Source organism: Sturnira hondurensis, unplaced genomic scaffold (genome assembly GCF_014824575.4).
Source record: "Sturnira hondurensis isolate 20B ecotype Veracruz unplaced genomic scaffold, ASM1482457v3 Scaffold0014384, whole genome shotgun sequence".
Lineage (NCBI taxonomy): Eukaryota > Metazoa > Chordata > Mammalia > Chiroptera > Phyllostomidae > Sturnira > Sturnira hondurensis.
In genome coordinates this window covers 22,503,976-22,576,064 of record NW_028087015.1, presented here as the reverse complement: position 1 = coordinate 22,576,064, position 72,089 = coordinate 22,503,976, and the positions used below count along the sequence as shown (strand labels likewise).

At 36.8% G+C, this 72,089-nt stretch overlaps 1 protein-coding gene across 1 annotated transcript; it reads right to left on the bottom strand.

The window, feature by feature from the left end:
• Nucleotides 1-22,460: 22,460 nt before the first annotated feature.
• Nucleotides 22,461-52,405, bottom strand: LOC118998851 (speedy protein C-like). Its single transcript, XM_037063250.1, is given in 3 exon segments — nucleotides 22,461-23,075; nucleotides 23,077-23,390; nucleotides 52,180-52,405. Coding segments are annotated over 3 exon segments (1,005 nt in total). The 3' UTR covers nucleotides 22,461-22,610.
• Between the last annotated feature and the right edge of the window lie 19,684 nt (nucleotides 52,406-72,089).

Here is a 72,089-nt window from a genome sequence, read left to right as displayed (position 1 = left end):
GACAGAGGCCAAGCTGACCAGAAAATGACCCTGGTCCTTCTATGTACTCATTTTGGTACACCAACATATTTTTAAAAACCTGAAACTTTGATGAATATTCTGCTGAAAGTCTGCCCTGAGACCTCCCCTAAGATTCTTATCTGCAAAATAGAAATAAAAAGCCTCAAGACAAAAGATCCAACGGGACTGTCGCCCACACATTCTCTTTCTTGGGTGTGAACTCCCTCCTAAACTGGAAGAGTCCCCGCAAGATTTGCAACCAGGGGAGCACAAGGCAGAGGCAACTCATCATAGGCTGACCCTCTGAATTTGTCTCCAAGGCCCCCTTTTCTCTGACTTTCCGGGGAGCTAACCCAAAGCTGCCTTGGCTCATTCCTGTCACTGTGACTTTTCCTTCCTGCTGAGTGAAGAACAGCCCCACCTCAGCTCACTTCTTTCCCGTGAGGTTTTTAGAGGCTTCCACAGCCCTGTCTAGCCTGTCTCCCGTTGCTTCTTCTATCCTAAGCCCATCCTTATTTCACTATCTCCTGTTCTAATAAATGTACTCTCAGAATCACCTGGATTCATGTTGTGAAATCTTTCCTGCACAACGTTACAACCCCTATACTACAGGCCCACCCCAAGGCAGACCTGCTAGGCCCTGTCCCTTTCCTGTGACACTTTTAGCACTGCCATACATGGATATTGTCACTGTGTTTTTGTCATGATGATTTTTACTCTTTGCTTGGGAAATCAATTATTCTTATTATTTTCTACATAATTAAGGAATCTTTATGGAAAACGTATTATCTGGAGTAAATCCGTTCACTCGGTTTAAAATCTTTATTAATTTTGGTACATTGTACTTAAAACAGTTTTATTTATTTTTCCCATTTTGTTTATATTTTGTATGTAATTATTTTCATCAAGATGTTGAGAATTTTACAATTAGCATTGATTCATTTATTTGTTTTATTCTATATATTTTAATGATTGCACTTTAGTTATTGTGGGCTTGCTCTTTTGGGTGTTACTTCTACCAGATTTCTTGTCACAGGGAAAAAACATTTTCAGATTTTTATTTTTGCTAAAATATTTTATTCTATCACCAGCTGTATGTTTTCTTAATGCCATTTAACATATTTTCATTTAAACCCACATTTATCATGTGTGTGTTCCCAGATAACTGTCTCCCCCTTAATTTCTCCAAATTCCTGTAATCTAACCATGACTACTGAGTATTTAACATTTACTGTAACATTCATATAATTTCTCACTGATATTTTCAGACTGTGTGTGCCTCCTCAGTGAGTTTGTTATTTCTGCGGTTACTAACTATTATTGTGTGTATATTTTAGTGATTAATAAATCTATTTGTCACGATGCCAGCCAGCAATATTTTTTACTCTGAAGAAGATAAATAGAGTTAGCTGTCATTTCATAAATATTATATAAGAAATCTCTTAACATTTCCTCTTAAGGTAACCTACCCTTGTTTATTTTTTTAATTTACCCATTTCAATGGCCATCTTGGTGTTCAATATATTTATGATTATATTGCATATTTTAGTTTAATATTCCATATAATTAGACAAGGAATATAAAGTTGTCAGTGCCAATAATGTGTAAATGTCTTTTGGCTAAAAATACAGAGATTAAGATATTTACAATCTAAAATCATGAAACTGAGGACTCTATTAACAATCAAAGTTGTTGATTTATGTGTTTTACTAAGGATATTTGAAGCAAAAGGAATTTCTCAAGAAAGACTTTATATTTTTTAGATTTGCCAGACATGCTATCTTTAACTCTTTTAAGTCTATGTGAAAAAAACTCCTCACTGATTTTCTTTCAAAGGCTTCCAAAGACAACTATAAATGACCATGGCTTAAACATTTTCACAATATGCTTAGAAAAAATACTATTTTTAAGTCAAAGGATCTCAGAGAATTGGCCATGTGATATTTCTTCCTCGTCCCAGGAAAAATGTCGTGAAATTTATCACTATTGGTCCTTAAATAATGTACTTCAAAGTTGTGTAGACGTTTAAAGTGTGGCAGCAATTTGTAACTTTTTTTGAAAAGATGAAATAAATAAAATCCGTATTGCTTGGTATTATTCTTATGGTTTCTTTATTACAAGCAGTAGTAATCATACTTTTTATTTTCAGTTTTCCCCCAGCTTTACTGAGATTTAACTGACCAAGAACATGGTGCAGGTTTAAGGTATGCATACAACATGCTGATTGTACATACTTACATATTGCAAAATGATTGTCAATGTAATGTTAGCCAGCATATACTTATGTCACATAATTGTTATTTATTATTTGTGGTGAGAACAGGTAAGAACTACTCTCTCAAAAACTTTCAATATAATACTATACGATATAGTATGAGCTATAATGAACTATAATCACCACACTGTACATTAGATCCCGAGAACTTATGCATCTTGTTATTTTCATATTTCTAGTTTTTAATAGAAAAAATGCTCAGTGACTTGAATAAGGAAAATATGTTGTAATTATGTACCATTACCATCCATAATTTTACCCCAGTGGAACTGATTAAAAGTAGAATATTCCTTTCTTTTAAAGCTATTATCATTTCCAGCTTCCTTGGGTGGAAGATAACATTTATATGGGTACCTGAATTCAGATCTAAGGCTATACAGTGGTTTTTATATCTGCTACTTTAATATCTTTAGAGGCCTCTTGTTACCAGTCAATTCCTCATTATTTCAGCATCTTGTTATACTTCAACTTTTTATTTGAAAATCCACCTGTACAAGTTATCTTATGGTTTCATGCTCCTGACCAGAGATTTTTCAGCGAAGTAAGATATCACCACTTATTAACAGTAAGAAGTAGAATTAGTAACAGTATTGAATTGCAGGTACTTGATACTGAGGTAAGCTGTCTCCAGGTCTGGCTGCTAACAATTATTCCCAATATGTGTGCACTTACCGCTCCCTGAGTAAGAGGTGAGTCGGCTGTATTCCCCTTGATTATAGACCAGCCTGTGTCCTGCTTTGATGGCTGAAACATGACAGCAGAGACGTGCCATTGTCGAATCCAATCTTCATGCAGTACGCAAGCCAGGCAAGACTGCCGAATGATTAAAGACCTCGTGGAGAGTGTCTTGGAGAATGGAAAACCATTTATCAAACAATCTTTCAGCTGAACGAAACTTTGTAGGAGAGAGACTTCAAGTGAGACCAGAAGTGCCCAAGAAAAGTCACAGAAGTAAGTAGCCATTATTTTGTGTTGTTTCCTTAACTAGAAACAAATGACTGACACACTAGCTTAGAAATCACGGCTAAAGTTGGATTGTCTTGTTTACCAGAGGCAGAAAAAATCAGGTAGACTTCTCACAGCTCAGACGCTTATTTTTTTCTCTCTTCTTTAAGAGTTTTTTTTCCCCTGAAGCTGATGTTGTTTAAGTGTCTTAGATAAACCGTTATTATGTGACACTCATGTCTGTGTACTCACCTGGTAATAGCAGTGATTAGTTAAAATTCTTGTTCCGTTTCATGTAAGATATAGCAAGAATCTTGCTAACCCAGTGACTGTAAAATTAAATAAAATATACTGATGAGATAAGCAGTGCTCAATGAGGGGGTTTGGAAGACCTCAGTGAAGATGCTCTCATCACAGAAATATAACTCTTTAAGAATTTAGATCCCACAAATGGTGATAGCAAGTAGGAAAACAGATAGATTATAGAACCCCAATATGTGAACAATATCATACCTGTGAAAAACAGTGTGAATACTTAAAAAAAGATTTTATTTATTTATTTTTAGAAAGAGGGTAAGGGAAAGAGAAGGAAAGGAAGAGAAACATCAATGCATGGTTGCCTCTTGTGTGCTCCCCCTGGGGACCTGGTCTGCGACCTAGGCATGTGCCCTGACTGGGAATCGAACTGTGACCCTTTGTTTCACAGACATGTATTCAATCCACTGGTGAGCAACACCAGCCAGGGAGGTATGCTTTTAAGATAAAAGACCAAGAGGTTAGTGAAAAAAAATAACTACATCTTTATAGTCATCACCATAATTATGTGACTAAATACAAACAAGACAATTTTCCTTTTGTTGAAATTCAAGTAAATTTATTTCTTAAATTCACTCTATTTTGCTGGCAGCTTATAACTGAGAATGAGCTAACCCTAAAAACATCTTTGTCTTTGGGCAATGAAGGATTTGCTCAGCCAATGTGACAATCACCCACTCTAGATGGAGACAACTGTCTACTCAGGGCTCGTTAATTTTGGACTCCAGGAGTCCAAGGTCTCAACTAGCACATGCGATCACTTCCACTTGCAGCAGAGCTGGGGTGGAATTGCCCACTTGGCAGTCACGGACACACTGCACTGACCAGCATCCCTCCCAAAAGCCAGAAACCAAACAAGCAAAATAAAGAAAGTAGGTTGTTTTAAGTTGAATTATATCCCTCAAAAAGGACATGTTGAAGACCTAGCCTCCAATCCTTCAGAATGTGACATAATTTGGAAATAAGGTCATCACTGCAGACACAGTTAGTTAAATTAATGAGATCCTACACTGCAGCCTGGTGGGCCCCTAATCTGGTCACACTCATGTGCTTACAAGAAGATGCTCATCCAAAGACAGAAACACAGGGAGTGGGCCTTGTGAAGTTTGAGGATGTGGGTAGTGTATCGACAACTTAAGGAATGCCAAACATTTCTGGCAAGTGATCAGAAGCCATGGCAGGGAAAAATTCCTCAGTAGGTTCCCGAAGGAGCGTGGCCCTGCTTGCACCATGATGTTGAACTTCCAATCTCCAGAACTGTGAGTCAATACATTTCTGTTGTTTTAAGTCACCTAGTTTGCAGTCATTTGTTACTGTAGCCTTAGGAAATTAATACAAAGGCCAGTCAGTCCCTGCCTGTCAACAACAGCAGCAATACACACACACTAAGACACACATGCATTCTATTTTGCAAGACCTATCTATAGCAACAACAACAAGAAGGGGATTGTCTCAACACTCCTCTTTGGGTTTACCCCTATGTCTATTGCTCCAAATAGAGGATTCATAAAGAATAACTCTGTGGAAACCGTAAGGTCTACACTCAAACACAGATGTTTCTCACAAACGCTATTGTTCAAAAATTGGGGGGAGCTTTTGAAAACAGTGATTATATTAATAATCAGAGCTACTGAGGAGAAATAACTTAAGGCAGCCAAATTTTACTGTGTCCAAGTCGGACGTAGAAAACTGAGGTGACTTTCTGCTAAGGCTTTCCACTGTCTGTTGACAGACACAGAAATTGGTTTATTGTGATGCTGGGGGAAGAAGAAGTTCTTGTGTGAAAGGATGAAGTAACACAGGGCAGAGACTTTTCTGCACATCAAAATGGCAGTCCCAAAAGTCATGCTGCCACAATGAAACCATAAATATGAAATTATGATTTCCGTATTTTAGGGAGGATAAGTAAAGTTTTACTGTCGATATGAAAATCAGAGGGGTAGGTTATGGCTAAAGGCAATATTATCCTAATTATGATCTCTGTTTGGCTGGTGCAAAAATCTGATGAGTGTTGGCCATTATTTACAGAATGTTATTAGAATCATTTTCAGGTTTTAAAAAAGGTTGCCACAATTAGATGAGAACTGTGACAGACCGTATTTCTCCATTGAAAGACTTTTCCTAATTACTCCTGATGAGTGTGCAGTCATTGATTTGGCTTATGTGATCTTATGAGTCACTGTTAACACTGGTTATGAAGAGCAAAATGCTCTTTTCTTTCAGAACCAGCAGTTTGATTTATTGTTTGTTCAGCCACCTGGGTATTTAAATTATCTGGCATGATATAATTCAGTAAGGTGGACATAAAACAGGTGGCCTAAACCTAATTCAAATGCTAAAGCTACTCATTATACTGATGCTGTATTAGCTAGAAGTAATTATGAAATAGTTGTATTTGAAGCTCTGTCTTTATTTATTGATTTTTATTACAAAAATATAGGATATTAAGCAGAAAATAAGCTAGAGACTCTCCTAGACAATAGAGCCACAGCAAACTGGGGCAAACGTGCTCAAGAACAGACAAAAGCATTTATTCTTCAGTCTCCTAAACAACAAGAGTACTACTTAGAAAACAATTACTTTATTTTATTTCTGGAAATCTCCCATCTAGTATGATTGTTCCTCTACTTCATATTCATAAAATACATCAAAATGAATATAAGTTCTGAACAACGGGCTGCCTTATAGCCTAAGCATACCTCCCATCTGGCTTCATGTATTCCCTCATTCTAAAGATATAAAGTACTAACTATATTCCAAGAACTGTTCTAGGAATCAAGACCAAAATCATCATCAATTAAAACCAAATTCTCAGGATTATATTCTAATTGAAGACAGACAATGAAGTTTTCAAAAGAATAAATTCATATTTCAAATGTTATATACCATAAAGAAAGGTTAAGCAGAGTAATTAAGTTGAATATAATAAGAAAAATATATTACTTTTTACCAGAGGGTGCTCAGGAAATGTTGCACTGCTAAGGTAATACATGAGCAGAGACACTGCACTAGCCTAAGAGGTGAGATCAAAGAGAAGGGGCTGATCAGAAAATGAGAACTTCAATATTATTGAGTATGGCACATACCACATAGGACAAAGTCTCATTCCACAGCCTGACATCACTCTTTCTGACGTTGGCTAGTAACCCAGTACAATGCCAGCTGTCTGCATGAGTCTCCACCTTCTGATTATCTAAAAACTGTGCAGTCATTCTTTGAAAATGTTTCAATGTGCCCTGTCTGATGTAGCTCAGTGGATTGAGCACGGGCCTGCAAACTAGAGGATCCAGGTTTGATTCCCAGTCAGGGCACATGCCTGGGTTGCAGGCCAGTTCCCAGCAGGGGACTCTTGAGAGGTAACCATACATTGATGTTTCTCTCCTTCTCTCCTTCCCTTCCTCTCTAAAGATAAATAAATAAAATCTTTAAAAAACGTTTCAATGATGTGGTCTTTTTTAATAGTATTGTTTTTGAGATCTTGAGAGATAATGAAACTGTCTTGTTAGGGGTGATAAAAATATTTTATAATATTTATATGCAGTCTATATATTGTATAATATACCTATATAATTCATATGCATATATATTCCTTAATATTTACTGATACATATAATTAATTGTGCCTAATGGATAATCCTATTATTCAGGGCATTGACCTTTCAATAACTGGGATGATAGATCTAAATTTATATGAATAAGCCCCCTGCAGTCTCACTTGGTGAGATTATAATAAAGCGGACACCTTTGCTTCCTAGGTAGATTCTCTGGCAAAACTTCACATTAAATCTTTATTTGTTGATAATCTGACAAGGCCTAAAGTTGTATATAAGCAGGAAAACCCCAGACATGGTCCACACTGTGTGGGACAACACAATTAGTGTAATGCAAATAAAAGTGTGGCAGAAATACTTCAAAAAAGGTTGACAATCTATTGAAAATGATCCATATTCTGGAAAGCCTGCGATAAGCAGACTATGTGAGAATGTTGAATGTGTATAGGGTGCAATCAACAAAGACCAATAACTGACAATACGAGAACTAGAAGCTGATCTGGAGATTCCAAAAACTACTGTGTCTGAGATTTTGATGTAGGATCTTTGTATGAAACATGTTGTGGCAAAATTTGTCTCATGGCTTCTGCTCCCAGAGCGGAAGGAACATTGTGTTGCAGTTGCTAATGACTTGTTTCAAACCACTACCCATGAACCAGATTTCCTCAAGATGGGCATAACCAAAGATGAACCATGGGTCCATGGCTATGATCTGGAAGCCAGGTCATCCCAAAAGAAATTACCTGGCTCTCCATGCCTGAAGAAGGCATGGCCAAGTTGCAGCAACACCAAGGTCATGTTAACTGTTCCTTTTTTTATGAGGAAGGTGCTGTCCACAATGAGTATACCCCCACAAACTAAGCGATTAATAAGGAGTACTGCCTCAATGCTCTTTCTCAGTTGAGAGATGCAATATGATGAAAACAACTGCAACTATGGGCAGCTGGTGATTGGTGGCTCCACTACAACAATGTACCCACTCATGCATGTGTCTCAAAGAGTTTTTTGGTGAAATGTCAAATCACTCAGGTGGCTCTGGCCCTCTACAGCTGAGATTTGGCACCCTGAGACTTTTAAATTTTTCCAAAATTAAATTCATCTTTGAAAGGGAAGAAATTTCAGTCCATTGATGAGATTCAGAAATACACTATGGGGCTGATTGCATAGATAGATATTTTTCTGGACAGAATATATATCTGGTATATATATATATATTATATAAAGAATATATATTAGAAATGTATATATATAATATATACATTTATATATATGTATAATATGTATAATCTATAATATAATATATATTATATATAATATACATTATATATATTATATAAAGAATATATATTCTTTCCAGAGTATATTCCTCATATTTTTAATTTTATTTTTTAGTTATGTATATATTGACAAACCTACACTAGAACTTTAGAAATCAAATTTTTAAAAAAGCCTTCAGTTCAACAGTATTCACATCACTTTTTCTTTCTTCATTGCATTTTTTCCACACATTTTTTTTACTCCTTTGAGTTCAAGATCATATACCCTTAATTATTTTACTACTACATTTAAGCCACGGTAAGGTATGTGGTGATAATGGCCCGATTTTCAATTCAAAATTTACATCTTAGAATTGTTTCAATGGATGGAAGAGGGTGATTTCTAAGAGCAAGATTGGGTTGCTTTCAATGTTTAGAGAATGGAAAGATACCAATTGTGTTCCACTTTACTTCTTGAAATATTCTAGGGGTATAAACAAAGCCAAAAATATCATAGAAATTATCGTTTTGGCAACTGAACAAAAACAAAGGTTCAGCTGCCGTAGTTACAAAAGCCAAACTAGTGGGGCAGATTCTGGAGCAAAAGGAAATAGGTTTTATTTGGGGGCTGTATGATCAGAGACAATGATAGACTTCCATCTCAAAGACCTTCTCCTCTTTCCACCAGGGGAAAACTCCAACCATGTTCTCAGCAAGGCCAAGACAAAAGTCTGTGTCCAGAGTTTCCACTCCACTTTGAAGTACAGTCCTTTACAGCCCACAGGAGTTGCTAAACAGTCTTAGTCCTCATCCAGGTAGCTTAGCTTGTTTCCAGATGCTCTCTATTTCAGGCTCCCTCCTGGAGCTGCATGTGGAGGCCAAATGGCCTTGGGCCATGGAGCTGCTAGGATCATATGGTTGCATACCCTATGACAGTGTGCAAGAGAGCATGCAAATGCACCAGTGAGTACATCACCATGTGGGCAAGAGAGAGTTCTTTGTTCTCCTAGGATTGTATTAGCTTGGGTTTAGGATGTACCAGGTGCTTTCTCAAAATGACCAATCAACTTCCCAAACTTTCACAGGGTCTGCCTCCCAACCAATCCCTCCTTTCCCTGGACTAGATTGACAGTCCTCTTAGGTTCAGCACCTCCCCTTGCCATTTTGAATTCTATGGTGCCTGTGCCTGCTTTCCCTTGGTTCCATTTTCAATCTGACATGGGTGTTGTGCTAGAGGAAGGTCTTTTTGGAAGGACTTTTTTTCTATCCTGTTATCTTGGTATGTTTTTCTGTGCTTAGGACCAGATTTCTAGCTTTCTGAGTATTCAGTACAACAGCCCCCTTGCTGCCATCTTGGCCAAAGGGGCACACTCCCCAGTGCTCTGACTGCTTTATGGTAGCATTATTACAGTTCAGAGGAAGGTAATATCTCATCTTAATAGAAGGAAATCAGAAAGGGTCTTGGAGGAAATCAATCGCACATCTATAAGTAAGATTCAGTAGTTGGAAATAAGCAAAATTCAATTACAGCTATGTGAAACAGTGTCAAAATAGGAATAAGAGATGCAAAAATGAGTGGCATGTACGTGATATAAAGTAGTTACCAAATTTATATGTAGCTTAAAGGTTGATGGATTTTTGACAAATCCCTTTCTCATGACCCTTGGGGCTAACCCAAACCTTTGCATAAACCTTCCTCCTTCTCCGGCTTTCTCCTCATTCTCAGTTTTTAGAAGACCTTCTCCATAATTCATGGAGGAAGTTATGGCCACAAGGATGTATTTCCTTCAGCCTGCTACTTCTACACCTATAGAATCACAAATAACACTATTCTATTATAAATAGTCTGGCAATTACTAGTTTCTAATAGATCCAATATATACAATTCTTCCTTTATTGATCAGAATATCTGCGTTCTTTAGAAACTGGATCTTTCTTTCTGGAAGATCTCTGCTCCCTTGAATTCTCTGACTTCACTATGTTTTTCTTCTACATTTTTAAGTTTTTCTTTGGTTTTCTTTCTTGTATCTGCACATACAAGTGGGAATTCACTGGAATTTTAATCTTGAGATTGTTTTCTTTTTATACTAAGTAATTTTCCGTGGATTATTATACAAAGTGGATAACACTGACACAAAAATCCTAAGTATCCAAATGTGTCCAAAACTATACCTCACCATAGACTGTTCTTTGGATCTCTAGATTTATATACAATATATTCAACTTGAAATATATTCCCCAAGGATTTATTGACACTACTCAACATTTGGGAGCCATATGTGATAAAGCTATATCTCATAAATGTGACCACAAACTTTAAAAAATATAATAATTTTCTTCTTTATGGTACAGTAAGAAAGAGGCAAACCTGCTGTTGGCTATCAACATCTGATATTATTATGATGTATTTCCTAGAGTAGGGGACAACTTTAATCTATCTGATTACGTGTAGTCATACACTATATTATTGCAGACCACTCTGCCTGCCTGGTTCTAGGAATTGTATCTCAACACCTGTGGCTAAGGGCTAGCAACGACCTTTGGAATGTGAGCTGCAGGAGACAAAGCTTGTCTCTGGTAGCAAACGCTGCCTCAGTTTCCTTTCCTTGCCCCCAAAGCATGGTCAGAAGTCAATGATGGGTAAGACCCCTCACAGCAGGGGGCAACCGAAGCCAGACTCTCTCATTTGGGAGGCCTTCATGGAAGGACTGGTGGGGGGGGGGCTGCAACAAAGAGGGAGCAATGGATTCTCTCCCCCCTGCTTTGACATAGCCCAAGTTCCCATGTTCTCTGGGACAAGTGCTTCCTGGCTCTGATTCCCTTAAGCCTGAATACCTGATGGGGAGGGGTGCAGCTCCTTGCCTTGCTAGAGTATGTCCTGGGGAGAAATCTGGCATCACAAAGACTTCCTGATAAACCTGTGAAATCTGCTCTGCTAAGAGTGCTTTCATTCATATGTTAAGGGTTGGAGCAGGAAACCCTAAAACTCTGTTCCTGACAGACTCTGAAACCCTCAGATTTCTTTGAATTGTTATCTACTGTTTGATCCTTGCCACCCTGTGTTCCTGTGTATTGCAACCCAATAAAAGACCCTGGAGAAGGAGGCTCGAGACCATTTTCTCCTCAGAGATTCTGGCCGCTGCTGTCCTTTTTCCCCTGAGAAACTGGTCACTGCTCACAGCCTTTTTCCTCTGGGAAAATGACCACTTATCCTCCCTAAGCAGATCACATCATGTCTAGGTCATGATCACTCTCATCCATGGCACGGCGGGGTGGGGGGGGAGGGGGACTTGCGAGGAAAGTCGTCCCCACATTATATCATTTCATATTAAGTATTGTATGTCCCTATAAATGGGGTAAAGAGGGAAAAATCATTTAGAAGACTTGATATGTCAGGTCCACAATTGGTCACTCTAAAAATAATTAAAAAATTATGTTTTGCCTTCAAATGATCCACCTTTAGTAGCCAGATGTGGCTTGAAGCTTATCAGTTTCAGTGAGTTTAATTTAAACATAAGAGAAGATAGAATAAAAAATATAGTTTTCCATCTATGCCTCTGACATCATATATCTTTATGAACTGATAATCTTGAAAACAATAAAACCATGAAAAACCATCCAAAACAAATTTGTATAAATATACATAATTAAAGGTTGATAATGATTTATAAAAAATCAATACTTCATTTAGTTCATTTGCTGTTATCTTCATTAAAGTTTTCAAATTATTCATCCATTTAATGTTTTTAATAGTACACATTGGATTTTTAATATATGCTGACTAATATATTTTAAAATCCAATGTCACCTTATATATAAAAAGCACTTTGAAATCATGCAAGTATTATGGTCCAGAGTTTTACCTTAGAAGTCCTTAAAAGTTCTTATAGGACAGTCATCAATCAGAATCTGCGCAGTTAGGAATAAACAGTAATAAGAAAAATAAGTTTGTTGCTGAACTGATGGTATGTATTCTCTCATTTTTGTGAGTCTGTTGAAGTTCAAACTCTGCAGTGTTTGATGACACTGTAAGATATCACCATTGGGAAAGCCTGGAAGGGCAATTGGGGGATTTGTACAGATAGAACTAAAAATAAAGTGACACATTCCCTGACCTTGTGTGTCCAAACACTGCCTGAATGACAATTACCAATTTTATTGGCTCAACTTCCCTACTTCTTATCCAAAAATTTCTAGAACCTGAAATATTGATGTAATAAAATTTCTTAGAAAGAAAAAACAGTTTTAAAAGTAGAGACAAGTAATATTATAAACTGATTTATTGAAATCTAGTTGTCTCACAAGCTGGATTCTTTACCAGTAATGACTGTATAGGACAGTTCTTTTTGCTCCTAAAATTACCCTTTGTAAACTTTTAGTGGCTTCTATTTGAGTTATAATGATAAACTTCTTAAATTTTCTGAAATTCTTCACCTTAAAAATATCTTATGTCATGTAATTTTTAAAGAACTAAAGCATGCATACATTTAGAAACACTGAAATTCCTTTAAAATGAATAATGAATGTTACATTTAATACATGATTAGCAGAAATAAGACTTCACATATTTTAATAGGCTCTATTCAAAGAAACTACTTATTTCAAAAATGTGATGGAGCTGATTACCTGATTTAACTACATGGGCTAAACTCAATATTTATTTCTTTACATCTTTAAAAAAGGTATTCACTAAAATATATTTTTACTAAAATATTATATAGATTTGTGAAATCTCAAGTTGTTGTAGTTTATTGTTCTCATTAAGTGTTTGAAGTAGCATAGATAGTAGGTAGAAAATAGACAGGGGGAGGGCAAGAATAGTATGGGAAATGTAGAAGCTAAAGAACTTGGACACATGGGACATGAACTAAAGTGAGGTAACATGGGTGGGGGAGGGTGTGCAGGGTGGAGGGGAATGAAGGGGGGAAATGGGACAACTGTAATAGCATAACCAATAAAATATATTAAAATAAAATATTATATTGATTTGCCTTGGCTGGCGTAGCTCAGTGGATTGAGTGCGGGCCTGCGAACCACACGATTGCAGTTCGATTCCCAGTCAGGGCACATGCCTGGGTTGCAGGCCAGTTCCCAGCAGGGGACCCAGGAGAGGCAACCATACATTGATACTTCTCTCCTTCTCTCCTTCCCTTCCCCTCTAAAGATAAATAAATAAAATCTTTAAAATAATAAAATAAAATATTATATAGATTTGTGAAATCTCAAGTTGTTGCAGTTTATTGTTCTCATTAAATGTTTGAAATAAATATAAGATATAGATTTTTCTTTAAATTGAAAATGATATGTCTACTTTGGTAGACAGCTGTTTTGTTAAGAAAATTTGACATATTCTTACAAAACAAAGTGTATTCTTAACATATGGTCCAGCAACTGTGTTCTGCAGTATTTACTTATATGACTTTGAAATTTATTACACAAAAACATGCACACACATATTCATAGCAACTTTATTAATAATTTTGAAAATATGGAAGGAATAAAAATGTAATAGTTGAAAGAGTAAACAATGTATGGTGATTCATACAATGGAATATTACTTAGAAAAAAATAAAGACATGAGTGTTCAAACCATGAAAAATGTATAAAATCATAAGTGGATATTACTAAGAGAAAACCAATTTGAGTCAGCTATTTCTGCATAATTCCAAATATATGACATTTTGGATGATTATTGGCTGCAAGAAGTTCTGGAGTGAGGGTGGGCAGGATGAATAAATGAAGCATGGGGAGTTTTTAGGGAAATTAAGCTATTCTGTACAATACTCACATGGTGGATAGACATCCTAATTTGATTTACATCTAAGTGGAAATACTTCTCAACATTATTTATAAGATTTAATATGCTTTATTTATTACTGCTACAAATTCTTAGTGAAGTGAGGAGTTGTTCATCCTTGACTGTGCTGTGCATACATACGCTCCATGGAAATACAACAGAACCAAATTGATCTGCTGAAGTCACTGTTCAAACTCCCAATCCGAGTTAGCTCAAATTCTGCAGTGACCATTAAAGAAATACAAACTTTAAATAAAATCAGTTTAGGGCACCACAGTGGAAAGATTAACCTGAGGAAATGATCTTATAAAGGTTTAGATGACCAAGGCATTATCTTTTTCTAATGATTCCAGTAGGTAACTCTTTCACAAATCCCTACATTTCTGGGAATGAAACTGATTTTTTTGCTCTAACATTGGGGGTTATTGTAACTGATTATCTAAAAGCAAACCTGAAAGGAGAGGTCTTTGGGATGATAATTTATTAAGGAAAACAAAGTCTATTTACATAGTAAGAAATAAGAGGAATGGGTCAAGGGACCAACAGGTACATATAAAGTGCTTGTCATCATTTATCATCAGGGAAATGCAAATCAGAAGCAGAGTGTGATATTGTCTCACACCTGTTAAGATGGGTATCTTTTATCAAAAGATAAAAAGTGATCCCTGGCTGGTGTAGCTCAGTGGATTGAGCTCGGGCCTACGAACCGCACAATCGCGTTTGATTCCCAGTCAGGGCACATGCCTGGGTTGCAGGCCAGTTCCCAGTGGGGGACTCATGAGAGGCAACCATACATTGATATTTCTCTCCTTCTCTCCTCCCCTTCCCCTCTAAAGATAAATAAATAAAATCTTTTAAAAAAGTGTTGGTGAGGCTGTAAGAAAGGAACGCTTGTATACTGTTGGTGAAAATGTAAATTATTACAACCACAGTGGAAGCTAGTATGGAGTTACCTCAACAAATTAAAACTCAAGAATAAAATAGAACTACCCTACGATGCAGCAACCCCACCTCTGGATGTCTGTCCAACGGTAATTAAACCAGGTCTGGAAGAGTTACCTGCATTCCCATAGTCATTGCAGCATTATTCACCATCGCCAGGACGTGGAAGGGTACTTCATTTCTTTCAACCTGCTACTGCCAGGAAGATTTTATCATTTATTCCTTTAGTTTATACAGATTATAATTATGCAGAAAAAACACTATAACATATGTTCTCTTTAGTTTTATAATATGTCTTTTTCTTCCTACCTTTAAGAATAAAATTTAATTTCTAGTATCCAACATATGTCAGCTTTCAAATATATAATATATTCTTTATGCCTATATTTGTGTTTGAAATATTTTCCTGACATCTATTTTATTCTGGTTTATAAAACAATGACACAACATTAATCATTTAAAATATCCTTAGGAATAATCCAAGATGAATAACTATTCTGTCAAAACTGGTGTTTTAGCAAACAATATTTTATGAAAGCCTGGTGTACTTTTTAGTGCCTACTAATACTACATAGCAATATATTACAAAGTAATTGCAAACATGTAAAATGTATATTTTCTACTCTAAAGATTCACTTTTATAGTTTGTGTATGCCATCTCTAGGGGCCATGGTCTTGGTTAAATCTAAGGTCTTTGTAAGACATGAGATACCAGGCTACCCTATCTTTATAAGACTGTCTTTATTTTATCCCCATTCCTAGAAGTAACTATTTTTTATTTTAATGTTCATCTTCATTTATTTTTTTAAAAATGCATGTACAGTTCTATACAGGTAATCATTAAAACATATGTCATTATTGCTTTATTATTTTGCTTATAAAATATATCCTATTTTTAAAATAGCTAATGTGGTTCCAAAGAAAAATATTTTTAAATATGAATTCAGCAACCTTCATTTTTTCAATGTATTTTTTAAACCAGCTCCCTGCACCTGGCTGGGGTAGCTCAGTGGGTTGAGCATGGGCTGTGAATCAAAGGGTCACTGGTTCAATTCCCAGTCAGAGCACATGCCTGGATTGGGGACGAGGTCCCCAATGAGGGGTGCATGAGAGGCAACCACACATTGATGTTTCTCTCCCTCTATTTTTCCCTCCCTTCCCCTCTCTTTACAAATAAATATATATTTTTTTAAGAAAACAGCTCTTTGCCCAAATCTATTAGATTTTCCAGTCCTTTAGCTAAAAAAGCACAGTTTTATTAAATAATTTAAATTTATATATTTCTTATTCTCCAAATTCAAAATGGTACCTGACTTGTTTACTTTTAAAGAAGCAACACCTAATTTTGAATACCCACCTTTGCTAATTACTGAAGAAGTGGTAATAACAATGATCATTTACTGATTATATACTATTTTCCAGACATTATAGGGTATAGGTGTGTATAATTTTACCTGATAATTTATGAGAAGCCTGATAAATATAAGGTACTATTACTCACCTTTTTAGATAAGAAAACTGAGGTTCATAGGTGATCCAGGACTCAAATATGACTACAGAGCTCCTGAGCCACACACAAGAAGGTGCTAAGTCTAGGGTTTCTGACCCAAGAGACTTGCTTAAATGTCACACTATATTGCCTGAAATTCTGCAAGCCTTACCTTGTTTCCTGAAAAACTGGGTAGACTTTCCTTTCAAGTCACCATTTTGTCTTCATAAAAGTGTCAGCCCTGCCTGAAGCATGTTCCTGTGCAGAGAGCTCTGGGCTTCCAGAGCCTGACCATTCAGTATTTCTCAGTCCCACACAGCATATCACCTTAGTAGTCCTCATGTGTCATTTGTTAATGGAACGTCATGCCATCTGAAACATTTGATTCATCCCTTTGATATAGTATACTCCCCAGAACTTGTTGAAAAGCCTGTAGTGATATTCTTTAATAGAGAATGGTATACACTATCACGAAAGAGTGAAAATACAAGAGAAAAATGCAAGAGACAGCTTATGTGCATCATTAGCTTAGGATAACTAATTAATACTCAAAGGAAAGCAGTTTAACATCAATCATCGTTGGGATTGATTAGTATACAGTAGATTAGACTAGTATTTAGTCATGAACATGGAAGGTTGTATAATCAATGGATCTACCACGCTACCTGTGGAGTTCAACTACCTATCATGGGAAGAACTGGTTAGCACTACAGAGAGCAGTTTTCAGAGCATTACTCAATACCCAGGAGTTCCAATGTCTAAATACTTGGCAATATAAATAGAGTCTTACCAAAAAAGTAAGCTAATTATTAATAAGTAAGAAGGAAAAGGGAAATGGACATCGTTGAGCGCAACCAACCAGGGAACACAGGCCCATTTGCTTCACCAGGAAGCTACAGCTTCATGCACTACAGGGGATCACAGCACCACCCTGCCAAGGATTAACACTTCTCCCTTCCCCGACTCCGGTAGCAGTTTCTTGAGGGGAGCACAGGAAGGTAAGGACATGCACAATAGCAGCCAAAATGGTGCAGGTGGGAGCTTGACCATAGCGGCCTGTCAGTCTAACCTGGGAAAGGAATCAGTTGGCTGTAGGTGGACACATCAGAAGTCCTCAAAAGCCTGGGAAGATAACTGGCTACTTTGGAAAGGCTCCTGGTCCAGTCCAAGCCCACCATGATATCATCCCAGGGAACAAAACTCTCTCCGGTGACCCTTGCCTTCATAACCATGTAACTCTAGCAGCCACAACGCTGTCAGCCAGGTGGACTCCAAGTGCAAGGTCCAGGCAGGAGCCGGCGTACAGCAGCGCAGCTGAGAACAATGCTAAACTCGGACTGGGACTGAGACCACTTGGAAGCCAGCTGTGGGCTCCAAAAGACTAAGCTTTAGTATGAAACAGAAACTCGGGACACTGGCTTTTGTTTTTGGTCTGGCTGAAGATGCAGTTGGACTTTTCCACAACTGCACAGACAGAGATGGGACACAGTGGCAGCTATCCACCTGAATAAATCTTGTTGCACCACAGTCTCCCGTGTGTGGGTTCGAGAAATGCTTCTCAGAATCATGTGAAAGAGCCCCACGTCCACCAGCAACAAGAGGGTATTCGCAATTTAGCCCAATGTGCTTCAATTTTCAAAGGAAAGTTGGCAACAGTGAAATGAAATACACCTTTGTATACTTTTTACATATCCCTTAAAACTGTAATATTTTAACCTGTGTTTCCCAACCTTTTAATGTGAAATTTTCAAACATACAGAAAGTTGCATAGGATTTTATAGTGAAAATCAAAACCTTGATACTAGAATTAACATCGTACTGTGCTTGTTTGTCTATTCATCTTTTCACCCCTCCACCTGTAACCATCCCTTCTTATTCAGGGCATCATCCAAAGCAAGGCCCAGCATCAGCATCAGTATACTTCCTTGTAAATATGTTAACACCACCATATATTTTTAATGTGAAAACATAGAAAATGCTACTCTGTTTTTCTTTTGCCTCTTTGGAGAATAGGATTTTTTTTAAAAAAATTAAGCAGTTTTGATATTGTTATGCACTCATTCCTTCAAATTAATGCAGCTAAGCCGCTGTCATGATTCATAAGTAATAAGGCTTGTAAAGGGGAAATGAATGCTGCCGTTTCTGGCCATGCATAACTTGTCTAAATTAACAACACGGTTGTAAACTGGGGAGGCTGTCACCTTTGCCGCAGCTCAGCAGACGAATCTAATTCATAAATTCTTCAGCAGTGCCACCTCAGACCTCCTCTTGAAGTGTGCATATCCTCCTCATAAAAACCTTTCAATTAACTTCTACTGCAAATGAGATGTTCATGGCAACAGACAGGAGTATATGTCAGGGATACGTGGTGTCATTGTGGTGAACTTTTGGAGAACAGCACAGCAAACATGGCTTCTGAGGATCTCACACACTTCAACTTGTGATCAAAGAACCCTCCTGAAAGCAGTTAAATAAAACATTCCTGAGCATGCTAACTTGAAATTATTTCTGCCTAAAGAATACTTTAGTGGAATTAATAGGACAATGCTTTCCCATGGACATTTGAGCTTTCAATTTGAAAGAAACTTGAGTTTTGTTGTTTCAGTGTTTCATTGTCCCATTTAAGCAGTACTCCATCCTTATGAATAGAATTTTAATTTTAGCTGGCCTTTTGCTGTCTAAGTCAGTCATTTCTGCTGCTACCTTAAAAAAACCATTCATTTATTGCAAGATTACCAGCACCATGCACAAAGCAACATGATGCCCACTATGGAGACAAAAAGAAGCTGCTTCTAAGGAGCTTAGAGTTTTTAAACTCAATACATGAGCAATGGTAAGAAAATCTTCAGTTAGAATTTACCCTTGAAATAATTAGCAATTAGGCATTATAACCCAAGTAATTATAATACCTGCCTCTAAGAATAATATTTTTATTGATTAGATACTGGTGCATTTTTAAAGAAAAAGTGACAGTATTCATATTTGAAAGACAACAAAAAATGGAAATAACAATTCAAAAGAAAAGATATTTTGAATGGCAACATTTCACTGTCCTCAATGAACAGGTGAATGTAGGCAAAGAGTATCAACTTTTACTAATATACCAAAACAAAAAATAAAAAGAGAGAAAGAACACATATGATTTTTAATAAAATAGCACAACACTAAATATATATGTACATATATGTGTGTGTGTATATATATATATATATGTATATTTGCTAGTTATATCAAAACCATTTAACACTAGTCTGATCGACACTTTAGCTCCAGCTGCCAATTTGTAGGCAATATTGAGAGCAGAAGAGCTCATTGAATTTCACCATGAATATGCAGTCAGAAAAAAAATATTTCAAGAAAATCTAACCTACAGAAAGATCTATAACTCAAATATGCCAAGTTCTTCAGAAATAAAAAAGAAGTAAGCCGAAAATGTGGGCCAGGTCACCGGGACACATCAGAGCTGAGTCAGTGCCCTGCGTGTCTGCCTCAGTTCCAGAAGCAAGTGGCTGGGCAGCAGTGGGTAGCAGTGCGCGCTGGGTGAGCACCAGGCAGCGGCTCCGCTGGGACAAGAGCGCTAACTGCTGGAGTGACCAGGGCCTCACCCTGTAGAAGCACTGCCTGCAGAAAGCGGGAGTTTTGAACAGCTTTCCAAGCCAAACAAGGAAAAAACTCACAGCCTTTCTAAGAGTGAAACGTTCTGAGTAGGAGAAGATGGGCCGGCAAAGACAAATGTTAGAAGGACAGCATTCTAAACTGCCTTCCTCCGTCTGCAGTACACTTTTGGAACTGTTTGGTGAAATAAAAATAGAATTTGAAAACCTCTATATTGAAAACTTAGAATGTGTGAACTGGCCCATCTTGTACTGGGTAAATTCACGTGCTGTCCCTTTCCCGGGGAGACTGGTCAGTAGTATTAAATAGAAGCCGGGCGTTGCTGAATACTGCTTCAGAGGAAATTGCTCGGTGGGCGCAGGAGCCATGGATTTAGCAGCTGTGTGTACCTTCCCCTAATCCAGTACCTGATCCCTTTGTCTTCAGAATTTTTAAAAAATTTATTCATGTAAAACTAATGCAAAATAATATTGAATGTAAATTGTAGTAGAAAAATGTATTTTTTATTTTAGAAGCAATGCCTTCATTTCCTTAAGACAATGATTTTCAACATTTTTCATCCTGTGACACATATAAACTACTAAAATATTGTGGCACACCAAAAATATATTTTTTGCCAATCTCAAAAAAATAGGTATAATCTTGACTTGTTCACAGAGGATGGCTACTGTGTTGACTGCTGTCGTTTTTCGTTTTTGTAGTTGACAATCCAAAGTGAAAGAGGTCAGCGGCCCTGGCTAGTCAAGTATTGCATGTTTTTATAATTCTTGCTGCACACTGCTTGAAAATTGCTGCCTTAGAGAATCAAGCCATATAGAAGGGAAAGATGTTTGCAATTACTGGGCCTGCTGACCCACCCCAATCTGCAAAGTAAAACATTTGCTCCCTTTTTTTGCTTTTTGTTCTTATAGTGATTATTTTTATAAACTCAGTCTACTTTTGTTTTTTGCTCTGTCAACTTTAGGTCACATGCAGTCTTACTTTGCTGTTAAATGTTAGGAAATGATGTGCTATTTACCCCTCCCTGCTCCATTACCTCCCAGTTTTTGTTATTTTACAGGGTTTGCATTGAAAACATTTTAACCATAATCAGGTCTTTCATGCCTTATAAGTTGATTTTAAAAGCTGAATGCTGATAAACAGCTTTTGCAGTATTAACATATTTTTAATCTAGAACTAAGTGCTGTAGTTGAATCAGTAGAGGTGAGATTGTATTTCTATCTGACCATTTAAACTTTGCTTTTGGAAAACTTAATGTTTTGATAGATTTTTCTTTTAAGACTACCTTGAAAATTTTCAGAAGGAGAAATCATTCCAATAAAATAAAATTATTTGTTATTTTTAAAAGAAGGAGGAAAAACCCCTAGATTTAAGATTTTTTTTAAAATGGACCATCTCAGTAAGCTCTTTTGTGGATAGCAGCAGACTGATTCAAAGGATTATATGGATACACAGGTAATCAACAATAGCAAACAATATTGAAGAATAAAGAGAAATTTACTCAAATTCAAGGTTTACTATAAAGCTACAGTAATCAAGACAGTGTGATGTTGGCAAAAAATAGACAACTATATGATTACAATAAAAGAGAAACCCCAGAGATAAACCTGCATGAATGCAATCAACTAATCTTTGAGCAAAGGCCATCCAATGTGGCAAATCTCTTCAAGAAATGGTGCTGAAAGAATTGGATACCACAAGCAACCAAATGAGCCTTACCACAGATGTTAAATGCTTCACAAAAATTAAGTCAAAATGCTCATAAATTTACTTGTAAAATGCAAACTATAAAAATCCTAGAACGTAAGCCCTGGCTGGTGTAGTTCACTGTATTGAGCGTAGGCCTACTAACCAAAGAGTTGCTGGTTCAATTCCTGGTCAGGGCACATGCCTGGGTTGTGGGCCAGGTCCCCAGTAAGGGGAGCATGAGAGGCAATCACACATTGATATTTGTCTTCCTCTTTCTCTCTCCCTTCCCTTCTCTCTAAAAATAAATAAATTAAATATTTTTTAAAATTTAAGTCCACAAAAAACCTGCACAATATAAAAACTTGTAGCTGTTAATAGTTATTTAAGTTAAAAAATATTAATGTCCAAGTGACGTATTTAACAATGAAATTTCTGGCTTATGTGATTAACTATAATCATTTTAAAAGTTTAAAGATTTGTGTTAAGAATATACATTTCAAATATGCTTTATTTATTTACTTTTTTTAGCACAGCTGGCGTCCTGTGGACACGAGTTTATGGGGGGCGGTTAGAATCAGAGTGAGTACAAGCTGCAGATTGGGGGGAGGGGGCAGGGGGCTTGGGCAACAGTGGCAGCCTGAGGCCCACAAGACAGGAGGCCAGGGGGCCGCAGCCCATAGAGCATCCGGTTGGCGGGCACGCAGGGGGCTGCTCTTCACCCTGCGGGTGTCAGGGCCTAGGACATTGATGAAGGCTTTGGGAGCATGTGGAGGGTGTAGGTGCCTGGCTCCAGATGCAGCTGTGGAGGCAGGATCATGAGGAAGCCCCCACCCCAGGGGTCTTCAGCCACTGAGAGATAAGCGTGGGAAGGAGGGCAGTACCACTCAGGGTTGGGGGAAGGACACGTGGGTAAGACAGGCAAGGGGTGGGGCTGGTGGCAGCAGCGGCCATAGAGAGAGGGCACGCCGCAGAGGGAACAGTAGGGTGGTGAGAGGCCAGGGCCCCAAACCTGGGCCTTTGGGCAGCTCCTCTGAGCCCCGCCGCGGTGGGGACACTGCTCCCGAGTCCAGGCCCAATGGTATGGCTCCTTGGCCATGACCTCCTCACAGCACTGGCGGCTCACAACGGCCCGGAAGCCCATCCTTGCCCGCAGCTTGTCCCTCTGACGCAGGAAGTCTGCCACCTGACTATGCCAGTTTTTTGCCCAGGGCCCATAGAAAAATCACACATTTGGCAACCTCTAGGTCCTCCTCCATGTCATTTGCAAGGAACAGCGCCAAGAACAGGTTGCTGCAGGTGTGCTCGCTGAGCTTCAGGTTGGCACGCCGGAAATAGACTAGCACCATGGCCAGGAGGTTCTTATCTGAAATCTGGAAACAGGGATCTCTGGAGAGGAATTCCTGAGGGAAACTGTGCTCCAGAAGGTGGAGAAAGGCCTGAAGCTCCTGGTGCTGGCGGGAATAGAGAGCCCCACTGCCCCCATCTTGTTAGCTCCAGCCCCACAGCTTCACCTGAGCTCAGGGATTACCTACAGCATCAACTATGCTTTGAATTAAATTATATCAAATAATTATAACTATACCTTGCTTAAATGAGCATCTTAGATGTCGTTTCACTTCTGCTCTAAGTATTTCTGGAAACAATTAAAAAATGTATTAAATATGAAGTTCCAGGACTCAGCTAAAATAATTCTAAATGAATATTTGGATTTTATGAAATATTTTTTAGAACAGATGCTAATATACAGCCTAGCATGGTAGCAGTAAGTCTGTAAAGAGCTAATCAATTTATACTAATCTTTTTGATACATGTTATTTAATTTATATGCTAAACAGATGAACTGGATGAATTATTTTTGCTAAACAAACTGTTCCTTATTATTAAAGTTTTTTCTGTCTTTTGGATAGTTGTTCATGGCATCTAATCCATTGTTAAATAGGCAAATGTTGATTTTAAATATGCATTAGAAGAATCCAATAAAAAGCACACCATATATCTCTATCATTTTATGAAATTGTCATCACAGAAGAACATTATATTATCAACTTGTTTTAAATATTTACTATGAAAATCTATAACGAACTTTAAAATAGATAGCATTGTGAGCATAAAAACATAGTTAAACTGGAAAGGCAGTTCTAAGTGTAGATTTTATAAAATAAATTATTCTATGATAACATGCTGTTTTAGGCAGAATGTTTAGGGTAGTTTTAGTTTCATTTTAGAGTAACCTATATGAGTAGAGACATATTAGCTACAAATATCTCTGTTGATAAAAACAAGGAGCAGGAAACAAGCATTTGGAGCAGCTTTTATGCATGTGACTTTCAAAATAATTCGAAATGTCAACAGTCATGCTTAGCGCAGGTTCTAATGATATTAATGTTACTGGAGAAACCCGGTTCTTCTTGCCGATGGAGTAAAGTGTTACACGTCAGCAAGCTTATTAGCATGCAGGCAAAGTTTGTTAGTGCTAAGTTCTCATGAGAGCAAAAGCAAGGGTGGCAAGAGCAGGGGTGGTCAGAGGCGGGGTGACCGAACAGCAACATCTTTTGTGGTTGGCCCGGGATGGTGAGGCGGGGACTTACATTTTGATTGACGGGTAAAGGCTTTCCCTCAGGGAGACTTGACTACGCAAATTTAGGTATGTACGGGTCTGTTAGCCCGGATTCTTATCTTGCTGCAGATTCTGTTTGTTCGTTTTGCATTCGTGACATGAGGCAAGCAGTTAACTAGAGTTGTGTTAGGGGCTTTTCTTTGGGCACTGTAGATCCCCTTTTCCCCTCTTCCAGGCCTTGGAATGAATACACAACTTCAAGGTTTTCCTTTTCCGAGCTAGTGGCGATGGTGCACAGACTTTCGAGGGCTCCCTCATTACAACAACATCTTGTTGTTCCGAATGCCTGGAAACCTTATGGAACCAGGCTCGGGATGACTGGGTCAACGGGTGTTTTTGCTTTTAGCCACCTGTATTAAGTTCTTTGTTAGATTGCAACAGTTAGGGCCCTACTTTCATTTCCCCTCTGTCTGCTCCTTCCTGGCTGCTGCCCGGAGTGCTATAAAGTGTTGCTTGGCAACCAGGAAGCCAGCCACTGGCCAGCAACGGCAACAGCAGTGAAGTCACAGAGCTCTTCCTGTGCTGCCTATTGCAACATTAAGGCATATTAAGCATGGTTAAATGGATGTAGTAGTTATACATAGAAGTAATATGTCAAACTGTTCATGGAGATCATGACTGAGCAGACCTTGAGGTCTTTTCCATTTTTTTTCCTTTTCAGTTAATGTTTTCTATTAGTTTATATTTATTTTTGAATGTAAAGGAACAGCAACAAAACTCTAAGTCAGGGTCTTCACCAGCAGATTTTGGTAGCCTGGGAAAATTTAAGTGCAATTTGTATTATGCTTTAGTGCTAAGCATGTGTTGGAAGCCGGGGAGTTTATCTTGATATGGAGAGTTAAGATTTGACTCTATAGATGTTTATTTATAATAATTGTTCTATGTTATTGAGATAGTTTTAGATCTTAAAGTCCGTCTGATGGCATGCTTCCATTAAGATACAGTCCAAAACACTGCTTTTTAGTATGTTAGGATAGGGTGCCCGGTCCCACCAGGATTTCTTTAGACCTTGTATAAAAATCTTCTTAAAGACGAATAATAATTAAAGGCCTCCAGTATACAGAGCTAACCATCATTTTTGCAGGAGAGTATTATACGTATTGGATGATTAACTGAACTTTAACTGAGTTCTTATTGCTTTCCTGTTACATTATGGGACTTTTGAAATAAATCACCCAAAATAAATGAAAGGAGTAATTTGACTAAATTCATTGGCCTTCATCACCCACTTGCTCTACTATGCTCAAATTCTGAGAGGCGTTGATCACATTTAAAGCATGCCCAATGGGAGGTGGGTTGGGGACCTGGTGGAAAAGGCGAAGGGATTAGGAAGTACTAATTAATAGTTACAAAATAGTCATGGAATGTTAAGTACATCATAGGGAATGTAGTCAGTAACACTGAAAAAAATCTATGTATGATGCCTGAAATATCTGGGGTCCACTTTGTAAATGCTAACCATTGTGTTGTACACCTGAAACTAATACAAAATAGTGTTGGACATAAACTATAATTGAAAAACAAAATTACATATATATCTGTCTGTGTGTATTTCTGTATGTGTATATATAGGGCAAAATCAGCCTATTCTTTGAACATAGGCTTTTGTGATTGTACACTGTCATCATGGTTCCTAGTTTGTCCAGTTATCCTCTAGGCTTCTTTCCCCCAGTGGCCACAAAATGTGCTTTTTCTCTCATAAGCCAATGATGCTCCCAGGGAATATTGATTATAAAACATCATCCTGAAACCCTATGTGACATTTAAACAGGTCTTACACATCACTTTTTACTAGATTACCATGGAAAATAAAAGCCAGAGCCCTCATAAGAACTGAGGTCAATGTAAAATTTTTATAATAATTGAAACATAGATTTCTCACATATAATAAGTTTTATATACCCAATGTCCTAGTCGATATTTTCATCTGGAAATCTGTTAAACACATAAAATTTATTAGTTCCAACACCCATTTTTTCACTCTGTTCCTAAGCTCACTTCCCACATTTTTCCCCCTTATCTCAGCAAGTGGCAATTATATTCTTCCAGTTAATCCAAAAGACTCATCTTTATTTTCTGTGAGAACTTATGAAATTCTACTATCTTAACAATTACCTCCACCTTCAAACTACATTCAGAACTCCATCACCTTACCATACATTATAACCTTCAGTTAAACCACTATTCATTCAGCAGGAGGTATTGATTGAGTGGCTATGTCTCTGACACAAATCTGTCGTGGATACAAAGGTAGAAAACAGACCAAAGAAAAAAAGCTTTCCTGGGTCTTATAATCATGTTAAAAACTATTTACAGAGATGATTGAAATAACCACCAAATGGAACACATTAGCTTCCCCTTCCCATTGGTATATTTTTCTATATTACAGTCTTTAAAAGTAGGTGAACTACCTTCTTACACCGCACACAGGAATAAATTTAAAATGGATCGAACACCTAAATGTTAGACCTGAAACCATAAAAATCCTGGAAGAACACATAATAAGAAAAATCTCAGATATAGTACTTAGCAAATTTTTATTGGATATATATCCACAGGCAAGGAAAACAAAGGGACTACATCAAACTAAAATGCTTTTGCACAGCAAAGGAAAACATGAACAAAATGAAAAAGACAACCCACATAATGGGAGAACATAGTCACTGATAGGTCTGAGAAGAAATTAATATCCAAAATTTATAAAGAACTTACAAAACTCAACACACACACATACAAAACATAAACAACAAACAACCCAGTTAAAAAATGGGCAAAGAGCCTGAACAGACACTTTTCCAAAGGACGACATACAGGTGGCCAATAGACATGAAAATATGCTCAACATCACTAATCATCAGAGAGCTGCAAGTAAAAACCAATAAATCAACAAGCAAGTGCTGGTGAGGATATGGAGAAAGGGGGACCATTTTGTACTGTTGGTGGGAATGCAGACTGGTGCAACCATGATGGAAAGCAATATGGAGATACCCCAAAAGATTAAAAATGGGTCTGCCTTTTGACCTAGAGATCCCACTTCTGGGAGTATATCTGAAGGAACCCAAAACATTATTTCAAAAAATCCTAAGCACCCCGTTGTTTATTACAGCATTAGTTATTTACAATTGCCAGGATATGGAAGCAATACATCAAAATATGAGTGGATAAAACAACTATGGAACATTTACACAATAGAATACTACTCAACCTTAAAAAATAATAAAATTTTACCCTTTGTGACAGTGTGGATAGACCTGGAGAACATCATGTTAAGTAAAATAATCCAGCCAGAGAAAGAGAAATGCCATGTGATTCCACTCATATGTGGAATCTAGTGAGCAAACTAAGCTAACAAGTGAAATGAGGACAGAATCATAGTTGGAGATAGGCACTCCGGCTAGTGGGGGTGCTTAGGATGTGGAGGGATTGGGCATGGACAACAATCCTGCAGTTACTGGGGGGAGGGGAGTACAATGGGACTAAAAGTTAATGTAAAAAATACAATAAGGTTTAAATTTTAAAAAATGGTGAATTGGATCTTCGCAATTGTCATATAGCCTTACATGGTTTCTCATGTCACTCTGAATAAAAGCTCAAGTCTTAACAAGCCCCGTAAAGTGTCCTCTGATCCCTGACCTCGTGCAGCCACAACTCACTTACATCTTGTCTCCTCAGACTGACCTACTGATCTTCTGCCGAAACAGCAGTCTCCTCGCTATTCTTGAACGTGCCAGAGACATTCCACCTCTTAGCCTTTTCCACATATCATCACACTTCCTAATTTCTAGTCATTTTTTGTTTGTTTTCATGGAATTTATTACCACCTAAGATGTAAATACTTATACTGGATTGTAAGGATCCCAAGAAAAAGCCTGCCTGATTTTATTTGCTATGTACATGATGCACAAAGTAGGGGCTAAAAGTACATATTAAATATATTTGCAAATAGATGAATGAATGGAATATTAATTTAGCATTGGTAGAAATTACAGAACTAAGGAAATCTTATTTGGAAATTATATATGTATACTTTCAAAATATACAGTTCTTTTCATGTTTGTATGTATTATCTGTCATTTACAATGTAAAGTTCAAGTTTCATATTTTTGCTAAGGAACAGCTTGATATTTCTCTACAATAAAGTTTACAAAGAGACACAATCATTTCAGAGTCATTTAAATAGTTTTAAACAATTATATGGAGACTGTTAAAACTTACAATTTGGATAGATGATAAACAGTTTCCTAGAATCTTTAGCAACCGGTGTTTTAATATGAAAATGGTTCTCTGCTGTCTGACTTGCTGAAGGCCAGGCTGTGAATTATATTTAGTATGGTCATATAGAATACTTCAGAATAAATGCTTATCAATTTTTTCATTGATAAAGTACAAATTTCAGTAAGAAGAATGACTGATTGCTTAATGAACTCCACTAGGCCATTAAGTTGAAAATAAGTCCAAGAAATTAGGGTTTTATTTTGTGAGTTTTGACATCCTTAGCCATGCACAAAAAAGGAATGAAGATACAAGTAATGTCTGCTTTCATAGATAGGGAGATCCCATTTTGGTCAAGAAAGAAGTTAAACAAATACGTTTCCTTGAATTGTATTGTTGCATTGAAAGGCAGACATAAGCCACAGAGCTGAATTTAGAGTTTATTTGTGGACACAACCTATTCCTACAGAACCTGTGTTATTTGTTATCCCCTATAAAATGACAGAGGACATTGCATCAAGAATGGGAGATACGTGGGCACTGAAGGTGAGGTGATGAATGGATTTAGAAATCAAAGCCCAAGGATGTGTGTGACATGACTAGGGATGGGTTTACTACTTTGAATGACAAGTAAAGGATGAAGTATTGAAGACTGAGTTGATATTCATTAAAGATATAAACTCTGCCATGACCAGCTTGGTATCAGAGTGCGTTAGGGACTCATTGCAATTTAGAGTATTTATCCAATCAGGAGTATAATATTTGCTTAGATTTCAAACCTTATGTTTAATACATGGTAATCATGGGTAATAAATTTTTCACAAATTATATTTCACTTGTCAGCCAGGATGATTTATTAGGTTTGTGAATTCATTTAAAATTCAATACCTTTGGGTGCTGCATCACTGAACTTAATGAGCCAGATTCTCCCACTGAGTACATTGCTTTCAGGTTCCTAGGGTCCTATTAAATTAAGTTCTTCAGTATATTAAATGGTCCCCTAGTGTATTAAAGAGTTAATAATATAGTGCATTGGGGAAGTACCATGTGAACTAAAAAAATTAACAACATACTTTTTTTTCACTTAAGTAGTACTCTCTTTACCTGAACAGAGTCTCATTTCTTTAAGTTTATATGGTTTTTTAACAATGAAAGTAAAGATCTGTTCAAGAAAGTGAACACGCTGATTGGTGTTGGTTCTATCATTCATAGAGACACCTTTTAACAGACCTTACCCTCCTTCTCTATTTCCAATTTTGGTAATAACTTTGCCTCCAGCAGTTGTAGGATCAGGCAAACACAAAAGTAAGACTAACTTCCACTTACTTCCTAAGACTGCAGAACTAATGGATAGTGTTTAGACTTCCCACCCACCCCTGCCCAGCCCCCACAGACACACACAGTTTCTATTTGTAAAGACTTTAACAATTAGCAGGAACTGATGGGCAGTAGTAGTAAATACAACATGGTCTCTCCAGAAAGTATCCAACCATGCACTACCCAAAATAGTGACATTTATTGAAGAAGATGCAAGATACAAGAAACATTGTACATAAGACAATGACTCTACGTCCCCTTCCAAGTGGGCATCTTGGGACCTCTCACAGTTCTGCTCACCATCAGCTGCCCTGTCGTATCTTCCTGAATCTCATTGATGGTCAGAAATCTCTTCCCTTTCAAAGGTTATTTTTTAATTTTGGGAAAAGCCAGAAGCCACGGGGCACCAAATCTGGACTTTAGTGGGGCTGAGTCGCCTGGGTGATTTGATGTTTCACAAAAGACTCTGCACAAGGCATGATGTGTGAGCAGGTGTGTTATCACGATGAAGCTGCCAATAACCAGTTGCCTGTAACTGTGGCCTTCTGAATCATCTGGATAGTTTCTGTGTATGAATATTTAAGCCTAACATGAAATTTGATGCAGATTTGTTGTTCTGATTGCTCAGTCATTTTGAATACAATCTACATAGCACACATGCTCACTCAATGGCATCTAGCATCCCCATTGACTAGTACGGTGAAGTCATCATTGTTCATGTATGTTCTCATCCCAGTCCACTCTCCTTAGCTGTCAAATTAGATCAATGTCTGGCAAACTGTTTTCATTACATTGACAATGGATGGATTTTCCAACAGAACTCGGTATATGTTTTGCTGGCATTTACATAATCGTATCCTATCAGAAAACAGAAACAATTAGAGTGACTGTTACTTTGCCTTAAATAATGCACTACTTAACATTGTTACATATACAAAGAAATAAAGGACATATTAAGTACAGCTTATATACCTTTTCTGGTAAAACATTTATTCACACAATAAAGAAATGTAAGAAATAAGAAGACAAGAAATAATTCCTCCTACTTATAACATATGCATACAAACACAAGCACACACAGTACCCCTTTAAATAAAGTTACAAGTGTATAGTGCAGATTTTATGGAAATAGGGTAAGAAACATAACAGGAAATTATTTACTCTAAACAATAGGGTCATTATACTACCTTGCAAAGGCATGTCATACATATAAATTATTGAATACCAATTGTATAAAATTAGAGAGAGAGAGAGTAATGCTTTCTTTTCAGGATATTCTTCTGAAAGAAGAATATCTGTTTTAGTTATAAAACAGATAACTAACTATTTTAGTTTGACGTGTTTCATTTATATGTTTATTGATGAAAAGGTTTTTTTTCTACTTCGGGAATTTTTATCTCAAGGGTGAATGTCATACTATCATTTTTCTTTCCAAATAGATTCCTTTCTCTCTAATCTTTTTTTTAAATTTTTAAGCCTCAGCTTAAAGATTATTTTCTTAAAAGACCCTTCTAGACCACTAAGCTCATAAGGCCCAACTTCTATGTTCCCTAATGTCACTCAATCATAGCACTCATAATTTATAATAGTTTCATTTGTTTAGTGATATGTTCCCACTCTCTTGAACTACATGAACACAGTGTTTAACACAAAATTATTTTTATTACTATTGAAGACCTGAATTTAAATTTTAATAACAAGCTATACCTTAAAATTATAGACATGTAATTTCAAATGGCAGAATTAGTGCATTATCAATGTAGTTAAATGCTTTGCTGAAAATAATAAGAAATTGAGCCCTGGCTGGTGTAGCTCAGTGGATTGAGCTCGGGCCTGCGAACCATACAATCACGGTTCGATTCCCAGTCAGGGCACATGCCTGGGTTGCAGGCCAGTTCCCAGCAGGGGACTCACGAGAGGCAACCATACATTGATATTTCTCTCCTTCTCTCCTTCCCTTCCCCTTTAAAGATAAATAAATAAAATCTTTTAAAAAATAATAAGAAGAAATTGATTTAATCTATACATTTTTACTTCCTATCAATATTAAAATGTGGCCAAATGCACAGGTCTTTGGCCAAAGTTAACTAAACTACAAATGTGTATCACTTTGTTGTTAGGCAATGCTGATTTTTTATGTACTTTAAATTCTGAAATTAATATTATACTGATGATCTCCTTTGAAAGATAATATATATGTTTTCTGGAAAATAAAGTAAAGCAAATAAAATAAAAAGGAATACATCATAATATTAGTACTCAGAAATAATTATTCATGGACTTATATGTAAATAGATTTTCTTTTGAGCTTAAAATTTTGAAGATTTATTAGCATAGAAGATGAATTGGTATGCCAGGAGTAGAGGTGTTTATTTCCATGAGACGTTTTACAGCATATTGGGAGAGAACACAGAGAAGAGTATGACACAGGTCTTATGCTGTTATTTTTCTAACAATGCAATTTGAATATTTTCTTTTTTTATTTTTAAATTTATTTAATTACTTTTCAAATACAGTATTCTGTCTACTCCCATTCCATCCCACTCCCCGTGCTCCCCCCTCCCTCCGATCAAATATTTTAAATGTAACTTTATGTTTCTCTGCAAACTGAGGAATTTGTGTGCATGTAGATTCTTTATCCTATAGTTGCTATTTCAAACCTACTTTTTTATATTTTTATTTACCCTTTTCCATGTGATACAATGTACTGTACCACCCTGTGTCATTTTCATGCCTATGTAGAATGTGTTATCACTATGTCTTTTTAAAGGGAATTTTTTGGAATGAAACAGTTCTGAACAAAATAAAAAATTGCAACACCATAGCCCTTTAGGAACTGCAAATATGTCCATTTTCTTTCTACAATTTAATAAGGCCAGAGATTGGTCTTCTGTTGATTATATTCTGCATTCTACATATAATCTGCTAGAATTCTATTTAAATAGTATTCTATTTAACTTTTTGAAAAACAGGATTTAACTTTCTTTTTTTTATTGTTTCAAGATATTTTTTTTCTCCAATTTTTTAATTTAATTATTTTTCAAGTACAGCTTTCTGTCTATTACTCCCATCCCCTCCCACCCCCCATCCTCCCCCCTCCCTCCCATTTCCACCCTTCTCAGTTGTTGTCCATGTATCCTTTATATAGGTTCTTCTAAATCCCTCCCTTATTTCCCCTGAAATTCCCTCCCCTCTCCCCTCTGGTCACTGTCAGCCTGTTCTCTATTTCAATGTATTTGGTTATATTTTGCTTGCTTGTTTGTTTTGTTGTTTAGCTTCCTGTTAAAGGTGAGATCATACAGTATTTGTCCTTCAACACGTGGCTTATTTCACTCAGCATAATGCTTTCCAGTTCCATCCATGATGTTGCAAAAGGTAGGAGCTCCTTCTTTCTTTCTGCAGCATAAAATTCCATTGTGTATATGTACCATAGTTTTTTGATCCATCCATTTACTAACGGGCACCTAGGTTGCTTCCAACTCTTGGCTATTGTAAATTGTGCTGCTATGAACATTGGGGTGCATATGTTCTTTGGGATTGGTGTTTTAGGGTTCTTAGGATACAATCCTAGCAGTGGAATTGCTGGCTCAAAAGGCAAGTCCAATTTTAGTTTTCTGAGAAAATTCCATACTGTTTTCCATAATGGTTGTACCAGTCTGCAATCCCACCAACAGTGGACCATAGTCCCCTTTTCCCCACACTCTCTCCAACATTTGTTGTTTATTGCTTTGTTTATGATAGCCATTCTCTCCGGTGTAAAGTGGTATCTCATTGTAGTATTAATTTGCATCTCTCTGATAGCTAGCAATATTGAGCATCTCTTCATGTGTCTCTGGATCCTCTGTATGTCCTCCTTGCAGAAATGTCTGTTCAAGTCCTATGGAACAGAATAGAGAATCCAGAAATAAACCCAACTCTCTACAATCAATTAATATTTGACAAAAGGGGCAGTAACATAAAATGGGGTAAAGATAGCCTCTTCAACAAATGGTGTTGGGAGAACTGGACAGCTACATGCAAAAAAATGAAACTCGAGCACCAACTTACATCATACACCAAAATAAATTTAAGGTGGATAAAAGACTTAAATATAAGCCGTGACACCATTAAAGTCCTAGAGGAGAACATTGGCAGGAAAATCTCAGATATTTCACGCAGCAACATTTTTACTGATATGTCCCCTAGAGCAAGGACTATAAAGGAAAGAATAAACAAATGGGATCTCATCAAAATAATAAGCTTCTGCGCAGCTAAAGAAAACAGCATTAAAATAAAAAGACAACCAACTGTATGGGAAAACATATTTGCCAATGATACCTCAGACAAAGGTTTAATCTCCAAAATATACAAAGAACTCACACCACTTCACTCTAAGAAGACAACTAACCCAATTAAAAAATGGGAAAAGGATTTAACTTTCAATGGGAGGTTGGCGTTTCATCATACAATGAAACCAAATGTATTTTGACATAATTATTGCCTACTATAGAAAGTTTTTATTTGTGCTTTATGCTTATGTATAATAAATATATAGATTCAGCCTAAGTCATTCTGCCTGTGAAATATGGAATAAACTCAAAGAAGCAAAAAAAAGCCTTTAGGTCAGGTTTAATAATGAAGCAGTACGTATAGCTTATGTTTCATTCATTCCTAGAAGTAAATGCTGTATAGCTTAAATTTACAAAGCTAATATCACAAATCTGCCTAGTAAAAAAATAGTTTAAAAATTAATGAAGTAAGAAAATTAAATAGAGCAATATTCACATTATGCTGCAATAATTTACTTGAGGTTCAGTGTTCTGAACTTCAGGCTGAAGGTAGGTAGCTAGGCTTTTGTCCATCATGTGATGAGCAGAGACAGTGCCTGATGGCCGGGGATGGACAGAAACACTTGTGGAACAGAGAAGGGAAGGAAGGAGAGGAAGAAAAGACAGAAAGGAGAGAAGGGGAAAAAAAGGAAAACCTGGGGGCAGTAACAAGAGAACAAGAAAAACTGCAGAAAAAGAAATGATAACTATGTGATTTGATAGAGGTATAGCTAATGTTGCAATGACTACCATGCAGAAACATTAGAAATGTATCCAGTAATATGGTGTACGTACATCTTAAACTTATATGGTATTGCACGTAAAATGTATATCAACAAAATATTATGTAAATGAAAAGGTACTTATAATATTAATAATTAGCAAAAATGTCTCAGATAAGTTAAAAGTGTCCATGTGAAAAATCAAACTTTACAAATATTAAATATATAATAGAATGATTGTATGCAAATATTTAAAAACATTAAAAAAACAAGAAACTTTAATAAATATGATAATTTTATCAGTTAAATATTTTCTCTAGAAATCACCCTGCCAACAAAATAATGAATCAAAAGGGAAGAAATATATGTCAATTAACTATGATTACACTTGTACCATTTTGTATAACAACTGTTTCATTTTCCATTCAGAAATGTGACAGAGACGACTTTAATTGCCTAATACCAACTTGGGTGGCCACTGATTTTCTTTGATGAACGGAATCTGAATCAAAATGACAAGTGTAACAATGGCACTTCTGGGTCAGAGCTTTGAAAGCCAATTCTTCATTTCTTTCTTTTCTTTTTCTTTGACACTGGGAACCAGAAATGTCCTGACCAGGAGACTGGTACTCAGCACTGGATCTCAGAGTGAGGTTTATGTAAAACAAAAGACCAGGTAACTCATAATGAACTCAAATCATGAATGGTATATAAATCTGTAGGTTTATTTCTGATTTTATTTTATTTTTTTCCCTATAACATATTTAATGTTAAATGTTATATTTAATGCTATAGAGAAAAAAGTAAAATGTATATTTTTATTATTTTCCATACTAGATCCCAATTTAGCATAATTTAATTAATTCTTCTTAGATGCCAAACTTTATAAAGAACACACAGAACATTTTTTTAAACCCAACAAATTAATAGAAATTTTAGACCTGGTATAAACATGCTATTCATAGAAGATGAATCTCAAATGGTTTCTGGTTTCGAAAGTACAAGCAAATTCTGATGATTTTCAGGGGGACTTTATCCTTGGTCTTAATGCCCAATGCCATAAAACCTACACATGTTAAAGGCCAAGTGGCAGAGCATTATGGGTATGACTCACATTGCAGTGACCTCTATTTGAAAGCCCAGTATGTGCTGCAGCCATTCCCTTCCTGGTATTTCATATACGATCAATTTGTCACTCTCTTGGCTTGTTCAGGGTGCAATACCAAGCACCACACGCTATGTGTAGTAAACAACAGAAATTTATTACTCGGTGTTTTGGAGGCTGAAAAGTCCAGGGTTAGGTGTCAGCTGGATCAGATTCTTGTGACGATCATCTTCCTGGCCTGCAGATCCTTAGAGAGAGAGTGCAAGCTCTTTGGTGTCTCCTCTCATACGTGCACTAATTCTGTCATGAGGGCTCACCTTCACGCGCTTGTCTAAGCTGAATTAACTTTCAAAGGTCCCTGCCCCAAAAGTATCACCTCACCGTTGAGACTGGGGCTTCAACATATAAGGGAGAGCGTAATTCAAACCACAGCAGTCACTAAGCCTCAAGCACCACGGGGCATTTGCCCATCAAGCCACTCAGGCTCAGCTAGGGCAGCTCAGTCACCTTAGGCAACTTTTCAGCCAGAATACTCTAGCCATTTCTCTTCAGTTGTTCACAAAGAACTCTCATTAGATACCCCTCCGGGATGGTGGCCACAGATCATGGTGATAATGTAGGTCAGTTCCCAGCAGTACAAGACACTGCGTTAAATCAATCATTGGCTCTTACTCTTCTAGTCCACATTCAGAAATCGTTATTCTTTTCAGTGACTTAGAGTCTATGATTCAGGTATCTCCTCTAACCTGTATTTTTTTGAGGCTAAGATGTGTTACCCGGTAAACTAAATTTCCTGCTGCAGATTATCAGATAGTATGGAAATCTATCTGATTATCATTCATTTTTTTATTTTAACAAATCATAATAGTTTATTTATTAATATCCTCCCCATCTGAGAGTAAGCAATAAAAATGCCTTTTGAGCAACATTGAATGAGGACACAGCACCACCTCTATTCTACTTCTGCTCATAAGGTTTTGACATTATTATTTGGTTTTAAGCCCAAGGGGCTTTATCTTATTGCCAGATCTTGGCCTGTGCTCTACAAATTGGAGTATAATTTGGTAGAAGAAAGCCTCTGGCTACTTTGCTTTGTCATTCTGTAGCTTAGGAGATCTAAATTGCCCCAAACGGGGGCTCTGTAAGTGCTAACTCCTTTCTTTCCCTGTTAGAAAAGATCATGCCGGCAATCTCCCTGCATGAACTTCTAATCGTGTTTGACCTTTCTTCTAAGGCTGATCAAAGAACATGAATCACTCAGCTTCAGATCCAGAGTGTGGGTAATTTAGTATGGATTTTATCACAAGTGTGGCTTCCTCTGGTGAGGGGAGTGAAGATTTCCCTTTTCTCTATGTCTCAGAGAATGAATTGTGAATACTGATGTCAAGAGGTAGATCAAACTAGAGTCTAACATTAAAACTAATGATTTACAAAAGAACATTCACTTTGTTATATATTTTAGAGAGTGTTTGTTGTCCATTCTTGTGGGGCGACTTTTCCCGCAAGTCCCCTCCTCTGCCATGGATGAAAGTAAATAAGACAAGACATGATCTGCTTGGGGAGGAGAGGTGGCCAATCCCTCTAAAGGGAAGAGCCATAAGCAATGGCCAGTTTCTCAGGGGAAAAAGGCCTCTAGCTCCTTCCTCCAAGTGCTTTTATCCGGTTGTAATACACAGGAATACAGGGCAGCAAGGATCAAACAGTAAAGACATTTCAAAGAAATCTGAGAGCTCAGTCTGAGTCAGTGTGTGTCAGGAAGGTGGTTTTGCAGGAAGGTTTAAGATTTCCTGCTTGGACCCTTAACATATGAATGAAAACACTCTTAGCAGAGCAGGTTTCACAGGTTTTTCAGGAATTCTTTGTGATGCCAGATTTTTCCCCAGGATCTGCTCTAGCAAAGCCAGGAGCTGAACCCCTCCCCATAAGGTATTCAGGCCTAAGGGGGTTAGAGCCAGAAAGTGCTTCTCCCAGAGGACCTGGGAACTCGGGCTATGTCACATAGCAAGGGGGCATAGATCTATTGCTTGCTCTTTGTTGCAGCCCCCAGAGTCCTTCCATGATGGCCTCCGGAGTGAATATGTCTGGCTCAGGTTGCCCCTCCTCTGAGGGGACTTACCCACCAACAACATAGACCATGCTGTGGGGGCAAGGAGAGGAAACTGAGGCAGCATTTGCTACCAGAGACAAGCTTTGTCTCCTGTGGCTCGCATTCCGGAGGTCACTCACTCATCCTTAGCCACAGGGAGTAGAGTTACAATTCCTGAAACCAGGAACACTTTCTGGGTTTTTATGAGTCACAGAAATTATCATCACACTTAAACCATTATTACAAGATAACTGTGTTTCTGTTGAATATATGCCAGACCCTATGTGCAAATTTCTCACAATTTTTGTGACATCTAACTTAGTATTTAAAAAATATCTTCTTGGAACTAGCTTGTCTACATACAAATGGTGTGTTTTGGAAAGACAGGTTTATATTGTTGCAGTTCAGTGGCAATAATGGAAACAGACAATGTTTGTAAGGACTGTGTGCCATTGTGTGTACATTACCATAGTTAGTCCTACAGAGTAGGTACAAAATTTCCCACATTCTACAGTGAAGAGAACTAATGCTTATAATTTAAAGAAATTGCCAAGCTCAGATGATTAGTAAGAGGTGGAGTTTGGATTTTAATGCTGATGTGCTGACTGCCGTCGCTGAACTCTTTATCACATCTCCGCATTATCTCTCAGTAGACTCATGTAGGGTAAAATGTTAAACACTCAAATTTCTAATTACTCTTCTTGAATATTTATGTGCACAATTTGATAATGTACAGTTTTACAAATTTATCACATGATTCTGCTGATTGCGACGTCCTAAGCTCTGATTTATGAGATTTCAGTACTTCAGTTGCAATTTCCCCAATGGGCACGAGTTTCCAGGTTTGAAAGCTCAGTCTCATTAAAGTTTATTATTTTTCACCATTCTCATTCATCATATTTTAATATCATAAATCTATTTCAAATATTTCATAAAAAATCCTGGTCCCAAACTTTGGCAAAAATATTGTTTTAAAAGCTGGTAAAATATTTGTGTTAGTGACACATTCATCACCCAAAGGTCACAGCTCAAAAGGGGGAAGAGTTAATCTGGGGACCTTTAGCTGAAACGCTGTTCTCCAGCTGATGAATGCTGTTGGGCCCGTAAAAGTGCTCTGGTATTCTGCATCTCTCATGGTGTCTACAGATACCAAATGGAACACTTGCTCAAAAATTAAAGTACTTTCTCAAAAACAAATCTGACCCTGGCCTTTGGAATCTAGTAGAAATACACAAGCTAAGAGAGATTGAAAATACAAAGTTGAGAAGGTCAGTCAGGTTCATTAGAAAGGATAAAACGCAGTGGTGGTGGAGCCGTCATTAAGGGTAGTGGCAATCATCACCGTGTTAAGTCCTGAAATTTACCTCGGGGTGAGCGGGGGGGGGGGGGGCANGGGGGGGGCGGGGGGGGGGGGGGGGGGGGGGGGGGGGCAGTGGCTCTGTGATTTCCTGATGACCACTTTCTGAATCTATTACCTGATGATAGATTTAGTCTCACGTTGCTCGATTGCTATGGTTGAAAGCATAACAAATACAAAAGTACCATTCCCTTCATTCATCGTCTATTCAATTTAAGCACATTTTACGGTAAAGCTGAATGATTTGGGGACCAGATGTTCGAAATACCAAGCAGCTCTAAAAAGCTCTTACTTGAACAAGGGAATGAGAAGATACCACCATCTACAATTTTATAAATAGCTAAATTTTATATATTTCAAAGCCTGGCACTTAGTAGAAACTGAAAATGTTTCAGAATAACTGAATCATAATGCCCCTATAAAAGAACTAGATATTTTGAAACATAATTTCCCTCATTTTCTTACAATTTCACTTCCATCACCTCTTTTTTTCCCTCCAAATCCACTTTTCTTTATTTTGGATACATTTCATTATATAAAGTTTTATTGGCTCTGAGGAAGCATAGATTATATAATATGGTCAGGTCTCCATATCTTTTTTCACCAAAAGCCCTCGGTGACGTTTTTAGCTCCTCGATGGCAACAATAAATTTTAGTGAACAGCCTGAAGCTGTTAGTCAATTGTTAATATCAAGGTGGTAAACAAAATACGTTGACACATGGCTTATTCAAACCTGGGACATTTCTACATTTCTCTTGGATAAGTTTCACATGCTACAACTTCTTCACTAGTAAGAGTTATTTTCTGATCCCTTCAAAATCTGATTTTTCATGTATCTTGTTTTATTATGTTTATGTCTTATAAAAATTAAATGCTAGAGACTTCGAACTCCACTCCACACATCACTTTTTGCTACTCAGGACACATGCAGATAAATGCATTATTGCCTGTGAGCATTTTATTTAGCAGGTGAAATAAAGGTCTCTCAGTGATATCTATGCCCCAATTTCTAGAACCAGCCAATATGTTGCCTTAATGACAAAAGGAACTTTGTAGATGTTATGAATGTCACACACCTCGAGACACATAGGTTACTCTGGATTATCTATCTAGTTGGGACCTGTATAATATGCAAATCCATGAATCTTCAAAGCCGAAGGATCTTTTGGGGCTGGGGCTGGGGAAAAGTAGCAGTAGAAGTGAGAGAAAAAATATGCAAAGCCAGTACAGGGTGCAGTGCTGTGACTGGTGCTGTGGGCAATGGGAACTCAGTTCTGCCAACAACTCCCCAGAGGCTAACAGATAGAGATTCTAGATTGTGTCTGAAAGATGAAAGTTGAAACATTCATCCCCCAGCTCTTGTACCCCACCACGGGCTTTCTCCGAGACAAAAACTTCCCTGCTTTCCATGTTTATTTGAATGAGGCTGAATGGGTTCTAGCAGTGAGAAGAAGGCCCTGAAGCCAAAAGCAAAATGATTGCTCGAGCAGGGGTGGGAAAGGGACCTTGTGAAGAGCCTCAGGCCAAAAGGGCCTGCCTGCTGCACTGCCGCCCAGAAAAGAAGGTCAGCGTTGGGACCAGTTGTATCTGCCAGAGAAAGGCATGACCCAGTGGGCTCAGGCTACTTACATCTTCCTCATCTTCCCGGGAGGGCGGATTTGGGACAGAAGTCAAAAATATAGTTGTTGGCAGTTCATTTTATTCACTGAGTGAAAACTACACACACTGTTAGGACAAATAATATAAATGAGAGGTTAATTTTCCCTCCCTTTTTCTAGAGCATTTACGTTAGAAAATACATGATTGTAAGTTCTCTTTTTGTATCTTTAAGATGTAAGCAAAAATTTTTAAAGGCTAAATAAGCTCCCCGGAGTGCAAACACCTAGGAATGTTTTTCTCAAGCCCTTGGGAGCCATCTATTTGAAATGTAAATACAGGGTCCCACACAAATAATGACTCTTTTATTATAAACTATTTTATTATAAAATCATAGGCATGACATTCTGTAACATAACAATATCATGCTCAAGAACACCATATGACATTTTAGGTAAAATGTCCAAATTAAAACGATAAATTATTACACCTATATTATTACCCTATCAACCACAGTCAAGCAGGAGTTACTTTTGCTGGACCCTGTATCTAGGACTGTAGTGCCTCTATCTCCCAATTTGTGTGGCAAGGTAGGAGCCTAACCTCTGCCGAGTGCCAAGCTCCAAGAGGGAGGAGGAAGAAGGAAGGAGGAGGGAAGAGTAAGCAAGTAGAAAAAGGAGGAAGAGGAGAATGAAGGGGATTTAAGGGGAAGAGTAAGAATGCACCCCCACTTGTGAGGAGGGAGAGAAGCTGCCGAGTCTAAATTCGTAGTTTTTTACAACCTAAACTTGGAAGTTGCATTCCAATTCTTCTGTGGCATTTTATTTCTTAGATGTAAGTCCTTCAGCCCAGCTCAAACTCAAGGGGAGGGCCAATAAGTTCTACTTTTTGATGTGAGGGATATCAAAGAATCTGTGAACATGAATTTACTATTATCACAGATCATTAAACTATTTAAAATCAATTTTTAAACTTTAAAATAATAAATAGTTTTCAGTTCAAATAAAATTTTAATTAAGCAGAAGAATTTCTGAGCTGTGGGAAAATACAGTTTCTTGCTAAAGCTACACACACACACACACACACACACACACACACACAATGCCAGCTCACCCATAATCAGATGCATAGCCATAATGAGTGAAGTTTTGTTACAGGAAAAATGCTTGACTTTCACAAAGGCTCATTCATTAAAAATAAAATTACCTTTGTATTCATTTCAGCTGCAACCTTTAAGCAATCAATGACTGTGTACTCACTGTAATCATTCTTTAAAATTAGAATTATTGAAAAGCTTTATGATTGCTGATGAATGAAAGAGAGTAATATTGATTTGTGACTGGGAGAGATGATTTCAGTCTGTAAATAGCTGCAGTTCTAGAAGAAATCACTGTACTTTGCTATTTTTTTCAGTATTAAAGTGGGTCAGTTTTAAATAAATTAATCATGTTTTTAAATTTTGTCACACATTATTTATAGTACTTTATTTACGTCATGGTTTAATCTAAGAAACTACTGAATACAAAATGAATTATACCAATTAAGAGACTCTTAAAGAGATTTCTCTTTAAGTAACCCTCACGTACCATCTTTTTTCAATGATAATCTGGAGCATAGGGAAGTCGGTTCATATTTCTGGCCACTGAATTAGTGATAGTTCTTGTCATTATAGTAGTGTCTTAGCAAGCATAACCCAAGTTATTTTCTGTGGCTTGAATGATGAGTACATTTCCTGTGTAACAAGTAATAAAACACCTTACACAAGTGGTAACATTGCTACTGTATAACCTAAAAAATACAAAGAGACAGAGATTATACATTGACATGAGAACATTATCCTTAAACATATTTCTTCTCCATTTCCTAAGTTTTCTTTTATTTTGGCTAAGTCATATGCTCTTTCTGTAATGTTACTTCTCAGTTTTGTTATTGCCTGAGAACAATTTTCAGTATACACGGTAAGCAACCAAACCTAACTGGAGTTGACTATCTCCACAGCACTATTCCCTCCCGTTACTTCTCAGTTCTCTTTACTTCCCAGCTCCCCATTCTTGAGGCAGTTCAAAGTCCAATTCCTTGAAATCAGTTGCATTCTACTCTAAGTTCTGTCTCTGACTACATATTTTTAGTTTCCTGAGCCACCTTCTCATCTTCCTACAACTGCCAACTAAATTTGAATTTTTTATATATTTAATCTTATGTCTTCTTATGCCAAACCCTCTTACTAGGAAAATAAATTCTCTCACTTGGCTTGAAATCCCATTTATAATCAGAGGCTCCAGAATGTATACCTCCAGGCCAAATCTATCTTAAGAACTCTGGCTTACTTTACGTATCCAACTACCGGAATATCCCTCTGTGCTCATAAATATATTACCATGCAGATAAGAATACAGTTCTTTTGTAACTCAGTTTTTATTGCCCCATCGAATCTATCACTTAGTCTTGTCAATTTAGTCTCAACATCATACATCAATTTTCTTCTCCCTTTAACAAAAAGTTGTTTGAGCCACTTTTATTGTTGGTATTTAGCAAGAAAAGGAGAGCAAAAGGGAACTGGACATTGAGTTTCATAAAATGAGGGACATAAGCCTATTTTTTTTGCTAGCCAGGAAGCTACAGCTTCACACCCCATGGAATTACAGCAGTGCTCTGCCAAGGGAATTAACCCTCCATCCCTCACCCTCTGGTACCGAGTTGTTTGGGGACGCAGGTGGATGTGTTGGACGAAGAGGGTGTGCCTGTCCAGGGGGTATGGGCATATCCAAAGTCCACAGGAGTCTGTGGATTTGATCAGCCTTTCTGAAAGAGCACCTGGTCCATCCCAAACCCAGTTAATATAATCCCAGGAAACAAAGAAGCTGTCTTTCTTGCCCATCGGGTAACACTTTCCCGTTCATTTGTGTGCTCTCCCTCCCAGGAGCACAAAACCATGTGGGTCTAACAGCAATTGGGCTTGCGGCAGATGGCGTGCACTCCAAAAGTAATAAGCTTTCTCTCCTTCTCTTGCCCACCTGGTTATGCACTCCCCCTGTTTGGTCATGCACTCTGTTGCCCAAGAGTATGGGACCACATGGTCCTAGCAACCACATGGTCCTAGCAACTGCATGGTCCAGAAGGGAGTCTGAGATGGGCTGCAGCAGGAACAAGTTAAGCTACATGGATGGGGATGGAGAACACTTAGCAGAGCCTGAGTATTGCAGCACAGCAGTGGACTGTAGATGGAAACACGCAGTAAGCTAGCTGGATGCTGGACTGGACTGTTCTTTACTATGGAGCACTAACTCTAACACTGGCTTTTGTCTTGGCCTTGATGAGAAAATAGTTAAACGTTTTCCTTGGGAAAACAGATGGAGATGGGACACTGGAAACCCAGAGGGTCACCATATTTCCACATGAAAAAAACATCTTGCTACCCCACACTCTCTCATGCATGAGTCCTTGAAATGCTTTCCTTACGATCATGTGGAACAACCTGATTTCCACCTATAACGCAACCATTATCAATTTCCTCTAAATCATTACAGTATTTAAAAAAGTTAACCTCCTGTTTTGATTTGCACAATTCTATCGCCAGAAAACTCTCAAAATTGCAAAGGACCACATTTTTTCAATATATCTGATTGTTGAATTTCCAAACTTAAATTACATTGAGAACCTTGTCAGTGAGTGTAGAATGAAATGCAAAATTCAATCTGTCCTACCAACCTCTACCTGCCTTTCCAGCAGTAGTCTGTGTTTGCTTTCCTCAGTCTTTATATTCTAAACTGTCTCCTTCTTTTCGTTCATCCAGAAGCTCAGCTCTGTCTTAACTGAGGGTCTTTAACAGGCACCATTTTCTCTACCTATAATTGTTTGTCTTGGTCTTCGGATGGTGATCTCAGTACATTTTCTCAGTTCTCCGTTGAATTGTTTCTGCCTCAGAATTATCTTTAAAATAACTCTTTAAAGCCAAATCATACAACCGATATCAAAATACTTCATCACACCCTTACTTTTGCTTACAGAAGGCATAGAAAGTGTTATGGTTTCTAATGGTTGTTCACTTCTCTGACTGTATTTGTAAAGGCTCCCTTGCCTAGAGACAGGAAGCTCCTACAGGTCAGTCAGGAATGTTACCCATCTTAACCATCTATCTTCCATACCAGTGCCTGATACATAGATGTGTTCAATCCACACGTTTAGAATTTTAAATGATGATCAGGCTTGCAGTTTTATTCTTCTTAACTTTGTTTCAGAATCTGAAAAGAAAAACAAGACGGAGACAAATGGCACTATAAATGCAGACACATTGGGCTTCTAGTCCTCTGGGTAGTGGGCTCGGCGTACGGAGAAGCCATCGCTGATGCCATGTTCTTCATAATGTGTTTCCAGTCTGTCGATGGCTCTGTTCCCCAAAACTCTCTACTTTCCCTGGGATTTATATTCTCAATACCTTTTAACTCTAAGCTCACTTCTTAATGTAAAAGCAAAACTCCTTTATACAATACATGATTTTTAGATTTCTGTTCCTGTTTAGCTTTGGAGCCACACATCCCCAATATGTTCATCCAACCACTCTGTGTTTCAGACCTATGAGACAGATTATGCCTAAAATTGTGTAGGTCTCATACTTCTGCACCTAACCTCTGGCCGGGAAGGGACAGGGAACATTGACTGTTTCCTCACTTAGCCTTGTTTGGCCTAGTAAATGAGAACTAGTTTAATAAAATCTCAAAAAAAATTAAATCAAATCTTGAATGGCCAACTCCCTTTTCAAAAAGCCACTGTCTAACACTATATAACATACCACCTCAATATCTGCTAACTTAAAAAAAGTGTTTATTATTCCTTTTGAGCCTCTGATTTGTCTGGCCTTGTTGTGTGTGTCTGTGTGCTTGGCCAGGCTCACTTATCCACGCCTATGGGACCATCTGTGGGCCACAGGGGTGGCTCTGTTGATTTCAGCTGCACTTTTGCTCATATTTAGGTGTTGACTAGCAGTAGGCTGGTGTAGGATGATCTCACCTGGGACAAGACTACTTTCACAGGTTTTTCACTTGTTTGAAACTATGATATCTCTCCATTACCCTGTTCTAAGGCAATCTCTAAGAAGGAAAACTGGAAGCAGAAACTGGCAAGTATTAAAAAAAAAAGAAGGAAAGAAACTCCACAGATGGGTAGAGGTTACAAAATACCAGGACGAAGTTCAGTTTATGGGAGTGGGGAAGACAGGGGTAGTGGAACTAATGTAATCAATCTATCTTCCCTGTGGTAACATAGTTTGAATTTTAATATAAATGCATAATGAAGTATAAATATTTTTGGCTTCATAGATAATAAGTATAGAGAACTATAACAATATTTTGTATTAAGTACTTTTAAATTGTATTGCTGTTCAAGTATTTTTATAAGATCTGTTATAATAATATTATAACTCATTTGCATGGGTTACTATATTCTACTTAATACTGTATATGAGTGTATATATCTGTTTAAATCATTACAACTATATTGTATTAATACTTTTTAATAATTGTCTAATGCACTATATTCTGATTTTTCTAGAGCAAAATTAACTTTCTACATTTTTTCCTAACCTTATTCAAGAACAACTAATGTATATTTATTTTCTCTTGTATCCTTTTATTTTGTGACTATAGTAACTAATTATTGTAGTATAAGGGGAGAATATGATAGAAGTGAATGTCTCCTAATTTTTATATATATATATATATATATATATATATATCTCAAAAGGTAGTAACAGGGATTTAAATATTTACTATGTAACAAATGAATAACAGATGTGAATAATATTTGCTTTAGGTTGTAACTTTAGTCTGGATATCATTGCTACTTTTTTGTTCCAAAAATACCATTTTAGATTCGAATAGTTTTTTAGTATCTTCATCAAACAAATAATCTAAGAGAACATCATAATTGAATAAAAGTCATAAGGCCCTGGCAGGTGACTTAGTTAGTTAGAGCATTGTGCCATACACCAAAAAAGTTGCAGGTTCAATCCCAGTCAGAGTGCATACCTAGGCTGCAGACTCAATCTCTTTTCAGGCGATGTATGGGAGGCAACTGACCAATATTTCTCTCTCACAAGAATATGTCTCTCCCTCTTTCTTACTCTCTCTCTAAAATCAGGAAACATACCCTCAGGTGAGGATTAGAAAAATGGAAGTCATTAAGTATTTCTAATATTTGAATTTATATGTTAATCAGTTTTGAGGAGTGCTTTTGAATATAAGTTTATTATGTGCTTTTTGTTATTGCTATTATATCTCTTTAGGTTCTCAATGAGTTTAGCAATACATTGTTATCAGCATCTTCTAGTACATTAAAGCATCATTGTATAATTAACAGTGATTGTGTGAGAGGGTGGACTAGAGACAGTGCAGGTATTACCGGCATCTCACACTTGTATCAGGTCACAGTGTTCGGCAGTAGCAAAAGAAAGACCATAACTTGGTGCCATTGTTTAATTTTTATCTATCTGGGAACTAAAAAGATAGATAAAATTCAACTAAATAATTTAAATATTTAAAATAATGACATTTGTTTATAAATAAAATAAATTTAGAGATGGTAGATAATGTTGAAAATACCTTAAGAATTTTATAAGTGTACATTCAAAGGAAAAAGTCTTCTCAATACTATTACTAATAAAAGAACTTTGTCTTGAACTACATATTCTGAGAAGAAAACCTTTGGACTATCTCTAGCAATAGCTAATAGTATGAGATTTACAAACCCCAAATGAGTCATTTTTCATGTCAATGTCACTTCATAATCAATTGATGGTTGCTAAAACTTAATTTAGTTTGAGTTTCTTCTGATCATATTTAGAGTTTTACAGAGAAACATGTTCAATGTAATTATATTAAATATTATAAGACATCTGCCAGGTTTAAAGTAAGAATCTATTTTAAATGCCCTGATATTCAGGAATCTCAATTATACTGTGCAAAACTAAGAATTTAAAAAAAAAAATTTACTAAATAAAGTACTTGAACCCCAGTAGTAAATCCACCAGTATGAATCTCCACATTTTAGTTTTGCATTTTCTAAAGCAAGACTGCTGAGTAATTAATTAGATCTAGACTATTGCATGAAATCTGATATTGAATGAAAAGTTTAATCTACAGATAACAATGTGAATATACAGAAGAATGGATTGACCTTAATATTGTTCTTTTAAAAAGTTCCTCTTTTATAAATGAAAAATAAATTTATAAATAAACCTCAAAAGTGACATTTTGGGTCATTTTAGAGAGTGAACTTGCACTTTTTGATGTTGATAATAGCATCATTATTTGTTGGATAACTTTTAAGTGGTCAAATAAAGACATAATTAGTTTCAGTAGCTGGAGAAGGAAAAGGAAGAAATATTATTATATAGTTTTGGGTTTTTTTAGTTTTAAAGTATCATTTTAAACTACCTAAATGACTTTCCTATAATTTTTATTTATACTATTAATGGGTGGCATGTCAGAAGATACTAGGGAAATTCTGCATTAGCATACCGGGGTCACTTGGACTCTGCTGTATCATAATTCTTCATCTTAAAAGAGATGGCATCAAGATCAGTGTCCCAAGGCCTGGGCCATTTCATTTCAAAAGGAAAATTTATGCAAATTACATAAGAAAAGGTAACATGGGCTGTTCTGCAGAACATACTGGATTTCGAAGACAGTATAAAAATGAATTAAATTATTCCATGAATAATTTTTGTATCCATTGCTTGTTGAAATGCTATTTTTGATATGTTGAGTTAAATAAAATATATTATAAAACTAAACAGAATAGATGTGCAGTGCGTGATAGGGTTTAAAACGTACTTGAGAAAGTATACCCTGCAGTATGGCTAGGGCTGCATGTCATAAAAAATAATGGAATTTTTAAAAATTGCCAGATGCATAGGCCTAGCTAGAGTTTTAGCAGATTTAAATCTAATGTAGTTGGGCTAGTATTCATAAAAATTACAAAGTAATTCCAAAGTATAGGATTATTGCTATTATTTCAAAAATTTTCCTATTATCAAAGTATGGCCCCTGAAGGCTACTTTTATTTTAATTTATCAACACATGGAGAAAAAACCAAAGATACAGATCAATTCATGTGCTACTTTTCAGAAACATTTCTTTTAATCCAGGATTATCCATTTAAATTTTGAAAGAAGATATTTATTTGAAACTTCATTATAATTTCTACAAATCTAAAATAAAATAATTTTGTTTCACTTTTATTAGATTGTATTGACTATGCTATCACATTTTCCCATTTTCCCTCTTTGACTCCCTCCACCCAGCACCCCTGACTCCCGCAGTCAGTCCCCCACCAAAGTTCACGTCCGAGGGCCCTGTGTGTAAGTCCCTCTGCTACTCCACCATCTATACTGTACTCTATATCCCCACGGCTATTCTATAACTACGTATTTGTACTTCTTAACCCCCTCACATCTTCAACTGTTTTCCCCAAACCCCTCCCATTTGGCACCCTTCAAAACACTCTCTTTATCCATGATTGTGTGTCTGTTCTTGTTTGCTTAGTTTGCTTTTTAGATTCAGCTGTTGAAAGATATGTATTCAATGCTATTTTATTATTCATAATTTTGATCTTCTTTTTCTTAGGTAAGTCCCTTTAACACTTTATATAATAAAGGTTTGGTGATGATGAACTTAGATTTTTACTGCCTGGGAAGCTCTTTATTTGTCTTTTGATTTTAAATGATATCTTTTCTGGGTAGAGGTATCTTGGCTGTAGGTCTCTGCTTTTCATGACTTTCAATATTTCTTGTCAATCCCTTTTAGTCTACAAAGTTTCTTTTGAGAAATCAACTGACAGTCTTATGGGAACTCCCCTATAGGTAACTAACTGTTTTTCTCTTGATGCTTTTAAGATCTTCTCTTTATCTTTAACATGTGGGACTTAGTTATGATGTGCCTTGGAGTGGGGGTCTTTGCATTGTTTGAGTCTCTCTGTGTTTCCTAGACTTGCATGTCTATTTTCTTCACCAAATTAGGGAATTTTTCTCTCATTATTTTTTCAAACAGAGTTCCAATTTCTTGCTCTTTCTCTTGTCCTTCTGGCACCCCTATGATGTAAATTTTGCAACACTTGAAGTAGTCCCAGGGGCTGCTTACACTATCCTCATTCTTTTTAATTTTTTTCTTAATCCCTGAAAGTGTATATTAGCTTTGATTGAGATACTATGCTTATCATTGATCAAATCCATACAAGACTGAAACATTACATAGTTACAGTTTGTTACAATATTAAGATTTTAAAAGTTCACAAATTTTTATAAATATTTAATAATTATTGCAAATATAAATGTTGATATACATTGATATAATAAACATTATCTTTTACTATATAAGTAGCTCTATATCCTAATCTTGTGTCCAAATATGCTAAATGAAAATTAATAAAAATGCATTGAAATATTAATAGATTTTTATTGACTGAACAATGGTATAATTTAGCTAATTATTTTAGGCATCAGAAACTTGTGTATAACTAATACAACCAAATCTATTACATAGCGATCTGATTTCACCAGTTGCTGCTATAAAGGGCAAATTATCCAAGACAAAATCAAGTATACTTTTTTCAATCACATGCCATCTTTATTTTAGTTCATTAAATTTTGTTTTTGCTTTATTTTTAAAAGTTAGACTGTTTTAAGATAAAAGTTAAAGTCTATTTGTAATNCTAAATGAAAATTAATAAAAATGCATTGAAATATTAATAGATTTTTATTGACTGACCAATGGTATAATTTAGCTAATTATTTTAGGCATCAGAAACTTGTATATAACTAATACAACCAAATCTATTACATAGCGATCTGATTTCACCAGTTGCTGCTATAAAGGGCAAATTATCCAAGACAAAATCAAGTATACTTTTTTCAATCACATGCCATCTTTATTTTAGTTCATTAAATTTTGTTTTTGCTTTATTTTTAAAAGTTAGACTGTTTTAAGATAAAAGTTAAAGTCTATTTGTAATTTAAAGTAAAATTTAAGGCAAAGCTGAAATGGTTACTTAAAACTGATCAGGTGGGAAGAGGCACAGGATGCCGCCTGAAGCATTAGGCTTTCCATGTGATTCCAAATGCCCACCTACACATAAGTGGGGTTTTCAGTGAAGTGGGAAAGTTCAGATATGAGAAGGAAAACACAGTTTTAGCAAATTATCTTCCTACTCTGACATATTATGCTCAGAAGGTTTTGGAGGAGTGCTTATTAACTTTAGCCTTGGGAAGACTTTAAAGATTGGATTTAAAAGAAGAAAACTAATATAATCTTTGCCTAATATATATGAACCTAAGCACCTAAAAGATCTGATGGATAATGCATGTCATTTATTTCACAGTAAAATTATCTCTATACATTTTAACCAAAATATCTCAAGAGAATGCACTTGGATACTTTGGTTCCTTTAATTGTATTATAAATTCAGCCCACATATTCATTTTTCAAATTTATGTCCAGAGAGTGAAGTAAACCAGATGGCATCACCAAAACATAGGCTTTGCAACAAGGTTTATTCCTCATCAAATACGTTTCTGGCAATTTCTCAAGAATACATCACAGTTAATAAAACTTATTAAGGGCTTGTGTTCTTATTTTTATAATATGGAAAATTCTAACTTGTTTTAATGTGGTAGGGGGTAAAGACATTTCACTGATTTTAGTTTTGGGAAAAGCCAAAAGTTGCTGGATGCCAAATCTGGTCTGTAGGAAATCACCTGGGTGATCTGACATTTTACAAAAAAACTCTACATGAGATGTAATGCGCGAGAGGGTGTGTTGTGATGAAGCTGCCAATAACCAGTTGTCCATAGCTGTGTTTTCATTGTATTGCATGTCTCAACCACAGAACATTGAGATAGTACATCTTATTAATTGTTTGGCTTAGAGGAGTGCATTTGTGATGGATAGCACTTTCCTAATCAAAAACCACAGTTAACATGGTCTTAATCTTACCATGACTTTGCTGCAGCTTCTTTGGGCATAGAGAACCAGGTGACTTCCATTGGGATGACTGGATCTTGGTTTCCGGATCGTAGCTGTATACCCATGATTCATCTCTAGTTATGCTCCTCTGGAGGAAATCTGTTTCCTTGGTAGTGGTTTGAATCAAGTCATTAGCAACTTCAGCATGATATTCCTTCTGCTCTAGTAGCAGAAGCTGTGGAACAGATTTTGCCATGACTCGTTTCACATTAAGATTCTGTGTCAAAATCTCAGACATAGTACTTCCTGGAATCCCCAGATCAGCTTCTGGTTCTCACTCCATCAGTTACTGATTTTTGTGGCTTGCAGTCCGTACGTGTGCAGCGTTCTCAGGTGCTCTGCTTGTTACAGGCCTTTCAGAAAGTGAATCACTTTCAACAGATTGGCAGCCATCTCTGAAGGATCTGTGCTACACCTTTATTTGCATTGCACTCATTGCTTTGTCCCTGAAAGCCTTCTGAATCATCCAAATAGTTTTCATGGAAAAATGTCCAAGCAAAATGCAAAATTTGGTGCAGATTCACTGCTCTGTTCACTCAGTCATTGTGAATGTGACCGCCATACAGTACATATGTTCACTCGACAGTGTTTACTGCCCCCACTGACTAAGACAGTGAAGTTGTCAGTATTCATACATGTGCATTCCAGTCTACTCTCCTTAGATATCAGGTTACATTGAGGCTGTGCAAACCATTCTTGTTTTATATTACAGTGGCTAGACTTTGGGGGGACAGAATTTGATATGTCCTTTATACATCCTAAATTCTGAGTTGACTGAAAATTTATATAAAAGTAACTTCACAACATTTGAAGTTTTATTCATTCTTAACTTTAAACATGAGCATTATTTCATGATGTGACCCAACCTTGGGATTCTGTACTGATTTCCTCCTATTCCATTTTTTATTCGCTCTTCTCACTCTCAAATTCTATGGATACAAAAAGAGTCACCCACAGAAAAATGGTACTCTCAAGGAAAGCCAGAAAATGTTGTAATGAGCCAAAAGTTTGGAGATGACAAATGATCTTTGATCACCACCAATATCACCCTCTGTATAAGCATCTTTATATTTCTCCCCTAAAACTTAAAAAATGCATTTCTTACATCTTTTGTGCCAGAGCAATGTATGTCTTAGGGTCCTGCTGTCAGGAAAAGTGGAACACACTATTCCTCTTCCATCAGAGGAAAATTCAGTATGAATGATCACTTTTTAATCTGCCCCCTGTTAACATTCCCAGTTATAAATGTTGCACAACACTTTGAAGCCCCTTGCCCCGTGCCATAACTCAGGTATTTCTTACAGTGTGCATTTTGAAAGATTTTTTTCTTGCTATGTGACTTGCAAATATGCCCTGATGTTTGTCTTTTGACTGCGTCTACTGAAGTGCAACTAGCCTATAGAAATAGTTTCACTGACAGGTTCGCTTGTCTACGTCCAGCAGGTACAGCACATTGAAGGGTTTGTCAATCTAATATATAGACTAGGCTCTTCTCGTGCCCTTTCAGTGACTGCATCAAAGGATGGTTTTAGAAAAGCTGATACTAAATTTTTCAATAAATTGGAAATGTATGCCCTCAAAAAGCTATAGGCCCATTTATAATAATACTGCTTTGCCACAGATTTAATGTTTAAGCATTAATGAACTACTTAGAAGTTGCTTAAAAATGTCTGTGTAGTAATGAAAAGAACAGACATTACTATTCCAAAAGGTGCCCTGCAGAGGCAATGCATTGCTGTTTGAATTGTGCATTGCTTTGCTAATCAAATTAATAAAAGCATTGAAGATAATAAAACTTCAGTTAAATCTATGTATATTGTAAAATGTAATCACAAACATTTTCAGACACTTGAATGAAAATGAAAAGAAAAATGGTTATTATGGTCTTTTTCAATCAGTTCTAACAAACACAGTTCATTTGTACATACAAAAATTTTACAGTAGCTTTTGTGTTCATGTCAATGATATTCTTGCCAATAAAAATTAAGAGGTATCATGGAGACACAGCATGTCATAATCGTTTGTTTTATAAGTGTTTTCACGGACAGACTGCCTATCTATCATGGATTAAACTCCTAGAGTACTATTTCAGTAAAGTATGACTATTTGATAAATACATTTTGTAACACTTTTATTTGTGGGCATGTCTATCATTTGGAGATCCAACTGCAGCAGTTTTATTTTAGTTTTATTTATTTCTCGGAAGGTTGGTTTTTTAAAAGATTTTGTTTATTTATTTTTGGAGAGAGGGGAAGAGAGGAAGAAAGTGAGGGAGAGAAACATTAGTGTGTGTGGTTGCCTCTTACACAACCCCAACCAGGAACCTGGCCCACAACCCAGCATGTGACCTGACTGGGAATTGAACTGGAGTACTTTTGGTTTGCAATCCAGCATTCAATCCACTGAGCCACACCAGCCAGGGCAAACTGCAGAAATTCTAAAAGGCTGAGTTGTTTTTTTTCCTTTTTTACATTTAAGAACTTTGTAAATCATAATTTCATCGGTAGTATGTAAGCTTCATGTTGCCACCAGGAATCAAAGCCATTATATTTCTCTTTCTCTAACTTCAGCACATGTTTTTTTCATTTTAAACCCCAGGCTTCCTGCCATCAATCTGCATTTCCAGGCCAGCAGCAAATAGGGTAGGAAAATTAAGGAAAACAATGCTATAACTCTCTGCTGAGACAACTACATTTAATGAACAATCTCAAAAATGACACCTAACTTGCCTTAACATAGTTCCACCCATTCATAAGGGACAGTGAGAAATGTGGCACTGTGCTCAGCTAATTTTTTTTTAAACTAAGCATTGAACTGTGAACATTGGAAGGTCAATAGGAATATCTGATAACATGTTACTACTCACTGAGTTAAGTCTCCAAGCAATGCTATGTACCCATGGACTATTAATGTGTAAAAATAGCAAGAACAAAAATTTATGTGAAGAAATAAGGCCAAATTTGTTAGTGAATGTTTTTGAGTCAAAAGCAGTCAAAAGTGACTAATTATAGTGACAAAATGGTAGAAATACATAATAACAAAACATGACTTTCAATGCTCCATTTTAGGGAGCTTACCTTCTCTGAGACTTTAATTTTAGAAAAAGGAATTGATATTTTCATTGTCATTCTATTCAGAGTTTGACAGTATTTATTATATCAATATAAAGCAAACCAATCAATCAATGAAGGTTAAAAAAGTAAAAGAAGAAAACAGTATTATTTTAAGTACTCACATGTATGATAATGCATGGGATGTCTAGTATATTTATAGAGGTTTTATAGCTTGATAATAACATAGACATTTCCTGCTTCATTCAATGTAGGAATCTGTAGGATTACAGTAGTGACTAAATAGAAAGAAAAGATTAAGATGTCTGCTCTGTAACCTATTTTTTTGAAAAATCATCTAAGCTGATCATAAGGGGCCATTCTTATTTATCATCTGAGCCAACATTTCCTAAGAAGATTCAGGAGTGCACAGGAAGACAAGAGCTGGTTCTTTAATTTCACTGCACCGTGGATACAGTGCAGACCATGGAGACAACTCTGTATAAGAAGATAAAGGGAATGATTAGAAATAGGCCCAAGCTTTCCTGCCAGGACACTCAACAACCTTGTAAATAATGTATTCCTCCATGCAGTGAATGAATGAGTTTCAGAGATAAACTGTAGAGGTTTATTTTAGAAAAGCTTCCTGGGAAGAAACAGGAGATTTTGTAAATTTGTAGAGTTAATTCTTGAACTGTCAGCTATATGTGCACTGATAATAAATAAGAATTTCTAAAATTCTCTCTAGCACTTTAGGGGATTGAGACAGTTCGCTGCTTCTGCATGATTCGTCACGTCTATTCTGCATGAACTGTGAGGGGGAGCAGAGTCTAACACCCCAGAGTGTACCACTTTGATACGTGAGTTGTTTCAAACTGAAGACAATCGGGACTCAAAAGACCTAAGAAGAGCTTTTTATCTCCTTAAATTAATTACCTAAAAGACTTGAGAAACAACCTTTATGAGAAAAGAGCTATTACCACAGATAATGTTTAATACCAAAAACACTTTTCTATATGGTATGACAAGCGTTTGTGTACCAAACATTTCCCCCTCTCATCTCCCTGTGAATTGTCTTTCTCCCCATTGAAGCCCCAGACCCCTACCCCTCTTCTTAGCTCCATGTGGTACATAAGACTCAATTACCTGACTGTCCAAGCGTCTCCCATTTTTGTGGGGCACCTATACACACAAAATTTGTTTTTCTCCTATTAATCTGTTTTACATCAATTTAATTATTAGAGCAAAGAACCTAGACTAGAAGGGAATAGTTTTCAGCCCCTGCAACTCTCATTAATCTCTCTAAGTAGAGAATTACTATCCTCTATTTACCTTAAGGAAAAAAGTACCCTTATTATGTGGGGTCAAATAACACCATTAAAAATCATGGCTATGAAAAAATACAGATAATTGTCCTGGCTGGTATGGCTCAATGAATTGAGCACTAGCCTGCACACCGAAAGGTCACTGGTTCAATTCCCAGTCAGGGCATATGCCTGGGTTGTGGGCCAGGTCCCTGATTGGAGATATGCAAGAAGCAACCACACATTGATGTCTTTCTTTCTCTCTCCTTCTCTTCTCCTTTCTCTAAAAATAAAATTTAAAAACCTTTAAAAAACAGATAATTACATTTTATTTTATGTGTTCTAGAGGGAAAAATAATTTCATTCTGCAATGTAATTTTATTCAATGCTATTCTAAATACTTTCACTTAACAAGATCATTATAAAATTGCATTGCACACAAATATTTTTTAATACATTTTAAAGATGATCACGAGATATGGTATATGAGCTCTGAATGTGTTGAATTTGTTTTAATATTTTCACTATAACTAATTCTAAAAAAGAATATTCATTTGCATAATGCTGACTGGTTTTTATTAACTTCTGTATGTGATTCAGATGTTATAATATCCACTGATAATGGTAATTATATGTTTTTATTGTCCATGATTATCTCTAATATATGTTTATTTTCTTTAATTAGACTATAAACTTTAAATTAAAAATCAAAATGAAGTCATCTCTTGTCTCAAAGTACATATTACAAGTTTTTTCTTATATTCAGAGTTTCCAAAATGCTCATTATACAATTTTACTTGGGGAATAGAGAGTAAAAACTCAATATACTACATTATGTTATATGGAAAGAGATACGTAGAATACAAGTTTTCATTACCCTTCCTCCCACCCTTACATGCTACATATTCATAAATACCACCACTTAAATGAACAAGGAGCTTTCAAGTGTATAGTATATAGTGATGAGAAGATTTTGTCCAACATTGAATTAACATAATAGTCAAAATTACTATCACTATTATTAACTTACATGTGTGGAAAATGACCTTCAGACATAAAATCATTTAAATGACTTTCTCTAAGATTAAACTATCATCTTGGTAGAAAAAAGTCATAAAAACAATATATAATAAGGGTCAGAGGCAGACATGCATTCCCTCCACTTAGACTAAAATTTTGGCTTGTCTTTAAAAGAGAATGATTTTTGCACTGGTTGGGTAATTCAGTTGGTTGGAGCGTCATCTCAATACAGCAAGGTTGGTTCAATCTCTGGTCAGGGCACATACAGGAAATTATCAATAAAAGCATAAATAAGTAGGACAACAAATTGAAATTTCTCTCTCACCCTCTCTCTTGCCCCTCTGTCTAAAATTAAAAAAAAAATAAAAACAATGATGTTTGAATGTCTGCTGTATACCTGGAATGGTTATAGACAGAGAACATACCAATGAAGAAGAACAAATTATCTGACAAGAATACTTTCTCTCATGGAGCTTCAATTGTATTTGGGCAGACAGAGACCAAAAATAAATAAAAAATAGTGTGTTAGTTATAAATGTTAATGTGAATTAAAGACTGGTCAGTACTCTTGGGAGGAGGCTTGATGACAAAAGTCACTTTCAGTTTTGTGGAACTGATAGATGCTTCAATTGAACAACTTACCGCTACTGGCTGTCAATGCAATAACAGTCCTGTAGTTAACCAGATCCCCTACACAAAGCCAACAGGTTATAATGTGTGTTTATTCCCTTCAATTGTAATTTAATATGTAAATAGCTTCACAAAGATACAATAAGTCAATTTGGGTCATAGTTTGTTTACTTCTAAGGCAATAAATAGAGTTATTAATTTTTCATAAATAACAAAAGCAATATACAGTATACAAATATATTTTAGATTATAAAGATGTCTAACTGATGATATAATATAACTCATTAAAGCCCAAAATAATGGCTTCTTATATCCATGTTTATATTCCATTATTCCACCCAGTTCCAGACATACTCTTTGAAATCACTTCATATATGAGATCTAGTAAAATCTATGATTTAAAAAAAACACACACACAAACATAAAATATTAGAATATTTTGCCCTAAAGTGTACATACAAGTTGTATATTTACTAAATAGAGAAGATTGATTATTTAGCAGTATCTTACAAATCCTTTTATTTCCCATCATTTTTTCCTTCATCTTAGAAATCTGCTTGTCCAACTAATAAATATGTATGTATATTACCTTCATTAGAATTTTTTAACTATTTTCCAGAGACACAATTATACGACCAGCTCAATTTTTGACACTAAAAAGTGTGTTGCAGATTCTGAGAATCTGGTATGGGCAGTCTTCTTCTCTCTTTTTTAAAGATTTCATTTATTTATTTTTATAATGAGGAAAAGACAGAGAGAAAGAGAGGGAGGGAAACACGAATGTGCGACTGCCTCCGTGCATCCTTCTGGGGATCTGGCCTGCAACCCACGTGTATGCCCTGACTGAGAATAAAACCAATGAGCCTTTGGTTCACAGTCTGGTGCTAAAATCCATTGGGTCACACCGACCAAGGCTCAGGCAGTTTCCTTAATACTCCCCATGAAGATACCAGCTGTGGCCTCAGGAAAGGCAGAGGAAGAATGTGAGTTATGAATTTCTCTGAAACTGGGAATATCTGTCCAGATCGGCCAGGTTTGGGTCAAAATAGTCAGACTTTTCTAGAATTCTAGACCTGTGCCCATTAGTATTTGCATGCTATGTACCCCAGAAAGTGCCTAACACGGGTCATGTAACTGTCCCAGCTGAGGCCAGCTTTGAAGAAGTTGACAGCTGAAGTCTTTCCTGTGATAGTGATCCCAGCAGATAAGACAGAAATCCTTCCTTCTAAAGGAATTGTGTCCATCACAGTGTTTGCCTTTTAGTTGTCATAAAACCTAAATTGTTTGCCCTTTAATAGTTTCATGTAACCATGATTTCACATTTTAATTCAATGATAAAAGTGGTATATTCTGTATTCTCTCAAGGCTACAGTCACCCTCTGTTTTCTTAGAGTATGGAAATCAAGGCATGTGTTTTTACTTCTTTTCCAGCTTTTATTACACCTTAGGGCAGCTCTCGGGAGAAGAGCTGCTTGCTCCAGTCCAGATGTGAAGACCCACAGGCTTCTGCCATAAAGCTGTTTGAAGAGAATGTGTTGTAGGAGACAAGAGGGAGGAAGCTTGGGACAGAAATGTACAGCTCCCCCAAAAGCTCCCCTTCCCCCTTGCTTGTCCTTCTCTTTACTCCCAGGAAAGACTGCACACCCACAGCTCCTCCATCTGATCCTTTTATTCTGCTTTCTTTCTCCTGTCTTATAATAACCTCTGCCTGCACTGGGAAATGGAGACAAGTTTTTGAAGACAAGCATCCACTCATCTTCTGGAGGTGCCAACACTTGAATGACTTATTATTGCCTTGTTGCCAGCACCTGTCCCACATGTTTGGCTGTCATGGTGACAACTCACTGAACCCGGGTTTGGTTACGTTTAATGTTTTCTTCTAAATGCACAATACTGAGATATCGTAAATCCAGGAATTAAAAAGATATATTTTGTTTATGCATTTTATGAGTTCTTCTATATACAAATAAGGGCTAAAATATGGCTTTGACACTAACAACTTGATTTATTTGAGAACAAACCTATCCTATAAATGTATAATGAGGTAAGTTTGTACTTTTATACTAAGTGATTATTTCCAAATCAATTAGCTTCATTTCACAACCTGATAAGGTGACTGTCTGAAATTATTAATGTCCCAAATAATGCAAGACTTAATAAATGCTTATTATTATTTTAGGCCATTATGTTTTGGATGTTTGGGGGTGATGCTGACATAGCAATAGATGACCAGCAAAACACCCATCTCTGGTTCTTCAGGGTTGTTAAATTGAGAGTAGGATCATATCTTTTGGGGTCAAAATGTTTTTTTTTCTTAATTTATTTTTATTTGAGTATATTTGGTACACAATTTTATTTTGTTATATTACGTCAGGTGTTCAATATAGTAACTCCACATTATTTGTTTTTATAAAGTTAAATTTATTGGGAATGACATTGGTTAATAAAATTATATAGGTTTCAGATGTACAATTTTATGACACATTATCGGTATATTGCATTGAATGTTTACAACTCAAAGTAAAATATTCTACCATTATATATTTGACCCACTTTGCCCTCTAATAAACCCCACTCTATTCCTTTTGGTAATCTCCATACCACCTCACACATGTTGGAATGGCTATTATCAACAAGACAAATATAATAATAAGTATTGGAGAGGTTGTGGAGAAAAATAAACCTTCATTCACTGCTGGTGAGAATGTAAACTGGTACGCCCATTGTGGAAAACAGTATGGAGGTTTCCTAAACAAACTAAAAATATGGGGTAGGATTGAGGGAGGGATGTGGGGGTAGGTGGGGAGGTAGAAAATTGTGGTGGGAAAATGGTGACAACTACACTTGAACATTAATAACAAAATGATAAAGAATTAAGAATAGAGTTACCATGTGATGCATCAATCCCTCTCTTTGGTATCTACCTCAAAATGGTGAAAACATTTATTTGCAAACATATATACACCACTGTGTCCACTATAGCATTAGTCACAGTGGCCAAGATATGGAAACAACAAAAGCGTCCCTCAATAGGGGACTAGATAAAGAAGATATGGCACATTACACAATGGAATACTACTCAGCCGTAAGAAGATATGAAATACTGCCGTTCACAACAACATGGGTGGACCTTGAGAGTATCGTGCTAAGCAAAATAAGTCAGACAGAAAAAGTGAAGAACCATATGATTTCACTCTTATGTAGGATATGAAACTGAAAGCAACAAACAAACAAACAAAATGAAAAACAAATGCCCAGTGACTAAAACGAGTTTTCTTGGCTCTTGTAGACGTGGACTACAAACATTAATCATAATCCTTCCTTTGGTATTTGTCTGTAACGTTGTCCAAAAATGTGACGTCCTGAATCTTAAAGTCTTTTGTTCAGATCAAATGATGCAACAGGTGACCCTCCAAACAATAGGACAGAAATAAGACTGACTGTATCGACGTCCAAATATCTTTCAACTGAAATCTTATATAGAATCATCTCTTAAATACTAGTTTACATCTGGGTTGATCATGTCCCCAGATAATAACAGTCTTTCGTCAAACTCAGGGTAAAGAGGAATAACAAGGAGGCATATGAAATATAAAACAACTTATGTCAATATACTTTAGTTGTTGTTTTTTATTTTTGCAAACTTTTGGCCAAGAAAAAAAGTTTCAAATATTAAATAAATTTCATGTTTGTCTCAATATTTGAAGCAACTCACCAGGGCAAATATCTACGTATTTGACAATAGTTTACTCATCAAAACTCGCTTTGCAATTTTCACCTTGCTGTGGCTACCAATCCTGACCAATTTCAATGTTACTTACCTTTCAAAAGTCACTTAACACACATGAGCCTATATTTCGCAACCAGGGAAAATCCTACTCTTGAGTTCTCCCTCTTAAGAAGCTTCTAACAATCTATTATGGTGTCATATTTCCTTGACACAGTGAGTTTGATAAACTTTTGAAAGGAATTTCTTTGATAATATTTGGGGAACTACACTGGTAAAAACACAAAATAATACTTGCTATAGTAAGCGTTTACAAGGTTATGATTGTGGTATATACACCAGACAGCATGGATTACTTCAAAATCTACTGTGTATTAAACAGACTTTTTGAGTGCATGCTAGACTCCAGGTATGTGATTAGATCACATGCACAGAGAAGATATTTTCACTGAATGTATGTTCTTGTAGAATGCTACATGCAGAGCTTTGTCTTGTATTATGCTAAACAGGTGACTTGCCGACATATTCAGTATCATGGCAACAAGTAACTTTCAGTGAGCAGTTTTTCTTTACAAAAGTATACAAGCTCATTTGCAGAGTACATTTGTGTGTGTCTGTGTATAGTAAAGAAGCTACCAATAATTAGATTTCTTAATTATTCAATTACAAAAGCCAACAGTATTCTTTAAAAATTCAGCTTTAGTTATTGGCATTTACTTGGTCAAATGAGCTTTTTCCTTAGATATAATATTATATCTCATTTGCACACACACATACCCACAATCTGTTATATTCTGCTTATGGTAATAGAAGGAATAAAATATTGTTTCTATTACACATCCAAACTGGCTGCTTAGAGAACTGTCTCACTCTGAAAAATAACAGTGTATAGCTACTATACAGATTAATAGGAGTGCTTGATATTTCTTTTCCAGAAATTCAAGTTTACATTTCAGTAAATGGACATCTCTTTCTGCAAAACCTGAGAATGTAATTCTTTTGAAAAATAATCTGATCTGTGCTGGAAAATTACATGTCATCTTGGGAAAAAGCACCCTCACAAACAGTAATCACGCAGAAAATCAAGCAACAAAGACATCCCTTTCCACTTGCAGTTAGGAATCCTCGCCACTCTGACATGTACATAGAAAAACCAAATGGGGGCATGAATGTCCTTGAGACTTGAAAGTGAAAGTCACCTAAACAACTCAGCTGACACAACCAAACACATGCAAAACTGGGAAGGGACAGACACAGCTTCTTGATATTATTTCAGCTGCCAAGAAAGTATAAAACACGACTAACATTCTTTACTACGTGATGATTTTCTTTGTCCAAGTCTTATCACTATTTATTGAGCTTGCAACTTCATCAGCTTAACCCCAGGACGTGTTCCATGACACTGAAGGGCAAGCCCATCTCCTCATGCTGGTGTAAAAGAAGATGGCAGGACGGCATGGCAACATTTGAATTAATTTCTGTTATTACATACATTTTACGACCTAATAATTTAAGGTATGTATTTTTTACAGCTTTTGATTCAGTATGCATGTTTATTAGATTTGTGATTTTTAAAATCAGGCACATCATTTCTAAGGGTCAGACAGCTTATCATTTTTTTTCATATAAAGTTGATACATAAAACCATTATGATATATTTCCTTTCAAAATCTCACTATAAAGCAAACTTTCACTTTTGGCTTAATATAACTGTGTTACTTACAACCAAAATAATATTCAATACTATGCATTTCCTGCTAGTTAATCTGTGGGACCTTGTGCATTTAATGTTTGCTCTCTTTTTTGTTATAAATAATGTGAAGAAAAAATTCTACTGTCATGCTTATAATATTTTCTTCATTATCCAACCACTCTTCATTGTTTCCTATTGTTCATGTAACAAATTACTATAAGCATAGTGGTTTAAAACAATACAATATATTATATTACTGTTCTGTATGTCAGGTATTTGAAGTGGGTCTCACTAAGCCAGAGATTTTCAACCTCTAAGCCACAAAAGGCACTGTGGAAACGCAAGAGTATTTAAAACCTTCAGTGCTTGACTCTTTAGGCAGCGACACTGACCTCTTTTCTCTTATATTGTAGGGTAGAAGAATGACAGGATACAACACATCAGTAGCCCGGGTGGTGTGAATGACTCAAAATACTACAAAGAAACCTGATCAGATCACTGGGAAGGAGTAGGGAGGGGCCAGAGGCAGAGGTAGCCCGAGGGACCAGCGAATAGTCTAGGACGGGATTGGCTGAGAAGCTGAACACCTCCGCAGCACTCGAAGTTAGGGCCTAAAGAGTTAAACCTGGCTCTTGGGCTCTTCCTTGAGGATGCCTGGATGACTGTGCTGCAGTTGCCTGAGTTTTTCGAAGGACAGTAGTTTTGGATGGATTTTGGAAGGGAGAAAAAACCCTGGGTGCAGTGTAGGATTGGACTGGCCTGGCGTAGGGTAGCAGAGTTTTTCTCCTTTGGTTGTTCTAGAGGGGATGGGCTCTGTCTGAGACAGAAGTCTGCCATTCTTCCAAAATATCTTATGTTTAGTTTGTAAACTAATCCTACAAAAGTGAGATGTTAAAAAATGAACGGGGGAAAAATAGAGAAACTCAGGAGTTAAAATTTTTATCCTTAATTGAGCCTTAAGTGATTAAAGAGGTAACTAAAGGGTAGAGTTTAGCTTTGATTGATAGGCTTCAGTGACTAATGCAGAGGTGGCAAACACAAAGCCTGCAGGCCAAATGCAACCCTCCAGCTTGTTTTATTCAGCCTGGCAGCTTGTTTCTACCTGGAGGCAGTGCCTAGCTCTTGATTAACTGTTAAGAAGTAGTTACATTTATACAGTCCTAACATTACATTTGGCCCTTTGAAGGCAACCGCAAGGCTGATGTGGGGCCCCAGTGAAAATAAGTTTATACCCCCGGACTAATGCATCTACAAAGCAGTCATTCCAAAATTGTGCAGTTTTTGAACAAAGACTCCTTTTCTTTATCACCAAACCTGTGCTTCTGGAATTTTGCCTAGAGGGTGGTGGTGGGCAGCAGGACCCTACTTGCTGTTTGGTAGCAAAAATCATACAATTTTTTTCACATCAGCAAAAGTACATATTTTAGTGTGCTGTACAATTTCAGTATAGTTTAAGTGTGCCATGAGATGGACAGGGCTGAGAATCATTGGACCAGGGCTAGTGTTCAGCGTGGGTAGTAACCCTTTTTGCCTGGTAAAATAACATAGTCACTGACTTCCCTCCCTGGAACACGATGGCTCATTACTTGGATCACTTGCAGGCCCCCTGAGACACAAGGGACAGCTCATGCCGGACTAAGCCACTTACTCTGTCCCCAAAGTCCCTTTTTCTCTGANAAGGAAGGCATTAGGCCGGAATAGCATTAAATAAACATTTTGTTTCCTTTTCACAAATCTCTGGCATTGAGAGATGTGTTTCCGATTGGCGGTGGACAGAAGAGCCCTATAGATTTTAGTGTATCGTCCTTGGGAGGGGTCCTTGTTTTCTGCAGCAGTTTTTAGGCATCCCTTGGTGGGCCAAGTATTGCCCCCCCCTCGGACCCTTTGTTCGGTAACATGACTTCTCAGTGAGCCAAAACAACCAGTCAAGGCTCATTTTTCCACCTGGTTCCTCTGCTGCTGCTTCTGCTCTCCTAGGCCCTTCCTTGCTTCACTGTCCCCAACTTAATGAACGTCTTCTAAAAACAATAGGAGGGTTACCGTCAATATTGTAGCACCTGTGTCAATTCAACATTTGCAAAGTTATTTAATATTCAGAAAAACTAACCTGGAGGCGACTTTGCAGATAAAGTGGTCAATTCCATTTTTAATTCTGCCTTCTAGCATCCTCATTGATAACCTGCTTTTGTAGAACTGTAACTCTATTCTCGGTTTCATATTTTCCTTTTCTTTTAAGGAGTTTTAAAATACTCCAAAAGAAGTTGACTTATAGCAATATGGCTATCTCCCATTCCAGTTTTAATTTCATATTCAGTCCCTTTTTTATTGCTTAAGGTTATTTACAGAAACTTCAGAGAAGGATGCTACTCATTTGCATAAGTATCCATTTCTAAATGTTGTGTATAAGTATTTCAGAGTCTAACAGAAATGTTTCCAGTGAACATATGGTTTCTTTGCTTCTGGAACTGGATTTGTGTCCAGTATGTATTATATATAAATATTTGTATATAAATAATATATTTTTAATGGGAAAAGCAGTAGGCTTTCACAGTGTATACAGGTTTCTGAATTCTTCTAATTTTTCTTACAACTGAGGATGTATTATGTAATTCTTGGAGTTTTTCCATTCTATTTTTTTTTTGCATTATATTTTATAAACTGTTTGATATAGATCTGGGAGTTCTAAATTACATGTTTTAAAGCTATTCTAAATCCCTCTATATATTTCTGTGTATCTTGTCTAGGCTTTGGGGAGTCTCAGAAAATAAATCTCAGCTAAGATCAATACCAGGACTAAAATGTAACCACAGTGGGCTTTCCCTAGAATAAAATTTTTAGGAGATCATTGAGTTTTTGTATATTTAGGATGAGAAAAATGGCAGAAAGTATATTAATACAAGGAATATGAAAGAAGGCAAGGTGGTAGGTAGTGAACAGTCATCTCAAGTCAAGATTTTAGAAGGAAGGGCAGTAAAACTGAGCTAGTTTCAGACTTTTCACTGCATTTTCTTTTGCATGATGATACTGATAATAATAAAAATAATAATAATAATAATTGTTATTATTTTCAGAAAACAATTTGGAATATGAATTTCTTTTAAAAACTTCCATATAACAGTAAAATTTTTCAGGACGTTATATGCAGTTTAAGCTTTTTTGTCAATTATTAATATAAAAAATGCATTGAACATTTATATCTAATGAAAAGGTCTCCAAAGAGGCTACTTAGTTTAAAAATGACAATTGTTAAAAATATACATTTAGAATTATGGGTGCAGGAAACAGGATTATTGTGAGCACATTTACAAAACCAGGAACTGCCTAAGGGAGCTATGGATCTAAACTAAGATAAACTTGACACAGGTAGGTCTGGCCAGACTTGGCCGGACCTGGCAGAACCGTGGGGCAGAGGGGAGAAGGCAGAAAAGGAGGCTCCCAGAGATAAACTGCGAGGCAGTGTCCTGCTGCCTGAGAAAACAAGCTAGCACAGCACTTGATTATGGATTCCCTACCCCAGGCATAGATGCACCGGAGGCCTTGCAGGAAGTACACGAGGCTAGCAAGAGTGACAAACAGAAAAAGCCCTACTACTTCCTTCCAATCCCTAATTGAAGGTGGGACCACGGTGCCAGCGGCATGTATACCATAAAGGTCAACATGGGCCCTGGCTGGTGTGGCTCAGTGGACTGAATGCAGGACTGCAAACCAAATCATGGCCAGCTTGATTCTCAGTCAGGGCACAAGCCTGGGGTGTGGGCCAGGTCCCCAGTAGGGGGTGCAGGAGAGCCAACCCCACATTGATGCCAATCTTTTTTTTTTTAAAGGTCAACATGCTTGCAGGGGGAACTAGCAAGAAAATCTCCCATGCTAGCCTGGGAGAAGGATGGGGTTCGCTGGGGGAGCTGGGCCATCCTTGAGAAGCTTAGGCAGGGAGATTTACGCTGAGGGAAGGGAGAAACGTGCGCTCCTTCCTCACTGGGAGCCATGGCATGGACTTGCGGTCTGGAGCTTTAAGGGCAGCAGGCACGGACCGCACTGCAGGAGCGATGGAACTCCTGCGTGGCCCGCTATGGTGGTCGGTCGCAACCCCAGGCCCTGGCAAGGGGAGAGGTGGTGGTGGCAGTGTGGTGGTGCCAGTCCCACATGCAGACTCCGAAAAGGCCTGAGGAATGACAGTGGTGGGGAAAGAAGCTGAGATGCTTGGATAGTTGTGTGGCGGCCAACTGTGGTTCCCTAAGGACAGTGTTTCTAACTGGGAGAAGGAAACCAGGGCACAGCCTGGGACTGTTCTGGCAGAGGCGGGCAGGGTTTGCCTCTGGGTGTTCTGGAGGGGGGTGGACTCTGAGGCCGGAGCTTGTCCGTCTTCCAGATCGTGCAGATTTTGAATAAAGACCTCTCTACTTCTTCACCAAACCTTTGCCTCTCGAATTGTCCCATGGGTAACAGTGCACAGCTATGACCCTCTTCTGAAATTTGTCTTGGGACTCTAATCTAGTATTTGGATCTCTTTAATGGAGGCCCAATAATCTGAATTTCTAAGAAGGCAGAATGTTTGGAGTTGGGGTCCCTTTCAGAAATAGATTCTCTCAGTAAAACATGGAAGGAGGAAGGAAAGTTTCCCTGAAATTCTAACAAGTGATTCAGAACAAACTTCATTCTATGGAGATGTGGATCTCAAGACCTTCTGAACTCATCGTGCTTTAAGGTAAGAAAAAAAAATTCTCTCTCAGACTAAAACCTGTTTTTTTCCATAAATCTCACTTCATAGGCTTATAAAATGTGAGAAAATGAATAGATTACATCAACAATATGAGTATTAAAGGTATATTTTGTCAATGATAAAATATAATAAAAGGAATCCTAAAAAGCATTTCTCATTTCTAGGAGTCAAAATAAATACAGACTTTGGTAATCCAATGAAAATAAATTTCATTTCAAATCCAACAGAAAACTTATTTCAACACTTTGATGTCCAGTGGATGATCCAAAGGGCCTCAGGGCCAGGATCTTAAACCACAATGGCAAGGGGTGTTGTGTGGTGTGTGGGAAAACTTTGGAGTGGTCTGTACTGACTCCCTGACATAGCAGCTAAAACACTGACTAAGCAAAGCTAAGTGAAATACTGGGTTGTCCAAAACATTTGCTCATTTTTTCCCCATAAGATGGCTCTAGTAGCACTTAATTGTCTTCATTTTCAATCAAAATGATTTTGCTAGATTGAATTGGGACAGCTGTCATATCAATGTGCTTTAAAAAAAGCAAAAATGGTGAAATTTTTAGCCATTTTAATATTGGGGATGGGAGAAAATAAGCAACATTTTTGACATTATGCTTTCTTATTTCAAGAAAGGTGAAAATGCAAATGAAACACAGAAAAGATGTGTTCACTGAACAGAGAAGATGCTGTGACTGATCGAATGTGTCAGTAGTGGTTTGCACAGCTTTGTGCTGGAGATTTCTCACTGGACATTGCTCCATGGGTCGGGTAGACCAGTTGAACCTGATAACAATCAGAGAAAGATATTAATTGAGAACAATCAATCTTAGACCATGCAGGAGATAGCCAACATACTCAAAATACCCAAACCCAGCATGGAAAATCATTTGAACCAGCTTGATTATGTTAATCACTTTGATGTTTGGGTTCTACATAAGGAAAAAAAAAACCTCGACTGTTTTTCCCATTTTGATTCTCTATATAAAAATAACACAAACGTTTCATTTTAAAAACAAGTTGTAACAGGTGATAAAAAATGGATACTATACAAGTATCTCTTTACTACTGAACAGAAGAGATTGTGGGGCAAAGGAAATGAACTATCCCCAACCACACCCAAGACAAGTCTTCATCCAAAGAAGGTGTTGTTGCGTATGTGATGAGACTGTAAGGGAGTCCTCTAGTATGAGCTCCTTCTGGAACACCAAACAATTCATTCCAACAAGCACTGCTCCCAATGAGAGCAACTGAAAGCAACACCTGATGAAATGTAATTGCGTAGAATAGGTCAAGTTTATCACACAAGCACTTAGGATTGAAGAACACTGGGCATCGAAGGCCTTGAAGTGAATCTTCATAAATAAACTGCATTTTAATAAACAGCTATCTGCCTCGATGATCAATCTTTTGTCTGTGGGGAGAGTTGTTTGCAAACACAAATTGGTTTGCAGCAAACAATAAAATTATTTATTAGTTTATACTCCTACCTTCATGAAAATCGTTTTCTGAAATAAATTTTTAAGTCACCTTGACACATATTGCCTCCGGTTTCAGTTCTGATAATTAAGTGATGTAGATACAGCCTAAAGTTTCTGTGTCTTACTGATTAATAATGTTCAACAGAAATCATATTTTATTTACTATTAGCTTCTACTGAAAATCATAAAAATATTAATTTCTGATCTTCAGTGAAATCATTATAGCTATGATAATTTCCGTCAGCCGGTTATGTATCTGTGGATGTGTGTGTGTATTCTGTCAGCATACTCCAAAATATCTTCTCTAAACTTTCAACTTAAAATGAATGGAACAACTATGAAATTGTTTAAACCTTGTATTACAGAGTCCTATATTACTTCAGTTGGTTGTTCTGTATTTTTATAGCTAAGGTTTGATATGTTATGAATTTAAATTGAAAAATCTGTTAAGCATGCAAAGAGTATTGTTTTAAAGGATTCTCTACTATGTGTCATTTATAGAAAAGAGTTAATTCTTCAGGGCATAAAAACATACATTTCCTTGTGTTCCTGTGTAGGTAAATAAAATCCCAGTATTATATATTCTTCACATAATTCTCTGAAGTTTCAGGTAAAACTACATGGATAAAGAAAATAAAAATAAATTGTTAGAGTTATATAATTACAAATCGAGGAATAAAAATTGAATTGTTGTTTGAATTTTATACTTCTCTCCAGGGAATTAAGCAATATATAAACATTTTTTACAGATACTGGTATAGTCCCCTGTTTTTCCATATGTGAGCAATTTGCCATCTGTTAAACTCACTATTGCTTTTTTTTATCAGACTGAAATGTACTTGTCTGCCAGAAATTTTGATTTCTTCTTTTGAAGTGAGGTAATAATACATTCTGAAGCACATATTTTCCAGAATTAAAAAATGTGTTGTTTATTTTGACTATATATATGACTGCCTGAACGCATATATAACAGAATCTAAAGAAAATAATATTTTTAAGAAAAATTAAAGTCTTAATAAGTGCATATTACATGATTTTATATAAAAGATATATTTCACAAATGATAATAAAGGGGTTTATTTTACAGCCCCATTCCCACAAGAAATAACAATGATGTGCACACACACATTGCTGTATCTATTTATCTATCTACCTCTCTCTACAGGTTTTATTGTGGGTTACATCTGTGTGTGTGCATGCAGGCTGCCCTGACTCACAGTCCTTCAACCTGTATTTAGATTTTAGGGTGGTGTGAAAGCCATACATTCAGTAGAAACTGCATGTCACGTTTTTATTGTTCTATTACCCTTGCCCTTATTTTCCCCGTTGCTCTTCCCTACCCCGCCCACTCTGCCCCCACCCTGCTCCCACAGTCTATCCCCATATTGTAGTTTATGTCCATGGATCATTTATACCTTTTCCTTAAAGAGATCCTTCCCCTTCTTTCCCCCATTGTCCTTCTCTCCCATCCTCTCTGGTCACTGTCAGTCTGCTCCTAGTTTCCCTGATTCTGGTTCTGTTTTGCTTGTTTGTTTGTTTGTTTTGTTCATTAGGTTCCTCTTACAGGTGAGATTATATGGTGTTTGTCTTTCACTGCTTGGCTTATAACACGTAGCATAATACTTTGCAGTTCCATCCATGCTGTTGTGAGAGGTGGGTGCTCCTTCCTTTCTGATGTGTAGTGTCCCATTGTGTAAAGGAACCACAGCTTTTGAGCCACGCACCCGGCACTTGGGCTGTTTCCAGCCTTTGGCTGTTGTAAATAATGCTGCTATGAACAGAAGGTGCATAAGTACTTTTGAATTGATGTCTCAGGATTCTTAGGGTATAACCCCAGCAGTGAAATCACTGGATCAAGAGGCAGCTACTTTTTAGTTTTCTGAGAGGATTGCATATCGTTTTGCACAGAGGCTGCACCAGTCTGCACTCCTTCCTACTACTGTACACTAGGTTTCTCTTTTCTCCACATCTTCGCCTGCAGCTATTGTTTGTTGATTGCTAATGACAGCCATTCTGACTGGTGTGGTGTCTCATTGTGTTTTTAATTTGCATCTCTCTGATGACTAGTGATGTTGAACATCCTTTCATGTGCCTATGGAGCCTCTGTATGTCTTCCTTGGAGAAGTGTCTGTTCAAGTCCTTTGCCCAGTTTTTAATTGGACTATTTGTATTCCTGGTGTTGAGTCATATGAAATCTTTATATATTTTGGAGATTAAACCCTTGTCCGAGATATTATTGGCAAACATATTTTCTCATATGG